The sequence below is a fragment of the Varroa jacobsoni genome, unplaced genomic scaffold, assembly GCF_002532875.2.
Source record: "Varroa jacobsoni isolate VJ856 unplaced genomic scaffold, vjacob_1.0 scaffold_330, whole genome shotgun sequence".
NCBI classification, from domain to species: domain Eukaryota; kingdom Metazoa; phylum Arthropoda; class Arachnida; order Mesostigmata; family Varroidae; genus Varroa; species Varroa jacobsoni.
Window position 1 is genome coordinate 454,144 of NW_019213232.1, and position 69,202 is coordinate 523,345.

Here is a 69,202-nt window from a genome sequence, read left to right on the forward strand (position 1 = left end):
GACGCTAGTCTCATTGGCCGTGTTAAGGTTCCGTTCGAGCAAGAGAAGACGGAGTCCGTATTTATCGATTACCCGTCCATCCAAAAGATTCATCGACTAATTCTCTCATAACGCAAATGACTCGGGTACACGCACGTTTCGTCTATTCTTCTTAGGTTCCGACAGTCAGTTTTCTTCACCATTATCACCCACTGCCTGTAGTCAGCTGGTCAGTTTTTAGACTGGTTCTTTCAAATGTATTAATAGAGAATTATTCGTAGTAGCGGACAGCAGTGTTGACACCCAATAAGAATAGATGATATAGCTAAGCAATTAACTTATTAACACTTGCACCGGCTTACTTGTGTATAATTCTTGTTATCCATTATGCAACATACAGGCCGACCACCTACATAGTGATTTACGTTTGTGATGTGCATCAGACATAAAAAACACATCGACGTTGTTCGATCTGACGAGCCACTTAGTAGAAATAATACAACTACTCAACTAACAGTATGGTACTCTAGACCAACGCCGTATGTGTCAGCTATGGCGCATACATATCGTTTTTATTACTATTACTGGTTCGGAAACCCAGAACCGAAATATTTGGCGTTCTGCCATATATAAGGGGAGTTACGAAAATCTATATTATTTATATCTGTTTATGCTCGCAGCCGTGGGAGATTATTTCTATATATAAAGTACTATATTTAAAGGGACGCGATAAACAAAAAGACGAGAATGGTTCTTGATTGAGTATTTTACCGTCAATCAATGACCGCTGCTGGCTGGACAGCCAGCGTTGGTGGTGACTCGCTAAGTGAGTAATAAATAGAAAGAAGAAAACCCGTTATTAACAAATAGATGTTCCAGTGTTTTCTTTTCTTGTATGGTGACTTGGTACGGCCTCTTTATAGGTACGTATTGTGTATGCGTCTGTCTGTTTTTGCATTTACTGTGTTTACGATAAGTGATTATAGGTTACAGTCCACAAGACAATCGCTACTTTTCAGCTTGAGGGCTGAAACGTGAGATCGTACTTAGTGATTTGTACGTTTCAACCAACGCGCGATCGCGTTTATAGAAGATCAGTGAATAGGTGTGAGAATATCCCAGACAAATTGTTGTCAGCCGCGAGGCTACAGCTAATTAGGCTTGAAGGATAGAAAAGAACCTTGAAACCATAGCACCCTGGCCAAAGCGCGCAAAAGCGGAATCTGATGAAGGGTATTACCAATAACGTACATGTATACGACCATGGTGGTACGAATGTCTATCCAGCCTTGTACAGAGGAATAAATGCTTGCAGTCATTGTGTGAATCGGTCGTGGCGTAACAACGTAAGCGTCCCCGTGCGGTGAGAGCTCGTATGCTTGGTGGCCATGTGTAGTTTGGTTGTTCGTTGGCTAGCCGTTCTAGCAGTAGTTTTTAGTGCTTTAGATTATGTACCTCGAGTTGAGGCCTGGTCGTCTGCGTTTTTCGGCGGGCGCATTTCTAACTTCGCCACACATGGCGCGGCGCGGGTGGCGTTCGATGTGGTACACCAGGATATTTGTCCTAATAGACACTCAGAGGTGTGTGCAGTTATTACATGGTCCTGTTACGAAGCTAATGAATATCACAACTATTTGCTCGATAGGAGGGCGGGGCCTCGTACATCACGCTGGTACTTTCTTGATATCGAAGGCGAACGGGAGACACTTCGGTTTGAGATGCGAAAAGCCACTACTATGAACCCGACAGCTCGGCTTATCCCGTTCAGGAATTACACGGCAAGGGTGTATTCAATTTACCAGGAGCATGTTATGCTTTTGCGAAATTTCACCTTTGAGACAATTATTGCTGCGCCGTCGGTTGTACAGCAGCTCATGATCGATGTGTTGGATCGAAACGTTGCGTACATGCCACGAGCACGAAAGCTAAATATTAGTTGGACTCCTCCCCAGGAAATTGGTGCAAATTCGTTATCCGGATATATGTTAGGCCTCTACAAAAAGCCTGAGTTTAACTTCAGAGCCATCCAATTCAAGAACATTACGATCATGGAGATTGAAACGAACCATACCTGGCATATTGTCGAGCCGATTAGCTTTTATGAAAGAAAGCTGTTTATTAAAGTTGTCCCGTACAATCTTCTGCACAACGGCTCGCAGGCTTACGGACCAGAAATTGTAGCAGATGTTTACCTGCGATCTCAGTACTCCAGGGAATTGTCAGTAAATTCGGTAGGTGGTCAAAGTGTTGATATTGAGATTGACCAGGACATTTTTAAGGACGTTATTGAGGCCGGATTGGTTACGAACATCTCGGTGTTTGTGAGCCCCATAGAAATGTTCGACTTACTGAGCTGGAAAGCTGCCGACTTTACAAAAGCAGTTGTTGAAGATAAAATGAAACGTAAACAGATTCGAGCCGTTTTTCAAGTATCGCCGCTTGGTTGGAACCTGAGCAACGCCATGGACAGACGTCGACCTGATTATACCCGCTTTCCGTGTTTTCAAGGAGGTGACCGCAAAAAGGTTGTTTGTTCAATCGGTGTTGACGAAAAGTGCGATAAGCTTATGTACACTCAGATATGCAATGCGCCGCTAATCAAGGATATGAACTACACTGTTTTTGTTCGCGCTCATTTCAAACGAAGCAACTATTTGCCGGAATACGATGACAGCAAACCACTTCCCGTTAGTTTACATTCAGTCGCTGAAAAATGGATTAGCAACGAACAGCTGTTCTACCCAGAACGCAGTGGTCTCAGCTATTACTTATATAAGCCCAACCATCACAACTTCAATTTTGATCCGAGATTTAATCCGCTTGGACGGTATGACCGGTTCGATAATACCGAATCAAGTGCTGGACGCGATAGTCGTTACGATTCCACGCGAAAATACGTGGATAGTGTTAATCGATATGAGAATAATAATCCGTTTAACAACCCTGGTCGTTTTGATCCACGTTTCGATCCAAACAATGGAGGACACCGCGGTCTGTTTGATTCAATGCCCAACCGAGACAATCGAGATCAAAGCTCATCCTCTGGGACGGGCAAAAATCGATTTGATGCCAATCAAAGGTACCGGATCAGTGCACGTGACGGGCGACGTAATGAAGACGAAATCTATGAGGAGCCTTATGGGCCCGTGCAGCACATTCCCGAGCAACCATGAACGCCATAAAGCAAATAGCACAAACGTACCACGCATTTGTCTTTCAACTATCCTGATTATTGGTAATGCGTGAAGTTTTTGCTTTTATTTTAGATTTACAGCACTGCCACACTCTACACTCATTCGGTTTAGAACGCAAGAGACAACAATGAAAAATAGTACCTTGCAATTTATGATGTGGCCCTAAAAAATCTTTTTACTGATTTAGGATTCTGGCCCCGCGGCAACAAGAATCGATCAATAAATTCATCATCAATATAATATAGAAACTGTTTATCTTTATTGTGCATATTAACGACCAACTTATGACTCTACCGTATGCCTCTCAGTTAGGATTTCCCCAATACAATACTCTAGTTTTTATTATTAATAGCAATAATAAAGAATTACGAGTTTCTGCAGTACTTATTAATAAATCAGTCATCATAACGCTTACAGACATCTACCATATAGGCTACACGTAGTGAATAATTATGATGATGATAATAAAAATAAAAGTGCAAATGAATATATATAATAGTATCAGCTTCAGCTTGTGGATTAGAAATGCCCACAAGCTATACTTACATGGCTTACGAATTAGGCTACTTTTTACTTCAAAGTGTTAAAGGGGATTGTCTCCCCGATTATCTTGATGTACACATTTCAATATACTTAACTTTATTTTTAACATATTCTCAGTGACAGAATGCCATCGTTCATATTACGTTTGACGCCTAAATATGTCTTGGCTTAAAGGGTAGATATTAGTCACCTATTACCCCAGCCAATTTTCCTGTTAAACCTCAGAAAACTTTGTATATCATGGCATCATATCACCTAGATTGTGCAAACAGAGTAATGCTAACACTAAAGTGGGTCGTTTATATAAACCTCACTGTACATTAACGGACGTTCACTAAGTGAATTCTTTTTATCTTGCTGTCTCCTTCTAGAAATACATATCGTTTAGAAAATATTCAGGATATTCAATTCGCGACGATCTGGATGCTCAAATGCATGGCCAACGTGTCATGCCGTCTGTTGCACAATAAATAGCTGAGAAAACCATCTCATCGTTCCCCTGCTGTGGCATTTCTTTTACACAATACAACTGCTACGTCAGAGAACAGGTAAAACTAGGTGGATGCTTAACTTTCCCTACTGCTGTCCTCGTGCGTAATGATCTTCATCATAATCATCTTTTCCCATATCGTATCTTACGCGTTCGCGAACTACCATTGCATCATCTTAGGTCTGTTATTCAATATAGTCTAATTTTTTGTTCATTACTAAACCCTATGTACGAATATATATACAACATCACAAAATTACTGAGCACTAGAACCGGTGGGAGTGGCGGTGATTTTGTCCTGTATGGTTCCGCCACCTACGCCCTGTGCCGCACATCCTTCTGGTGCCATTGTTACAGCAAGCTGTTGCAGCTGTTGGTTCAGTTCATCCTGTTTCGCCTGAAGCCGTTGTTGGTAGATGAAAGCAAGACTTCGGGCGGCCTGGTAGATTAATGCTGATCGTGGAAGTCCTGTGTGTCGTTCATGCCATGCATTTTTTGGGCAGTGTAGCGCGTCCGAAGCCACTTCACCAATAGTTTTTGCAAATCCACACCAGCTACTCAAAGAACATCAATAAATGTACCAGAATTACTGGGAGTCACTAAAATTTCATTTAAGCTCTATGTTTGGATAAAGCAAAAGGGACTGTTGTTATATAATTAAAATTTAAAGGCCTTACTTGAGCTACCAATATCTCTAATAAATAGCGTTGTTACTAGTTATTTCGCTCTACTCACCTAAGTGGATAATCCGGTGGTGTATCCTCTCTCATTCTTATTACCCATTCGTCTTCAAGCGGTGTGGCCTGAGTGTACAGAGCTAAATTAATACCTCTGGTGCGGTCCTGTAATAGGACACACGCTAATTCACTCCAGCGATCCGTGCTTAATTCAGCAACGAATCCCTCAACAGCTACGACGGGTACGTCCGGATCGACGTCGCCTGCAGAACGCAAACAATGTACTCGGTCCTCGGCAGCTTTCAGACCTGCTGTGAATCCGACGGGCTGAGCAGCCATCGATGACGGTTGTGCTTTTACGCCTGGTCGGCGAGAAGTCCCAAAATTCACAAAAATATGGTACCATACTTTCTAGAAGACGGGGGTATATTTAATTAACCGGAAAGGATTAAACGATCGATGGGACTAAACCTTTCTTCATCACAATGATATGAACACGCGTAACAAATAGTGCAGCCAAATATTTTTCCTTTTCCCTCTTAAGTAAATAGATAAAAAAAAGACTAATTTATGGTCAGTGAAATATAAAACTGTTATAAAATAGTTATGCGTACCTTCCACAGTAGCTCTTCCGAACACGTCCCAGAAAGCATCTTGGATTGGCATTATTTTGTCATTTTTATCGGACGCGACCACAATACTAAGAGTTCCGCCAGAGAAAATTATCGGTTTCATTTGTGGATCGAGCGTGGTAATAACTTTATTCACCGATTCCGTAGCTTTTTCGGTAACGCGCGACAAGAGGGACGCACCCCACTGAAGGCTTGACCAGACCCTGCGAGTGTTCAACTGGGGTGAGAGCAGGCCACCCTCATCCCTATGTAATTGAGAAACACAATCACCTTTATTCTTAGGGTTTCTTCCGCCTAAACAATTTAATCGATACTTGAAGTAGTGCTTAGTCTGTTATACACCATCTACGTATTACTAAACTTAATAATGGGTGTTAAAATTTGGCGTCAGTTCAAGGCATCATTGAACCAGGCATTAAAACGAATAACGCATGGAATGCAGAGGTTACAGCATATTTAAATTGTTAACCCACTTAATTTTTGTTCAAGAGCGTCTACCTCTTAGAAACCCACGAAGATTTTGTCAGCTTGGATGTTTGACCTGTATAATAGAGATACTTACGCAATGAAAAAGGTCTTTAATATAATTTATATTACATAATTTATTGCATCCGACTATCTTTAGCAGCTGTTTGTTCCATGCCTCTCGTCGTTCTTATGTCCGACGCTATGTGAGTTCGCACTCATGACTGAATGGTACCACGACCTACTAGGGGAATCGACTTACCCTTGTCCTCCATCATTGTTCTGTGTTCCTTTTGTGGTGGTGTTCCCTTGCGATCGTTGACCTGCTTTATTAACTGGGCCCTGGACGCCGGTTTCAAAAACTGAAAATTTGAAGTTCCTGTGAGTAAGGCTTCCTATCAGTACAAGCAATAATTTCATAAATTTTGAAATAAAACCTGAAGCGTAGTATAGTAAATCACTTATAAAAGATGTTTTGCATCTTTCACGTTATCTGTGTCTAATTAAATACATTTGATCAATATAAATACGTTATTACCGAATGTCCATTTACTTACTGGTTGATTCGATTAGAATCGTCAGAAAACCCCTTTAAAGCTTTTTCAATAGTGGCAAAAGAGATTTGATGCGGAACGGAAATGATAGTTGCGCTATGTGTTCGTCGATTGACATCGTCCAAGATAAAAGGAAAAAAAGAAAATATCTTGAATCATTTTACTTCTATTCACAGAATTTTTCATATCTAGGCACATTAATCAAACAACGAACAAGCCATTCTCCAGAATTTTTTCTTTGTCACCGGGTTTGAACTATTAATAATATAAAGTTTGCGAACCCTACACGCTCAAATTATGGTTAACGCTAATTTCATTACTCAACATGAATTAAAATGAGTTAGAACGGATGCCATTATCTTTTTAGTCATAGAGAGGCTAAGTCTTTCCATTATCGTGAATATTAATCATTCCTTTAAAAACTTATCAATCGGAAATATTCATCGCTACTTCTTGGTTAATTAACTTTTGTGCTTATTACATAGGAAATAATGTTTAAACTAAACCAGCTAACAATCGCCAGCACGTACGCGAATTAACGCAATTTTATAAAATAGCGAATTGACACCGTCAAGCTGGCAGCAACGTCTGTTTAGTCTGCTAATTCTGTTCGTATTATTGCTTGCGGTACAGCCCTTCTAAATAATAATAAGACTCACCACCAGGCGACTGTTTAGAGTTGCTTTTATTCGCACTGCTTTGGCTGTTACTGGCGGCGTTGTTGTTGGTTGAATTCGCCTGTTGTAGACCTCTAACAGCATCGTACATGAGCAACATCGCGCTTGTAGCGCTCCTGCGCTCACGTTCTCAGCGATACGGATCAGTCTAGTCGGGTATGTGATTGTCACAGCTATACGTATATTCGTTCCAATACCAACTGCAGACAAGCAACTGTATGAATTTATGTATTTGACTTGTTGGTAGTTACGCGAAATCAAGCAACAACCTTCATGTCAGGCAGGCCGACGGTACTGCGCTCCGATAAGGTCTTCGCGAAAGTGCTCAAAAGAAACAGCTGTTCAAGCCCCAGCCGCCCGGCTACACTATCCTAAAGTCACGAGATGAGATGACTAGCGAATCAAATTGCTCTAATTGAACTCACTAGAATGTAGGTTGACGACGGCAGAAACCATCGGATTCATAGTAGTAACAACACGGTACACACACTCAGATTAGCCGAAAAGGCGGACAGACAGGAGGGCTTGAGAAAATTATGAAAAACGTTAATAACGATTTATTATTGTACTCTCGTGCAGCCTCGAAAAAGTTAAATTGGTTTACGGCACCGATGACGCGTCCGCCGTATAGCATCGCACACCCTTACCGTTTGCTCGTTTTACTTCGGCCTGTTATTTGGGCTTATTATTCTCTCACTCTAATATCCGGAACTTCCTTTCTCGAGTTCCCTTTCTCGAATGCGAACGTGTGGCCCTGAATCGCTGAACAGTTAAAATTACAACTAGCATGCCATCCAGTGCAGTCAGCGGCACGACGTTATCATAAAGCGCCGTAGCTGGCACGTACCTTCGTTTTCGCTCTAAGCGCATGGGCTGGCAGTCAGTCGTCGGCCTGTGGAGCGTGGCCAGAATGACTGACTGACTAACTCACATCGATCGACCAAGCGAGCGAACGATCGACCGACCGAGCGACCGGCCAGCCGTCGCCAGAAGAATTCCGCCGTCATGCAACTCTATCCAGCGATCGTCCGATGAAAAGGCCGCATAGACATACGAACGAAAAGGCGAGAAAGAAGTCAAGCTGATATGAAGACCCAGTTGTAAAGACGACTACAGTGAACAACACCCAACACAAGGCAAAGGCAGCAGCAACTGGGGCCACAACGGAGGGTCAATGACCTCTTCGTTCCTTTGCATCACCGCGCCAAAGCCATCAGCACCGTAATAACCGCCATCATCAAAATCGGCAATCATTAGACGACAACAGCCGTACGACGACACCGTCAAGAAAATACTCATCGATAGACACTACTAGCAGATTGACAGAACAGCTGTATCTGTCTGCCACTAGCGTACAATGTAGGGGATGGAGGGCATAATACCCAAGACACTGAAGTGACCCCGGCTACTGTTGTTTGAGAGTAGCTAAAGTGTGTTAGGCAGAAGGGCAACTCGATGGAGGTCATAATCACAACAAGAGTTTGAGGGCTGTCGAATACAATTAACAGCAGCATCACGACTAGAAACGTTGAGCTGGTGACTGTCGCTAGAAAGCGTCAAAATATCTAAATGTTTTTCATAAGAATCGACCTATTTTTATATAAAACGCAAATAAGAATGCTTATAACTCCTATGTATCAGATCTATCAATGGATTTCTAGCATTTATAGGTTTACTTCGTAGATATCGCTACTGTATTAATGTCTTGGCGGTAACAGTATATATTTCCACGTGAATTCAGCCCCTTTTATACGAAAAGCTTTAAACTCAAACTTACTAAGTTCGAAGTAAGTTCGATGTTCTTTTGCCCAGCTTTTGTTATACTTATATTTTGCAAGGCATATTATCAATCTGCGCATCATGCGGAAACCTTTCGTATGTATATAAATGACCTATTCAAATAATTGCCGAAATCTCGCTCGACTGTCTAGCTCAGACTGCGTTTTACAGACTGTTAAAACAAAAGACTGAGATCTGTTTCTCAAAGTTTAATTTAAACTTTTTACCTTAATGTAAGCGATGCTTTGAAATCAGATCTAGAGGATGCACTGACACATACGCTTTCATTCAAGGAATTAGCTAGTTTGGTTAAGTGGAAAAGCTGATCAGAATGACCCCAGCATGCTGATCGAGTTCCTCCTAGTAGTACTGTAGTACCTTCTTAGCACTGTACAGTGAAGACCTGGATTAATTTGGAATGAAGCTTTATAGTAGAATTGAGAATTAGTGGGTAGTAGTTTCGACGGAAACAAGTCCAACGATCTGGGCCAAGCCCTGCACTCGGCCCATATAAATTTACGCTCTTGTAGCGGCAACTCTACGCAAACTCTTTTTAAGAGTTATCTTTTTTTAAAAGATATATATGCGCGAATTTTTTAATTTAAGGACATTTTATCGTTTTGAAACCAATTAGTTATCTAAGTGGCATTGTTGTATCAGAAAATACGATTAGAACCCACCACACAGGACCCCTGAAATGGACACTTGTTCTAGTTCTGACATGAACAGATAGACCCAATCAGTCTATCACAATGGCAATTCTCTACTCTAAAGCCTAAGAACTGTTGCCTTTACATCCACATTTCTTGTTTAGAACACGCTCTGTATTAGCTGTAGATGAGTTAGCACCGGTTTTGTCATATACACACACACAAATACAAAATAAGAATTTTAGGATTTTGGGATATATACATCTAAGGCACCTGATATTGTTTCACCACAGTTCAGAGCCTTTTTTGAGCTCTTACCTGTTACTGTACGGTGCTTATCGATTTGGCCGAACTTGAGATTTGGTACGTTTGTATTCTGCAGAACAATATTTTCTTCGTGTTATACCAGTTTAGGCATTATATTCCTATGACGAGTAACCTGTTACTTAGTTCAGACAACAGCGGTAATCCGTAGTGAGTACGGACTTTTCATTCTCAAAATAACGAAATACTCAATATGAATATGGTTATGTCGTTTTGAACAATCTAAAAGGCACCATCTTGAGCGCAAAGAGGTAACGTCAAATTATCTCAAATCTCTGTATGAATGCTTAGATGCTCGCAGTACAGACTTCTATTTTCGCAAACGTATGTATGTTTTTTCTAAGGGATCTTATTGTCAGTGACTGCATCTTCTCCAAAAAGAACTAACCCAATTCGCGCTGCTGATATAACAGTTTTGATGGCAAGTCGTAGTTACAATTGAATGTCTAACTGGAGCAATAAACTAACTGTCCCATAGCACCACGAACGACACCTTACTGTGGCGTCTTTCCTTGAAGAAAAGCGGGCACTTCTTCATAAGTTTAAGAGCAGCGGCACCTCGTGACAGAATCGAAATGGCCTTCACCAAAAAATAATTCATCAATCTTAACGTATTAAGTTTAGGCTAGATTGAAAATTCGGGTACCAGAAAACGTTTTTTCAGCGTTTTTTCAAAAGTATTCAACTCTGCGGTAAATTACTAGCTTAGGCAAACTAGGCTATACTTATACAATAAATAATATTAAACTAAAGAAACATTCGCGATGAATGTTTTTTTTAGTGCGCTGTCGGCAAGTATGCCAAAAAGCTTCTCTTTATCTTCGAACTTTCCGTATGATACCGCCCAGCAGTCTTTAGGTAGCCAGAATATGTAATCCTATAGAACTCTCACAAAAAGCTTATAATTGTACGTTTTATTAATACGCGTATATGATGTTACACGCTCGTGCATATGGCATGCTAGAATATTCAAACTCAAACTTATGTTTGCGCTCAGTGCAATAAAGATTTACCTTGAGCTGCAGCGGTGCCTTCCGCTGCGACTGTAGCCATCTGTTTCTGCGCAAGTCCGCCAGCGCCGGCAGCAGTAGAAGTGTTCTGTAATGTTGAAAGATCTCCGCTTTGCAAGGCACCTCCGACTCCCGTTAGCATAGGACCAGTTTGCATTGTTCCAAGAGTCCCTTGAGCTACGGAAGACCGAGTGCCCAGCAATGCCGGTTTTACTAGTGGTGTCGAACTGTTCGCTTCAACTGGAGGTTCTTCATCCAAAAGCTCAAACCCAGTGGATCCCTCGTCCGTCTCAGACATCGTCGTACTGTAAACACGCCACATAAAAACAGTTAGTATATATAGTACATGATATAGATCAGCTGGCGATATATGGCGCACATTTAGTTAATATTATTCTATTCAATTGGCTTTGTTAATAATGTGCACTTCTTTTGAAAAGTAAAATTCCAATCCTCATAGGAGCAGCCCTAAGAGTGTAATAGGAATAAATAAGCACTGAAACTGCAATTCTGTCTTGGTGCATAACTATAGTAATTCTCTGCTTTTCCTCATGCACTACTCCGCTGAAGCAATAAACATTATTATTATCATTATTATTGATAAAGTATGCTTGAAAACCAAGCCGTTTTTTGCACATTTCGTGTACATAGACCCTGCAAGTCGCAAATTCTTCTTCAGCATCTTGTGTACGCACTCGAACACCCCCTAGAAGGTTGTGTTGAAAGGAATTATACGAGATCAAATTATCTAAATGTTTGCATTTATAAAATATATTAAACTATAGATTACCGAAAACAGTAAAACGGCCTGATGTTTGATTATTTTACTTGAAAATTATGAAACACAAATTACCTATAAAATATTTGTTTAACGGATAGTATCGAGACTGGGGTCGTAACAAATACAACAAAACTATAAATGTTTCCTGCCAACTGCTAATGATGCAAATCAACAGAGAAGATATGAAGAAGCAAAAGTCACTAGACTTTTGCTTCTTCATATCTTTTCTGTTCTAATTTACGGGAGCAAAACTTATCACAGTCGGAATGCCGGAACGATGAAGCGACTTGCAACAATGGACGAGCCATTTTTTACTTAGAACAAGGGAACTGACAGCTTCACTGTCAACACATACTGGCGTAATGCTAACCGAAAGACTGCTCCATAGCATACGTAATCTTGGATAGAACTGATAGGTTTTGATTGTAAGAGAAAATCAAATGTAAATCAGCTGGTCAGCGAAAATTGCATTTTCGTCAACACGACTGCGGAAGCTTACGTTTGAGTACGTACGCCACTACTACCATATTTTTTTTTATGATTTTATAGATCACGAATTACTTGATTATAGGCAAGCAGAGGCTAAGGCGGGATTTGGAAAACTGCGTCCTAATAGCCTCTGACTTAGCTGTATTTGCCCCTAGATTACCCTAGAATAGCAACCCTCATATTCGTCATTTGAAAGCTAAGGGTGACCATTTCCATAGAAAACAACAATTTTTATCCGGCCTGATTGCAAGCAGCTGGACGTCCTGTTAGAATCGCATCCATATACAAAATTAACAACCCTTATCAAAAAACAGACGTCTATGTAAGTGCATCTTGTAAAATACCCACCGCAGTTCCTGCACAGAAGACATTAACGATGGAATCGTGCGAAAGTTCACTCTGTAAATGCATACAAACGAATATTCGGTCATTTGCCACCATGCTGTAGGTAGCCTAAGAAAACCTTTGTTTTCTTCAAATTAAAACAGTTCAGGAAGACCACATAAAAGTATATTAACCGCGGTAAGAATTTTCAAAAATTGCCAACCTCGATATTATACTATATGCTGCTATCTGCATTATATTTTTGTATGCTCTATTTTCTGATTAAACAGCAAATAGTGTGTTTCCTTGCATTAGTAATCAAAGGAGAATGTTTATAAAAAGATTTTGAAAATAACGAGAATGTTCAATACTCTAAAATGCTCCAGTGTTTTCCTAATGATTTATTTTGTCGCCATACGAGGTTTAAAACTCGCACAGTAAAGCCTGGCATTTCGAAAAATCAGAAATATCTTGAGAAATCTTCATGATCATAGCGTAGTCTGTATGAGCAACAATAATTTATCAACTTTTGTAGTATTTCGAATTAGAAATTGCTCAGCTGTTAGGAGAAGCCTCAGGTTGTCGCATTCACGCAGTGGTCTACTGTTTACTTATTTGTATGTAGTGCGTACTAGGAGAGCCTGTATACTATGTGCCTTAAATTTGATTATTTGAATGTTTCTATGAGTCACTGCATGTAGCGAAGTTGCCGAAGGATCAGTGCTGCAACTACCCGTCTCATTGGAAAACAACATGGAAAGTAATTAGTGAGATTATGCAGATGCACCCAGTTCGAAAAGTGACGGACCTGGATCAACTGTCACTACATACGCGTGTGTTAAATCGACAAGAAGAACTTTATTCTATTCAAATAAAAGAAAGTGGCGCAGAAAAAAATCGCTGGATAAATTGTAAATTGAAGAACATGGCTTTTTTAATTATTTAAAGATATTTATAGGTAAAAAATATTAAAGGTGTTTGAAGATATTGAAATCTAGGCTTCCAAACACTTCAGCCTTTCTAAAGACGTAAGACAAATAGCTCAACATTTTGAGAGATATGATAAACGTCAATAAACATTGAAATCTGAATCTGACACCTTAGCGATATAAAGAAATTGCAATCATCTTAAAAATACCTAATACGCCAGAAGAAGTATATTACGTTTCGTTACAAGATAATAGCTAAACAGCAAATTTTTTATTAAAAGTTTTGTGTAATGCAGTATTATCATTACCTCCCTGTGGAAGTAATGCAGTACTTGTTGAATTTAAATGAGCTATGTATGAATTTGGTGGCCATTTACAAGCTTGCGTATACTCTAATAATTTGGCAGCAAAATCACGGCAGATGCAAGGCGTTTGATGTTTGGCAAGATGTTTGGCGTCTCATCTCGTCATAAATCTGAACAATCGCTGCTTATTGTTGTCATCGTTGATTCGATTGAAACATTTTAAAAGCTGCCAATGTATATAAATAATAGCACGCTCGTAAACCAACTCCTTCCCCAGAGCAGCGTACCCGCTAAGAATACCGCCACTTCCCACAGCGAGAAGTCGAACCACAAAAGATCAATTATTGGATTTCCCTCCGTCACCATGCCCCAAAATAGCGGTTCTCATCTCCATCGAAAAGATTCGGTACTCAAACATACTGAACAGCTCCATTTATAGCGAATGGTTGGCCAGGATCCATTACATTATATTTAACATATACGTATGTTGTATGTAACATGCAGTTCACCGACAGGACTGGCCAACATCGGTCCACAACTAACGGGCTGTACCTCATTACTCTATTTGTAGTCATTGTTATGTTTTAATTATTAACATATAACTGATTTTATACTACTACAGTCCTTGGACTTCTTGAATAATTGCGGTTATGTTAGCGTTTTACTACACTATTTGTGATGGCCTCGTGCGTTCGTTTCTATGAAGTTGTTCCTCCAAATAATAACAACAGTCGAACTTTCTACTTGATTATTCCAGCACATTTTGCAGCATGTTGCAGGCAGGCATTGTAAACGTCCCAATAGACTCGTAGCAAGAGAAAAGCTTTTGCTTCTCGTTGTTACCAATCACTTCTGTCATAGCTATTTACATTAGTTTAAATTGCAACGAGTTGTCAGGGTTGTCGACACGCATAAAGCACAACAAGCGTTCGATTCTCTATTTATTCAAGTCACACGACTCACGCTCACGCGAGTAGTACGCGATGTAGCATCTGTATGATGTAACAACTTTTCGCTATTCGCCCTACCTTCAGAAAACGTTGTTTGGACCAGTTAGGCTACAGACGACATGATGTTGGCTTTCCACTACTTAGCCACGACCATAATAGTAGCACAGGACTGAAGCAGCGTTGTTGCGCAGTAACATAAAGAACAGGGCTGGAGACCTGAACACGTAGAGGGAGCTATTAGCTCCATGTAGCTTTGTCCTACCAATTGCCTTTTGTGGCACCACACCTTCATACTGCACAAACACTTCACAGTTTGCGTGAAAAAAGGAAGTATTTTTTTAGAACGAATCTAGGCGTCCATAAAGCTTAGACATCACGAATTTAGAAGAGCCTAATCAATTAAATTAACGAAGCTCTCATTTGTTAGTACCATCACCAATCATGTTTTAAAATTATAAATCAAACTCACTATAGTTGTCTATAATAGCATGGCATCGGTTGCAATTTCGCCTGACCCTAATACTAATATTTCTAGGTATGGTTAATATACAGTGAAAATATACAGATTTGCCCACTAAGCTTGCTGACTACTACTGTTATTGTCAGAAGAAGAATAATCGATTGTTGATACTCACAATAGAAATTGGCTCCAATCTTCTGTTTGCGATACAAATACGGTTCTCCTCTACCAAAGCTGTTCATGCACTCGATACGTAAGGGTTGTAATTAACAGGGCCGGACCTTTTTTCTGTCCTCTACAGTTGTCCCACTTTGAAGTACAATGCGATCTGTCTTCCTCTACAGCACACAAACTATAATAACAGTAATGGCATTCAAAATAGAAAATACCAATGCCGCGGCGACTACTTCGTGGTAACACCGCCTTTAAAGTGAAGCGTTAGCAAGTGTGTTGATTGTCTCCTAGGGTATTTACTGTTTGTAAGATTGTACAATGGGCCTATTATGGTCACCAATGCTCGGCTTAGGTCTTTCAAGCAGCCACCCTTCCCTCTACTGCAGCTTAGGCTCACTTGACCTGTGCGTTTCGCCAGCCAAACAGCTGGTTGGATTGTTGCTTCTGTTGCTCACTGAGCAGCTCAGACGACCAGTCAACGAACGAAGTTTTATGAAGTTGGGTACAGCAAAAACAACGGCAGCAGGTGGGGCGAAAGTAACGCTTACAGCTATCGACTCATTAGTCCTGCTATGTGCTGTTGGTGATCTGCGTAATTTAATATCCTGGTGTGGACATTACATTACGCGCTTTGGAAAATACCCTCTCCACCAACGAAACAACGATGAGCGTCTGCCATGCATAATACACAATACCGCGAAACTTTGAATATCGCCACTAACGATGAGCACCCATTAGCCGATTGCGTGTAGCGTGGAACGAGACGTTGGCCATTTTTTGAGCACGCGATTTTTCGTTGTTCTGTTACGTGCAGACTGCCAACCTGTTTAAGCAGGTTCATAGTATACGAAACAGGCGGCAACAGAAGGCTGCCGATAAAAGTTTAGCTGTAGAAGAATGAGTGACAGTAGTTAACAATTCCAGGGCTTTAGCAATACGTAGTGTTATTATAGGAAGAAGACTAACGAACCTTGTCGTTTAATTGGCGTCTCAAAGAGTTGAGCGTAGTGATTGATGATTGCTTTGGAATTATCTCAGACTTCAAACTACTAGTACTTAATTAACTACTAATACAAATATAAGCTCCGTATTCGCGAAAATTGCGGCATAAAACTTATCGCAGTAAATGCAGAGTAACTTGGTGAGTGTCTGAGCAGGAAAAAATAAATTTTAATTGCCTGAGAAACTTGTGTGATAAGACTGTCTAAACGTGCAGTGTGTGGGTCGTGATTTAGGTTTATATGTTGCATATGCTTTTTGTTTTTTCTCATAAGGATGTCGATCAGGATAATCTTTGTGAAACACCGTGTTATGTAACATGCATGCTTTTGAAATAATAAAATAAATAGACCCCCAAAGTCTTTTATGTTTTTGTCGTTCCGCAAAAGTGTATTTTAGAAAGGGCGCTATCAATTGGTAAACACCATCCAGTTAACTAATTATTTTTTCACTAAAGCAACAATTTATATTTTAGTGATGATAACTTTACATTTAGCGAACCCTTTTAAAAAAGCTACTTCTGTCACGCAATATATTGCAGCAATGAGGTTTCTTCTACACTCTGTTCTACTGTCCGTGGCAACCTGCCAGTTGTCTTCAAAGAGTAGGGTAAGCTCTTTCGACTTTAACGAGAACTTTCTGTAGACTAATTTTGGGATTCTATGCTAACTAAAAAATTGAAATCTTGGTCAGGTCATGGAAGCAATAATTTTTGCCTCGTTGATAATTGAATTGCCGGACTTAATTCCGTGTACCTCCATGCAAAAACTCATTGTTACTCTTAAAAGATTTATTTTCTTATTTTAACCATTGAGCATTTCACTCCTTTGACGCTGAAACTAGTTGTATACCATTATTTTAACTCACAAAGCGCCAACCTATTATCATCAAAGTAAGTACAAATATGCTTGAAAATTGTCCCCGTGAACTTAGTTAACCTCTAGGAGGCTGTTAAAATTAAATGATGGTTTCTTGCGAGTTCGTTGTCAAACGATTAGCGAATACCTACTATACAACATATATCTATATGGTAGTTGTCATACGATTACTATCTATCCGTGTTTAACTTTAAAATACCAGCATCTCCATATGTCTCACGTATTTGCATTACGGTTTTCAGGAAGTGAATCCTGCAAAACCTGGCGAGGAAAGCGTCTTTGATCGCGGTCTCGTTACCGAAAAGGTCACTTGGAAGAGTATAGTCAAGTACCGGAACGCTTATAGCACTTCTCTTGCACAACACAGGAATTTCTCTGGTGATGTGCTTGCTTATGTTACGCCGGTGGGTTGTCCACTCAGTTCTGTTCAACTATTTCGAAAGCTTACCAGACATAAAACTCAAAACATAGTTTAATAAGTTACTTTCATAATTTTTTTTTCTGTGTTAAAGCGTATACCCCAGGTAATCAGTCTTCTTCGAGGGTAAGCCGATCGTACTCTTAGTAAATAAATTATCTTAACATGAGACCTCAGTGCAGTGACAGTGGCACCGACTCCATACAAAGGATGTTTTTTGTGGTCTACGTTCGGTACTTAAGCCGTTAAGTATTGCTGTAGATGATTGGTACCTAACGCGAAACGAAGGGTGTTTACGTGAAGATTTAGGTTTAGACCACCACGTGTCCCTGAGTTCAGCAGGCATATACATTACCTACTATGCTAAACATGGGGAATAATGTATATGGAGAAAGGAGAAGCTCGATATCTGCAGTATCGGGCTTTTTCTTGGATTCCTCTACCCTTCTTATTCCTATGATATGAAGGGCATGATACTATTAAAAATAACTGAACATTGCTACAGGGTCTGAACCCGCTACAAAATTACAACTTGCATTGCAGTAATTGTAAACTTTCCCAGAACTTCCTGGAAGATTCATAGATATAGACAGATAGCTAGGAAGGTGGTTGTCTGAAAGAAAGAATTTTCTTTTAAGGAATCGCCTTGCATATATTCTAGGAATCGAGTAAAGAACGAATACGTTGAAAAGTTTTTTTCGCGTGTCACAAATTGTTTATTCCAGTGTGAAACACGTAGCCGTAAATGGAACAAAATGTAAGATTTTCTTGAGTTAAACATCAGAATACGAACTGTTACTGAAAGCAACGTTTTTTTGTTTTTTTTTTGCGTTCCCATTTCTAGAAATAATCAAGCACGCACTAATTTAGGTATTACAATTGTTGTCCGTATTGTACGCATTATATCCCTACCACTGTAAGAAATAAAAGATCATTCAAATAGTAATCATTATATTCATAACAAGCTCGAGTGCGTGTGCTTGGTGTATACATTTAGTGGAACAACCATGGTTATGACGTGGCCAAAACGTTTGGTTCTAAATTCACGCAAATATCACCAGTGTGGCTTCAGCTAAGATATGATTCTAGCTCAGCATTTGTAATATCCGGACGACATGACATCGATAGCGGATGGATTCGCGATGTACGCGATACCGGAGCAAAAATGCGTAGGTACACAGCATTGAATACCGTTTAGAGAAAAACAAATGTGGTGTTATAGCTTTTAGGTTAATTATCATACACATGTAAGGGGAACTTTATCCGTCAAGTATATTTTCTGTATGAATATAAAAAGATTATTGCAGGTTCATTTGTGCAGTCATCGACCAGCCATTTGCCTGCTCTAGAGAACACTTAACTTTATTATATGGCAAAAATGTTTAGATCGATTGAACTTTGCCTTGTGATGGTATGAGTACGTAACAAACACGATCCTCGATCTTGTCATTATTTGAGAATGATTTTGTCAGTTTTGCCAGGACTTATGAATTTTTAATGCTTTCAAGCCCTACATTTACCGTAATGACAAACCTAACAAATTTTCTTTTAACCCATTGGTTTGCCACAATAGCACAGTTTCATTAGTTCGATGTAAACTATAAAACATGTACCACATACCTACTAGCAATATAAAAGAAACGTGGCGGCAAATGACACATAAGAAAAAATAAGGAAACTTTTTATAATGCTATCTAACCAAATACTTTTTTCAGTGCCCCGAGTTTTATTTGAGGGTTGGACTCCGCAGCAGATCAGAGATCTTTCCATGTCAAGTGGAAAGCTTGTCACCCTGGGAAAGGTGCTTACTAAATTCGCACGCGAAAACAACTTTGACGGCTATGTCTTCGAACTCTGGTCTCATTACAGTTATGGAGGAAGGTTAACTGAGTGAGTTCAATTTTTATCAAAATTACTTTTCGGTACATGTGATGCCTTTCAAGGCCGATCCCGTTAGACTGCCATATCTCGGGTTTTTAAAAGTGTGAATACTGAATGTGATATAATATCATATAATGTTCAGCTCATTTATAAGCAATTTTAGATTGTACAAGCGGCTTCAACGTTAGTCACTAAAAAGGTTTCTTTTTGCGGTGTTCTTTTGGAATTTGTAGCGTGCTCATCGCAATTATTCGCGGCTTGTATTCATCGCTTCAAAATGATAGCCTTTCCTTGGTACTAGTTATTCCTCCTCCCCTGTATGATGATATACCGGGAATGTTTTCTCGTGATCATTTCGATAATTTAAAGGACCACGTTACATCTTTCTCACTGATGACCTACGATTACTCAAATCCACAGAGGTATGTGTAAAACTGATACTGATGCAACCACCAAACAGTTTATAAAGCAGATGTTAAAATAACGATCCAAGTTGTTGCATTGTAAGCTTCGCTTGCAAGATTAACCGGTCGCTGCTTATTCCTTCAAAATGTTGCTTCACTGTGAACGAAAACGGCAATAACCTCTAATGCAGTACGTTTTGTATATTATATATTGGTTGGATGTTGTGATCACAGGTAAGTTATATCTAATGAATTAAAATGCTATTCAAGTTGATCAATGGCACTCATGTGGCCATTATCAACAAAAGTGTGATAAAATATTCTGACTGGTAACGTTTTCTAGCTCCATCTGTTTCAAGATTGTCTTTGTATAAACTCAAATTCATTATCTCAGTAATGCACTTCTAAGTTATATGAAACCTTAGGCAGGTAATCTTGATGATGGACTCGGAATTTGCATGTCCCACTATATTTAGTATCTAAACTTGTTGTGTTTATATCTATGCAGACCGGGTCCAAACGCCCCGCTGAGTTGGATGCGTCAATGCGTCGAGCATTTGGTGCCAGGAAGCATTTCTGAAGATCAAAACGTTGCTAAATACCGTGGCAAAATCCTCTTAGGGCTCAATTTTTACGGGTATGATTACACAGCCCAAGGAGCGAGTTCGGCAATCCTCGGCAATCACTTTGCTGAGATGCTGCAGAAGTTCAAGCCAAAAATCAGTTGGAGTGACCAATTCGCCGAGCACTACGTTCAGATTCGAGGGTCTGTCAAACAGTTTTCAATTAATAGTTCAGGAGAGATATTGGTTTCTATAAAATCAGCTTTCATCCATCTTACCTAATTCGTCTTCTGTTATATTGCAGTTCTGAAGGACACCACATGGTGTTCTTCCCAACCCTGAAATCCATATCTTCGAGGATTGATTTGGCGACCAAACTTGGCACTGGATTGTCGATCTGGGAGATTGGTCAAGGCATGGACTATTTCTATGATCTCCTATAGAAGCGTCTCTGTTTCTATTTAACTCAAATGTAATTACTATATCATTAATTTGTGAAGTTTTAATAAAAGTTTACTCTGTATATAGGTGAAAGAATGTCGGTATATTAGTAAATCTGGTATTTAAAGATTGGAACGCACTTCTCAGTGAGTGAACAGCACATACGTGTTGAAGAAGCTATAATTTTTGCAACATCAAACTACAATATAAAACGCTGAACAATAAAAAAAAGTCGCTACATGAAAGCAAACACTGCTTCGTTCTTCCTGGCACCGTGGAGTCAGTACGTGCTTTTTGAATGCTTTCTTTATGCACTGAGCAAATGCAGTTTATTAGTGTGGCAAGGCCACCATGTGCGCTTACTCTTGTAGACAAGGTGCTTCAATTGGAAACGTTCCATTTGCAAGCTAATTGCAATACTGTTCTGAATATCTGATAGAATATCGTAACTTCCGATGACACAGGTAGAGTTCCACCATTAGCAATCGTTTGCATGCTTTTTTTTTGTTCACAGAAATGTTTCAAGATTTTAGTTCGGAGTGAGACTTTCCTAGGGCTCTAAATGAAACTTTGGCACGAACGTCTGATCACATGTGGCCTGTTCTGAAGTATAGTCGCCCTGCTGCTTTTTAACGGTCTGACAATGAAATAAAAATTAAGAGGTGTCAGTCTGGAATAATTACAAATGTGTTATAAAATTTACATTGTCATTATAATACCTCTAACATTCAAGAAATGTAATCGGATTAGTTAAAATTTCAGCTTCTATATGCCTGACAGTTTCGTGTGTTGCCTTACCGACATAAAAGGTTGCAAAATACTTTTAAACGATAGCTCGTTTTATATAAATGGTTATTTTTATGTATATTCCTAATCGTATTAGCTCATTAGATGTAGCACCTCAGTAAATAGAAAAAGGAAGTTGAATGCAAAATATGATCAACATAACGACAGATTATTCATTTCATTATAAAAATACTTTATTTATACGAAGTTACGAGACGAGCACCAGTAGCATGAGGGGCACGCAAAATTATACTTCCAGGATATCGTCAAGAGCTTTCATGTTATACCGAAACCATACTCTACATAACAATTGTGGTTAATAAAAAAGCGGTTGCCATGAAAACGAATGATAAGTATTGTTGACTTGTCGCGATGATAATGAGGTATGTTACAACAATGTGTAAGTATCCGTTTATAGAAAGCTATCCAAAAAAGAGTGCGCCCCCTTTACGAGAGAAATACATCGGTGAACGCCATTGCTAAACAAGATAATGCAACCCACGGACTGAGACGTTCTCCTATGCGGGCAAGCTTCCATAAAGTGCTCCTTAACCTGTAAGAAGGTAAGAGAAAGGAAACGCTCTATTTAGAAAAGCTTCTTTATAATTGAAAAATGGCAGCTTGTTTTATTTTAAAAGTCAAATATCTGTCTTTGAAACCGCTAAAAATTTGTCGGTTCGCACATGATGATCGAAAGTCGCTTAAGCTACATCAACTAAATTAGAGCAATAAAAATATGTTTACGGCATGATAGCAGATCACCACGAACAAGCCTTATGACAATGCGATGGTAACGTCTTTTCCTATTAAAACTACGTGCATACTAGCTTTCAAACTCAGAACCGGGTGTAGCCGCCCTTTGTTTAGTAATAGAGGACAAACGTTTAAAGCAACGCTTAATGGCAGTATTGGAAGTAAATTTCAAAACATTTTGACCAGTGTAAACCAATGACAAAGTAAATATAAGATCAGATGCCCTCGAAGGTCTCCGCCCTTATTTCTAAATCGACTGGGTAACCCGATTCACTACGTACATAGTTTATCGGTGTGAATATCATTAAGTGCCCGGCCATAAAATCTTTGATAAGTCCTCGTCGCACTAATATAACCTAAGCTTAGAAGGTAGTAAAGAAAAAGGCCAAAGGCAGAAAATTGCTTAGAAGAGGCAACGTTAAAGAAAACTAACTATGTGATTTTTCACGAACCCCTGCTTATTTTTGTCGAGCAATGCTGGGTAAAGGGACCGTACGTAGGCGCAAGTACAAATCATCAGCAAAAGCACTGTCAAAAGCGCCTGGAAGTTGAAGATCGCCGACTAAAAACAAACAAAAGATATAAAAGTTACAGCTTCTATGAGCCCATTGTATTACATACTTATGCAAATAACAGACACTGAATGCAAGCTACCTTCGCCCTTTTCATAAGTGGGTCAAGCAGCTTTGAGCAATACCAGTGATTAGCATTCGTATATATATATGACAAACTACCATATAGAGTACCATATACATTCCCTACATTCATGAGTGCCCTACATTCGTATGATCTTTAAATGCTATTGAAATTGATTTAATTCACTTGTGCATCTACGGTAATTTTGATTGGATTAAGAAAATGTTAAGAACCTACATTTTTTTTCTAATAATTAGTCCATGGGATTCAGTCCAAATAAAAAGTAGTGGAATTACATATTGAAAGTTCCTGACAATACTGCGCTATTTGAGTTGCGTAGGGGCAAAAGCGAAGATAACTGCTTAAGCAGTTTAAGCAATTCATGAACCGAGCTCATCTTTTTTAAAGCTGCTGCATGCTTCCATTACTAAAGGAATATTTCATACTTGTTTACCCGAATTATACCTAATCATCTAGAAGTAATGGGCAAAGCGTCTAGTATTGTGCCTCATCCATTGCGAGAACAAAAACACCAGATTAGAAATTATGTTGTAATAAATTTATTTAACAAATTCTGTTTTATCTTGCTATATACATTTTGGTGATTTACTGGGTTCTCTAGGAAAATAACTACTACGAAACGCATGTTGTTTATATGTACAGAATGTTTCTACAAAACTGCGCTCGAGATACCGTTTCCACAAATTTCAATGCTACTTTATTGTCCTGAAGCCAAGCTAGCTATTCTAAAGCAGGTAAGCGTATTTGGTCCACTCACTAAAATAAATCTTAGCCCACAAATACAAATGTTTGAGTTAAATACTAATGTCACTTTGAAAACTTCTGTTGCTTTGTTTCCCATTCCCGCCAACGATAATTTTCGTTTATCCGATTCAATAATCACTCCCTAGAAGCTCGGATGACTTTCACAACTCGCGTGGTCGTTACGTCCGAAGCTCGCTTGCCCATGGCTACAAATTTTGCACGTTCGCCACTTGAAAGCAACAACGCGGCTGGCGTGTTGGCAGCATTACTCAGGACGACTCGCACCAACTCCGTTCCTGTTTGTCCGGCATTGAACTGTTCTTGGTGCAGGCGGATGTTCGCTGCCCACTGCTCCATCTGTGCCTGAGGTACCGTGTCCACGACGACATTACGGGGCACGATCACGTGTACCTTTGACAGAGGGGCAACCGTCACCATTTGAGGATTGTGTGTCATTGTTAGCTCGGATACGATTCCAGAGCCCGTGGCAGCCTCCACTTCGGACGGCATAGACGACTGAACATCGCTAGCCTTCTCTGAGCAGTGTTCAGCTCTGTTTTCCATTTGAACGACATGGTGGTTCCGGTCGACGCTCGAAGCACCTGAGCCTGCAGCCTCTGCTGCAGAAATCAGTCCCGAGACGACGTTTTGCAATGACCGAAGTCGGCCCATATACATCCTAAACGATTCGTCTGTTTCCGGTGCTTGAAGCGTTTCTTTCAATCGAGCTAATTCGCTTCCCAGTAAATCCAATTTTTCTGCATGTTGAGGCAATCTGTAACTAAGTGGCTCACTAACAGGTGCGACTGCATGTGCATCGGGATGGTTGCTCCTTTGAAGGTAGTCAACGATGGCATGGATATGGTCGCAAACCTGGTTCCCTAGCTCCCACCAGCATGAACATGAAAACTCGTGGATACAATAGCAACATGAACAACGGGATTCGCAGCCGGACTGGCAGCTTTTCCCGGTGTGAACTACGGTGAAGTCACCGTCAGGTGTTCGGTGAACAAATTTTGATGTCGCCTGGACCTCAGTTTCGTCCGGAGTCGGATTGCTGTTTGTTCGTGAGCTAATGTTATACGGGGAATTATATGAGATAAGCCCATCAACTATTTTACTTCCCCAGCGGTTCATGAGCATGTGGTCAAGATAGAGAGTCATTGTTGTGTGTTCCTGCTCAAACTCACGATATATAGTTGCGCAGTCGCCGCCCATATAGCATGGTGCCCATAGAAGGCTCCTATTGACGAATACCGTATCAAACAGGTCAACGAACGGCCGCGGGATATTTTCGGTAACGAGAACGTCCTGCAGTCGAGCAAGATTTCTCGAGAACTCTTCCACTGTTATCGGCGATTTAAATAGACCATCAAAGCAACTGCTAACCGTTAGCGCCTTAGAAGGTTCCGCTACGTGTTGGACTAGAGCTAACTCTAAGGTGTGTCTCATCTGCCAAAGATTGACTTGCTTTTTTGGCACCTTACCCCGGCCAAACGTGTGCAAAAAATTCACAAAGTACTCGTCGTGGTCATCCGAGAAAAACATATCGCAGTTGAATTTGCCGGTGTGTCCTACGACAGCATAGTAAAATGTCTGGATGTAAAGCTGGGGCTCGGATGAACTTGTGATAAACCAAGCAAGCGGGAAAACGAGCGGACCATCTTCGCCAGCACGAACATAACAGTTCAATGTGACAATACTGAAGCTAAACTGCTGAACAGCGTCCGCGCACACGGCAGCGATGCGTGCTGAGTACCTTTGGAACATCTCGAGTTGTTGTGGTGTTAGGATGACGGCGTAGAACTCCGCCGGATCAAGACCTTCCACCTCGGCTTCACTTGGCTTATGGACGAGCACCATATTAGGAGAGTTTTCGAGTATACGACCGACTTCAGCAAACATGCTGACAGCAACACTTTCGGTAAACTGCTTACCAAAGCATTGCTCTATATTGCGTACGTCGGCGGAGGAAAGCCGCGCCAATGGCGACGCTGAATACGTCAACTGCTTCAGAAGTTCAGCGACTTTATGCGCTGGCTGACCGAGGTGAATGAAGCGAGCAATGCGGCACCGATGTGACGGGAGCAAAGACATAAATTGCTCTTCGACAGTGTGGCCGTAATGAGATACACAGCCCTCAACTTCGACTGAACCATTAGGGCGCTCCAGAACGCGTAAATGCAGTACACATTGGATGCCAAGCTTGACAGGGCCGTGAGCGCGTTCTTTACGCAACCTCAACATGGTGTTCTTGCCTCGGCACTTGCCACTGCGATGGCACATAAACTGCATTCGGGTGCCTGTACGGGCAAACTGTTTACTCCCACAAGTGCGCACAAAGCGTGTTCCGGTCGTCTCCTGGTACTCCTCCATCCAAGCGTAGAATCGCGGAATACTGGGGAACAATGTCGACAGCTGATCGAGCTGAATATTGTGCACGTTTTCCAGATGTGAACATAGATCAGCTTTTGAATGAAACGCGGCATTACAGTCAACCTCTAAACAGACCTGGTCCAGGGAAGCTTTTTGTTGAGTTGTATTATTTCGATGTGCTTTCCGCATATGAGACCTCAGTCCATCACGACTTTTATATGATCGCTCGCATTGAGTACAACGAATTAGATCGCCTTCTGCTGCTAGCTGATCCCCCGCTGACTCCTCCTGCACGAGAATGTGAGTACCCTCTGCCCCCTCAGGCTCGGCAGACAGACCCAGCTGTTCCAGCTGGACGGTCTCGAACTCCATCTCCTGAGAGTCGACCTTTTCTTCCATTTCAGCTGATCAGATAAATGTCCACTTAATTACTACAAACGCGAAGCCGATCAACTAGCTGACCCCTGCTAAGCAAGCTGTAACAACCCATTGACTGTATAAGGATGGACGTCACGAGTTCATATACGGTATTTTATTGACCCCAAGCATTAAGATTCCGCATCGGATGCCTGGTTATGTCGGGGTCGCAATTCATTTAGCGCTCAATCTAAACTTGAATCTTGGCGAAAATTCGGCATTTAGTAGCCCTAACGCTCTGCACTTAGCGGTCCAGCTCTGCGGTAACGGCGAAGTCGAATCAATAACACAGTCACTGCCTCGAATCAGTAGAGTTATAATAACACGAAATTGACACTAGTTACTGTTTTCAGAAGCTCTAGGGGCGTACTTTTTTCAAAATCACGAGCGAATTGCATACAACAAACACCCAAAGAGCGCCATCTTGGAACTGTTTCGAAGAGTACGGGGCGGTGCCTATGTAAAGCTGAAGATAGCAGCAGCGCGACATATTTATTATCATTTCGAAGAACCAACATTGAGCCATCTAGCAACTTGTAAAGACTTTTTACAGTGAATGTAATTCCGGTGAACAAACGCCGAGACAAATTCTCAGACCACGTTACATCGCACGGCTTTTACGTAAAGGTAAATATGTAAGGTGTCTATACAGAGAAAGGGAAAAAATTGGATATGCAATAAAACCGCGTACGATGATAGTAACTATTAATGGCCGACACGCAACCGCATTTTATCCATAGTATATCCATATCCAGTACCGGGACCATTTTTTTGGCTTATCTACTTACCATGATTTAGACGAGATGAAACAATCGGTAAACTGTCACCACATTAGAAGAGTCTTCGACTTATCAGCTGACGTTGTCGCATGGATCATATTTAGACACAATTTCGAAAGCACGCTTAGAACCGATCGGCGTGCGTTGTCTTTTAAAATTCTAGCTTGCTCCTTTCAATAATTTTCCCCTAGCGGTATAATCAAATGGAGTTGAGTTCTAACCGACAAAAATATTTATGTGAGCCTAGCGGCTCTGAGTGAGCTATGCCAATGCTACTTTCGAAGTACCGCCTGTGTTTAATAATTGTGCTACACCAGAGCATATCAACACAAACTCACAACTATAATAACAAATCAACAGCACTGAGAAGCTGCTCCGCATCTGGCTAGCAGCTATTATGTGACGCCCTCATCGCGGGTGCCATTCAAACGATTTCGAAGCCCTGTAGTAATTTCTTGCATAGCTCCGATTTGCATAAAAATGTGATTTTAGCAATGGCAAATGAGCGCTAAGCGTAGTCGACATTAGCCTGTCACAGACTATCAACTGTAGCACAGATAGGTATATTCGATGAGGGTGGTTGTCACCAAAAGGTTTACAAGGCTGTCCTCAAGTTGCCAGGGTGCTTGTAGTATGTTACTGGATTGCGAAGCTCTTCTGACGAGCCGCTGAGTTGTAAGGCGATTGCAGAAGCTGCTAACTTGGCTGTAAAATAAGCTTCAGTGCCCCAAAGTTAGCACCCGGTGGTGAACATATAAGAGAAAACAGCCTAAATGGCAGACCTGTACCTGCCAAAAGGCTGGAGGCGCGAAGAACAAGCCCGGAGATTGGGCCTATCCGCCGGAAAGGTTGACGTCTTTTACTATGGGTAAATAGAGTTTAATTATATTTTTTAATTCGCGCTTGTATAATTAAAAAAGCTATTTTTCAATTATGATATAAATAAAAATGTTTTTCATATCTATTTACTAATAGTATTTTATAATGCCGTAGCTTTCAAGCATATTACAAAGTTTGTTGGGCTGTAGAGAATTATTTGCCGAAAGTTGACCTATGTAATTGATTAATGGACATAAAAGGCCGCTTACCTACATGTCAAATTTTTTTCAAAAAAGGGTGTTACGAAGTTTGCAGTCAGTACTGCCATGTTACAGTTTGGTTGAATAGGTCATGCCATTGAATGTTCGATAGCAAGACAGTGTCTTGAAAAAAAGATTATTTACTTTTATTATCTAGATAGATATCTGTTAGAGATATATAGCTATCACTAGTTCAACTTCAGCAGCATATAGATTTTTCTTAATTGGCTTTATTGAAAGCTTCACTTAATGAGGCTGAAGTATTATACTATAGGCGCATTAGTCTGGCTAGATTGAGTGCAAATCTATAATACAAATTTGAAAATGAGATATACTTCACGATCAAAAATTCAACGCGAGTAATTAAAAAGCAAGGTATGCAAAATGATGATTTAAACGTAGACGATTAAACAGTTAAATTTAATTTAAGGTATAATTCGTCTGTACGAGAGAAAATGAAATATTGCATTAGAATTTGTGTTGCGCATTTTTCTTTATGATGATAATGCTTGTCGCGATCAGCCCTGACGGGCAGAGGTACCGGTCGAAACAGCAGCTTGCCAAGGCTCTCGGTGATGCTGTGGATTTGACGGCGTTCGACTTCCGATCCGGTAAGCTAAGCGCAGTCGCAGCACGTAAAGCGCGCCAACACAGTCGAGTAACGGGTGGAGGAAACGGGGGAGGCCCTTCCTATGAATACCTTCGGGGTCTTAAGGCCGAGGCATGCCTTGTCGCACCCATCCGACAAACAGCGTCGATTTTTAAGCAGCCGGTTACTGTTGTGCACAATATGAAGGATTACACGTCTACAAAACATGACATTAAAACTATCGTTTCGAATGATAAGCCTAAGCAGGTAAGCTAGGTGACGTCACGTATTGCATTTATTAGGAAACGCGATCTTTCTGTTCCTACAGTTATCTGATTGGTCCGAATGCTTCTCCTATAGGTACAACGCCTAATCTAATCGGAGATAAATTATGCAAAGGAAAAGAACCAATTCATGCAGTTTAGTTTAGCATTTGAAAGTTCTTATGATCTTGTAGCTATATACACGATCGTTAATTCAAACATAATAACTGGGTGTATTAAGAAAAGTTTTGTTCTTGAACGAACACTTTCAATTTATACCGATGTCGATTTTTTTTACTGCTGTTTGTGAATGTTAGCCTCCGTTTCAATTATTCTGGGAACGCCGCCTCCAACGATTGGGCACAAGCGATCGCAACGGCTTGGCACAGTCACCTCTAGAATTGCCCCGTGGAATACGGGGAATCTCGCACGACCTCAGTAAAGACACGCTGCTTCGAAGCGTGGCCACGGCACTGCACGTTTCGCAGGGTCCTGTAGTAGGTCAACTTCATGCCAAGGGACAGCAAGACAGACATCCGGCAGTTTATATTAACCCCGATCAACCTCTTGTGCAGGTAGGTTAGCAAGCTTGCTGCCATTGTCATACAACAACAGTCTACCATTACCTCGTCTTTGCTTTTTATCAGAATAATTAAATACTATTGTTATTGTTATATATTGCTGATCACTTTGATCATATTGATTATATCATACTGATCATATTGATGTCACTTTGATCATATTGAGTATGTTCATTACTTATACTAAAAACGGTTATATTTAGTTTTTCCATTAATATAAATGTCATTGTTTATTGTTGTTTGTTTGTTTTGTCCTCACAATTCAAATCGAAAGAAATAAACTGTTTAGTCGACCGAATTTAACTATATTCCACCTTTTTCCACTCTGCACTTCTTAGGCATTGATTGTGACCGAGGAAGATATCCGAAAGCAAGAAGAACAGGTTGTCATGGCCCGAAAACAGCTGCAGGCTGCTCTACAGGAATTACGTAATATCGTCGAACAATAATTGGGGGTTTTCAGCCTGCCGGCTAGTGTTACTGTAAAACACCTGGTTCTGCAAGGATCGCTGGAAGAAGTTGCAGCAACTCGGTGGTGCGACCACGGTCTACCAATATCTAGTATAGACTGTTTATACATAAAGCGTGCATGTACACCCACAAAAGCTTCGCTTATTCAGCTAACTAGTAAGATATATATACATAATGTATACGTGCCACGGTAGTATATGTAGAAGGACATTACGCTTGGTAGACACTTTAGGAGATGCATAAACTATGTTCACGCAAACAGACCTAAAAGAGGAAAAATGAGCTTCAGAGTTAACGAATATTAATGATTGTACACGCTGTCCCCGTATATGATTTTGATTTAATATTTATAAAAATACTAGTAATATGTTGATTGCATGTGATAACACATGACCAGGTTTGTCAATATGGAATCGTATAGAGGTCATTTTTTCGAGCAGCTCAAAAGAAGTACTTAGAAAGAAACATAGAAGAATGCTGTAATAAATGAGATATATATATATACAACTGATAATAATGACTGACTCGTGTCAATTAGTTTAACCAAGACTTTCCGTGCTCATGTGCGTGAAAGTGCTGGAATTAATCATTAAGGAACTCTATAGGGGATCGAAATCATAAACGAGAAAACCGAAAACAAAATTTATTTTCCCTTCCCATCCAACATCATCTGTATTCGTATTTTAAATAGACAAAATCTTACAGGAATTTTGCAGTACATTTGCGACTCACCGATGGAACATCTCGCTAGATCTTACCTCGTTAGATGCCAGAGAGAAATGCTGACGACCTAACAAAGCGTTCTGAAATTATCCGTATATTATGGCAAAAAAATCCGATTTTTCAAAGTGGCATCCGAAATATAAGGAGACATATCAACTTGAAAAATAAAAAAACGTTTATAAGAAAAATTGTAAGACTAACACGAAGACAGTTCTAACGACACTAGAACAGTAGCAGCAGGCTCTTCATAGGAAGTAAATGTTTTCTGAATTTTTTTTCTTTAGATCACAGCTCTGCACTTGCATTTATAAACAGGAAACTAGTCAAATTTGTGGTATACAGCTTAACAGTCCTAGAACAATCGAAGAGTTTTAGCAGTTAACAGAATAAAAAGGTACCTAAATCATGCGCTAAAGCAGGACCCAGTACAAATTTAGCAAATATATCTAAGTTAGGTATAAGCATTTTAAGCACGCTTTAGCCAACACTGTGGACTGAAAGCACATACATTGCCTCACTTTGATATTCGCAACGATGGGTGTGTTCGGGTGCGTTCCTTGGACTTTCGTTTTGATTACTCGGAGCGCTGTCGTTGATCGCAAAGAGAATGTAAGTAGCATTTTAGGGAAAAGACAGGTGGTGGAAAGTTTAGTTTGCATTGACGATTACAGATCTATGTAAAAACTGGTTGCAAATTAACATGCTTCGTAAGATCCTGAAGCAATGTGGGCTTCTCCCGGTAGGCTGCGCTTAATCCGTCCAGATTATGCTCACTAAATCTGTGTCCGATCTCTCTTAAACTTCACTGTTGCCCCCCCCCCCCCCCGCGTTTTGAAAGTTATGGGTTCAGTAAGAGTAGTGATAGATGCCACTCGCAATCGATATAAAATCCTGTAGTGTTTTTTCGTTAAGATCTAAAGTCGCTGAATTAGATCTCTGTTTTTAATTTAATCTTTCTTTTGGCGTAATTGCAAGCATATTAAGGTCTAGATTAGCCAATCAGCAACTTGTGGCAACTTTATCTACCAAATTTAATACAATGACCTCTGTCTACAGCTCGCCCTTATAAAATTCCCAATTCAAATATAAACTGTAATCATTTACACGGTAACACCTCGTGGATAATTTATTCATATAATAAACATTATGTTAATCCTGACCCGTACGTTTCCTGCCGGTAACAATATACATGCGCCGTTCCGAGTGGCATTACGATCTGTCGCACTTGTATTGTAGCTTCTGCAGCTTGAGAGTGATAATCTGTTTTAAAAAGCGCACACACGTAATAAGTTTTCTCAACACGGAACTTTTATTTCTAATCATTTCGAATCTTTATAAAAATGTTTCGCTAATATTTTACGCTCTACTTTTTTTCGGCCTTCTCTTTGATCTGGAAGGCTCGTAGAACTACGGGCGCCTTGAAGTCATGGTGGCAGTTGTTGTAGCCCATACCTGAAATAGAATGGTCGTAGGTAGTGACACGGCTATATTACTCACGTGGAAACCTATGGAATCCAGTCACAACGCTACTAAGCAACTCAATCCGAACTGCAGTACAACATACCTCATAACTACGGGTTACGTTGGTGTCTAAGCAATATTTGATCATTACCATAAGTTTGCAAGGGTTTTGGGCCCAGTAATTTTGTTAGCGTTGTTTACTTTACCTAAACAAATTAGCATACTATGCGCAAAGACTAAATAAGTAGCCTGATGTGTTATCTAAACTACATGAGATTGCAATTACAACTAACTTGGTTGCAGTTTTTCAGTTTTTTTCACGTTCAAAGTTAAAACTTTAAAACCAAATCTAACAAGTTTAAACGAAATGTACACAACAGTATAATTGTACGTTTAAGTGTAGGTTAATGTCCACTAAAAACACGGCTATTTTTAAACAGTTCCCAATCACGTGACAATGCATGTGACAAGCCAACCATATATATGACGGCATTACTATAAAGGTTATTCGTATAAACTCACCAAAACCCGCTCCGGTGCCGAAGATCGCGGGCCACGCTCGACGTCTAAACAGAATAAAAGAAGCTACTGCACCCAGACCGAGGCCGGCGCCCATTTTGACAATGGTATCTGTAATGCAGCGATCCCATTTTTCCCCTATTGCGTCCTCTGATGCGACCATGTTGTATTCGGCTCGCGCTGAACGGTCTTAATTCTTAAATAAATAGAGCGGCCAAATTATATTTTTATATATTTGTAAAGAACAAATGTCAAAAATTACGATATATATCTTCTCCTTTACGGCCTATATACCTTTTTCATATATATATTCAATAATGTTTTGAAATTAATTAGAAACTTAATGAATGCGAATAGTTTTGCACCATTTAATAAAAGCAATAATTGTCATTTATTTATGCAAATGCCGATCACGAATTATGCGGCTATTCAAATAATTACGTTCACGTAAATGAGTAAAACGACCGTTTTCATCATAACAGATTCACAGAACGTTTATTAGTTACTAGAATACATCAAAATTTAAACGAACGATCCCATAGACTCTGACCATGCTCTATTAATGAGCAAAATCAAAAACGAATATTTGGCATAAATTCGTCACTAACGCTGGTGTTATGTAAGTACAACAGGAGGGATGCACATCGCATTAATTCTAAACTTAAAAAAACGTTGTCTCGAGGAGAGCTTTGCGTATTGAATTATTCAAGTATTATATCTCACTAATGAATGTCAAAAACAGCTATCCAGCCAAGAAAACCATCCGAATATTCGATTAAAAATGGAATCAAGTAATTATTTTTTGATGATTTATGGACAAACTTATGGTTTCCCCATCAACTGTATGGCTCGTCATAAAGCACAACGTGCAGCGATGTCTAGAATCGAGGCCCTTCGGAGTCCTTGTTGTTTCACTCTGTTAAAAAAAACTCGAAATATTCATTCAGTCAATATAATTGGAACAAAACTGTATTCTGGGCAATTGTGCATTGAACTCTCTAATTGAATCAACACATTTATGCATTTAACATACGATGGGTAACGTTTTATCACCTGAATATGAGCAGATTTGTCTTTGGAACATTCTGCCACTACTCAAGTCACCATAGAAAGCCTGAATGCTGATGTCTTCGAAGAAAGCAATCTGATCTCGTTTAAACAACTTCGTGATGAGCCCACTATTTAGCTTTATTTTCTCCATATAGGTATTACCAATTCAAGTTGATGAGCAGAGTCTCAATACGGCACGATTTGCGCGAAAGAAGATAGTCGTTTCACACAATCTCTCCCAGATTTTTTATGCTGCAACTTAGAGAAGGGTCACCGGACGAAATCAACGGAACTGCTGATGTTCCATTCACAGAGCTCGGAAAAGCATGTTTACATTTTAAATACCAATGAAGCAATAATTATAATCGATTTTCCACAATAGGTGCATTTACCAATTTATGATGTGAAGCATTTTAATAAGCTATCTCATTCTAGCATACGCGTTACTTATACAAAGGGGAAGAAAAAAGGAAAAACTGCCCATGTTTAAATAAACTCGCCACAGTTCGCGGGATATTTTAAACAGTCGTAGATACAATAACAATGTTTGTGTGATAATGCAGTGATAGCGTGTAGTTGCATACTAAACGCAGCAATATAAAAGGCGTTTACATCTAAATTTTTTAGCGGCCGGCAATCTCGCTAAAAAATTCCAACACTTCACTGGATTTTATAGACGTAAATGTAATTTCGCAATCACTTATATAAGCTAATTATTTGTAACCGTTTAGTTTATTACTTTAACTGGCCAAAAGTTAAAAAAAATACAGGAGCTTAAAACGGTCCAAAAGTCTAAACTGAGGTGCAAAAAGACTTTTGGTTGGAACTTATCCGAATCGCCCAGTTGGCATTTGAGGTTCTCTGAATGAAATGACTGTTATCTTCTGCATAAAAAATTGATTCTGATTAACTTTCGAGTGTTTTTAGGTTAGCATAGAGATTTTTCTCGGATTTTACAAAAGTACATGAAAACTGCTATTGTCATGGACTTTCGATTTCAGACGAAAATGGAAGTTTGTAATTTCAAGAAGAGGTACTTCCGTGTGAAATGCATGTCCGTTACGAGTAACAGCTCGCAACGATTTGAATGTTGTACCTTATATATATATATATATATATATTAGTGACATTTTCCGGGGAAAAAGACTAATGCTAGAAATTGAACCCAATTTGTTCTGCCTTTATTTACCTTTATGCCTGTTTAACATATTATTTGCTCATCTAATCACTCTTCTTATCCGCAAGGTCAAGGCCCACGTAAATACAAATCTGACGAATACAATGGCTGCATTTACTAACAAGGAATATCATTTCGATATTCTCAACATGACTTTATGTCAATTTGACTGTGTCAATTTCATATTTTAAAAAAACCGAATCGTTTTCGGTTGGTGCAACACGCCATAGGCATAGGGCTGAACGTTCAACCAACGTTCTTTGTTATCTTAGTTAGCTATTTGTATGATTATACTGTTAATCATGACCGTCGCTATAGTATAAACGTCTTAAAATCTCAGTGCCGATACCGTTAATGAAGAGACCTTTTGGTTTTTGTTATTCTCGTGTCTAGACATAAGAAGTTACAATAGAATTATAAATGTGATATCGTTCATAATAACCTTTAATTTCACGAAGTACTTTCACGAAGATAAAAATTATAAACAAAATTTTTTCTTGTGTAAGTTCAACCAATCAAAATTAACTTAATTGAAAATTTGATCTGTGAGTCAAGTTAGTACGAAGTCAATATATAGGATTAAAACATTATAAAAAAAATGCATTATATTGTTATTATAAATAAATACATAGTATCAGAACATTGTTTAAGAGTATATAACGTAAACAAAAATCAGAAACGTTTTGAACCAGTATACGAAAAATACAGTATTTAAATATTGAGGCAGTTTATTGTGCTTCGTTTGTAAGTTCAGAGACGATGCTTAGTTTTACGAAGTGTATTCTTTAATTCACTTATTCTCGCATCTTTTGATGCAAATATCTGCTAACTAAAAATGTAAAGTTCATTTAATATATTCTCGATAAGAAATCGCCTAAAACATATTTGCTTTTTTTTTCTAAATTATTCGTCGACGGTGTCTTCTATCAACTTGTCTCTTTGCAGACCTTCAATATTAGCAATTTTTTCTCAAGGTCATCGAAGCATTGCCATCCCCAATGCCAACTGTTCCTTAAAGACAAATAGTATGAAGAATTTTATGACCGAAATGTCATGTTCGCCAACCAAGCGCAGCTCTAACTTAAATTATCACAGGCCTCATCCTTATTTGGTCAAACTGAGTCTCCCTAATGTAATATCTTGAGCTCTATTGCTTTACCACCGCCATCATGGCGGACAACCAACAAAATATTTGCTAGTGTAGCCTATTGAGGCGCGCGGACGAATGCATCACGGTGCCATTTTGATACTACTATTTTACTCATATCGTCTGCTAATGCGCGGCTTCCTCCACCATCTCCGCCGCCGCTCAGCAGCCACCTCTCATTCCTGTTTGCTTGATCACCGGTGTTTTGTTCCGGGTAGCCTATTACTTGCTATAGCTAAAGCACTGTGACACGGCGCTCGTGCTGCCACCGCCATAAGTAACGACCGTTTTGGCTTGCTGAACCGGCTGCTCTGTTGTCCTGTGGCACTTCGGGTACGGGCTGACAATTCTTAGTACGCTTACAGCGATAGCAGCCGCTTACATCGTCAACTAGTCGATTGGCAGGCTGGCTTAGGCCACCTCTGCTGCGTGTCTCGGCGAATAAGTGCGAGTGGCGACTTTCTGTCGCCTGGTAAACTGGTCGTTGACTGGGACTGTGTGCATTGTGTGTGGCTTGGGTTGTTACCAACGCCGGCTGCCGCAATTCCCCAGTGTCGCCGTGCTGGTGCAGCAGCTACGCAAGTGTTAAGAGGTCTCGAGTCCTCGTCCGTTCACCGCCATTCAATATTTTCTCGTTGATAAGTGCTGCTGCCATTATTGTTTCTGAGATTGGTGCTGCCACAGCCACTGAGCGAGGGTAAGCCAGGAGGACCCCTCTGCTTGTGCCGTTGTCTTAGCAACCTATATCCGCCTACTTGAAACTGCTACGCTCTTACGACTACAATTCGTCGCCAAGGGTTGGCAAGCACAAGTAACTGCTTCCTGTCAACGTAAACCTACCACACACTTACAGCCACCGGGTGTTGATAATTAACAATTGTTAAAGCCAACTGCGGACGGGCGCACTACTATACTAACTGGCTGTTTGCCTAATTGATACGTACTTCAGCAGTAACATGAACAGTCTGACGATTTTACTGTGCCGGAGCGGAAAAGAAATCAACATTATTAGCGTTGGTAATATTATGAAATTATAGGGACGAAAAGTCAATAAAAATTGTGACCCAAAAGGAAAATAAAAAAAATAAAAAGGAAGTGTAGATACGTTCAGCCATAATTAATCCCAGCAGCAACGACGACAACAGTTCGATGAAGCGATGCGCCATCCCTTATTGTGCTACATTTCGTATCTCCTTATTGACAATTATCTACAAAATAAATTCGTAAACGTGCTTCTTGTGTTAAGTGGTGATACTCATCAAAATTTTCATCATTAACTCAATTCGTGGTTTTTGTCGTTGTTAATATCGTTTCTCTGGCAACAGCGATAATATAGTAAAGATAAATAACGGGCAGCACCGAACTCACTAAGTTCAGCGTTCGTCGACTCTGAACTGTTTCGAAGCGGAAGAAGGTGAGAGAGCGATTTAAGTGCGTTTAACCTGTTGAAATCGCTGCTTTCACAAAAATCGTATAGAGGACAATAGTAACGAAAACAGCCAGAGACAAGTAGAACAAACATAAACTGCATTAAGGGCTGAAAACGGGAGAGTTACGGAACAGAACGTGTTGGACAGGTTTGATGGGAAAAAGTGCAAAGTGGAATTGCAGGAATTGAATTTCGAAATACGTATGTATTCCGCATCAATTATCCATCATTAGTATTCGTGGTTAGTGATAGTTGCGCAGGGACGTGCAAAGCGGAACGTTGTTCAGGCATTCTGTAACGTTAGTTAATAGGGTATACACTAGCTGATATAGGAGTAGATGACCGCAACGTCTCGTGATTCTGGCCACGTAGATCAACTGGAAAGAACCTGGTTCTCTGGCTGGTATGGATCTTGTGGTAGTAACATATTTGCCTAAGCTGTTGATCTTATTACTGTTGTGGCTGTTTTTCTTGGCGTCGTCTGTGTGTTATCTGCATGTACGTGCTTGTATTATACGAATCATTGAAATAAGGTTTCCCGCAAGGGCTTTACGGATAGGGAAGGGATACAGAAGAAGCCATAGAATAAACAACAATAACAACACTGATAATCAAACGATGGTGCTAATAAAAAGAAAACATTGGTAAAATCGTATTCTTTTTCGTTCGCTTACGAGTTAGTCAATTTACTCGATATAACATAGATAAACAGAACTAAGCTCTTGAATATCGCCTGCGTCGACTCTACGTGGACGAGGCGGCGACCTAAGATGAATTTCCTACAGTTCGTAATGTAGTTATTGTTATTCATTCTTATGTACAGTAGGTTTGGCTCTCACGTAAGTGAAACGGCTTCATTTTTTCTAATTGACTCGATGGTTCGGGTGATACTAATAGAATTGACGAAAATGCGAGTTTGATTTTTGGAAAGTGAAGTCACACCATGTCGAGGTCGAAGATGATTGATTTGACTAGTTGCTTTTTAATCATGTTTTGAATTGTATGAGGAAATTAGTGTCTCAACTTAAACACACTGAGCTATTTAGTACATTGTAATCACGTTGGGTTATCTGTTAATTTATGATGTCGTGAATTGCTATATATAAAAGCGTTTTTCTCTTTTTTGGTCATGTAACCGGTAATATAATCATATTTATTGCCTGTCGTGACCAATACTCATATATGCGCTTCTTAGTTCTAAAGGTTTTTCACTCGAATTGCACCTTTATGGTCCGGCTCGGCCGCAAAGATTCTCTAGAAGCTCATTCAGACCTTCTGTCATGACGCACTGCAAGAGATTATATGTAACCTTCAACGATGTACACTGCTTTATCTATATGCAAGAAGTCTACATAGAAGAGGAAGAAATATATCTGTCATATTTTACTTGACTCGGACACCATTGTTCATGGCTATTAGAAAGTGAAGTGGTGCTAATCAGAAGTGCGGAAGGCATTTAGCACTTGTTTGAATGTAAAAGTTGACTTCACTACATTTTATTAGTGCTTAATCGATCATCTAGTCTGAAGATAGCTCTGCAATGAACCCAGTCTACGAAATCTCTTATTTAGCGCTTCATTCAGAAACCATTTATAGCAGTGGGCATATGTTAACGTGTTAGCTCTTTTTTGTACTTGCTCCACGGTGTTTGTTCCAAGCTGTAAACGAAGTTCAACAAAGCAAGTTCTTTGAATTCACTGAATTAGTTGACTCAATGGGCTGAACGATTGGAATTGGTTAAAACATGTGTTGAGACATAACGGTATCGTGAAAAATAGTTCGCAATATAAAAAAAACATCTCAGAGTTATTTTTGATAGACCACCATAGACAAAATATTTTGATTGAACTATTTTTTGGGAGATGCTTGTTTGCTTGCCAATATTGGATTTATCCGTGATGGTATTTTATATAATATTTTATTTAGTAATAACCAAATTCAGATTGAAGGATGCAATGCAATAAAACCTACTATTGACACTTGTTGCAAATTATGCATGTAAATATATAGGGTGTTGCTTTTAAACTAGGGTAAACTTTGGCGGGCTGTATGTTATGACGGGCATGCGGCCATCAGCAACTCCTGATACTAGGCGAAAACCAGTTCTTTCTAGGACAAAATAACGAACTCATCAACTATGCGCTGTTGTCGGAGCAAATATCAGCAAAAATCTAGTTTTTTTCTTTCTCAATAAGCGAAACGCTATAATAACCAAACGCTTCTTTTTGTCCGAAACGGACATTATTGCCGGTTTTCATGCAGTTTCTGAAAAAAGTCCAAAAATATTTTCATGAGTAAAACCGGCAATTTTTAAAAAAGAAAAAGAAATTTTTAATGTATTTCAAGGGCTTAAAGGAGGCTAAAAATACCATTGATACACCTAGGTTTTTGATATGATAATAAAGGGTATGTCTTGACATATCAAAAGCACACTAGGTTGTCCAGATAAGCTCCAACGGTCTTTTTTTTTTAAAGACTTTACACCTTTTCGCACATTTCTGTACTTTTTGACCATTATAAGCCTCTGTATTTTTTGAATGCAGGACTTGTTATAATATCCAAACTTAATTCCGTTGAAATTTTTTGTACATAGCATATTTGATCGATACTTCGACGAGTTTATGCCTACTGTTATCGTTTAATGCCAGGTTACTATTGAAAAGTTATTTGTGAATGGAATAACAGCATATTATATATGACATCGACGATAACCAAATAATGGTTTAGGTTTCACGTTGAAGCCGTAATCATCATGGCCGTTAGCACATGCAAAACATTTAAAGCATCTGTTTTTGTTCACGTACAGTTTTACACTAATCATTAAATTCTCAATATATACATAACACCTTGTGTATTTGAGCATATTTTATAGGGGTACAGCTGAATAAATTGAATTACTATTAAATGTGTGGGTGTGTACTGGCGCATATCAAATGTTCCTTTTCTACAATTAAGGGATGACAGTGTCACATAGATAAGCATACGAGTAAACAGTATCATGCGTAGCTTTTAATTACTATTGGGGTATAATACGGGAGAATTCCGTTTCTTTGTTGTCACTACTATATTATTAATGTTATCATTGGGCGGCAGTTGAGTATTTTGTTTGACACCCAAAATCATACTCTCCGATTTTTTCTACAGCTTGATTGGCTGTTTGTAGATCATCACTTGTAGGTGCTTTCATAATTTAGAACTAATATTTACTGCTTTAGCCGCTGCTTCTTTACATCCTTTTTGATATACTTTAGTTGAAGTTGTTGTTCGTAAATGTTATGTGAAATAAAATACAAAGCGTATTCACGCAGTTACATATAAAATTTAAAAAAATGCCACCAATATAAGGTGGCCTTATCGGCAGTTTCATCTGACGCAGGTGCTGTTTAAATTATGCTTAACCGCAATTGCAGAAAACAAATTGCTCTTACTTGAAATGATAAATAAGTTACGTTGAAGATAGCAACTTTACCTTAACTGGTTAACGACCTATTGTTTTTGCTAGAGAGAGAAAGATTCGTTACTGCTATTTGGCATACTGTCGCAACTAAGCCCGAACATATAAAATACACGTAGAAAGTTGCAGTGAATTAACCTCGGGTCAATTTTTTATAAGTAAGAAACGACTACCCTTTGAATTTATTGGTTGAAGTTCAATATTTGAAGGGTTTTCTGATTTAATCTGCAACTATGCCAAAATAGAATTAATCGCTTTCCACAATAGTCAGTCTGCTCTGTCCAACCATTCTTAACCATTAAATTCTCCTTCTCTTTTCTGCTTTCAGTGTTTTTTGTGTGAAGCCTCCAGGTAGGACTGTTCATTGGTTAGGTGTTGGATCGACGTGGATTTTACAGTGGACGCCTGGATTCTTCATCACTGCCGGTGGGTGTGCGACGAGACGTCGAATCAGTCGGTGAGCAGGTGTTCATAGGCGTGTCCCGTGTACCGACGGCGCCGATCCATCACAGGCGAGCGCCATGTCGGTACACTACAAGTTCAAGTCGTCGAAAGAATTCGACACGGTAACGTTTGATGGACTTCATATCTCTATTGGAGAGCTGAAGAAAAATATCATTCAGCAAAAGAAGATTGGCAAGAACGCCGATTATGAGCTGCAGATTACCAACGCTCAAACGAAAGAAGTCTACGACAGTGATGACACCCTGGTTGCTAAAAACACCTCAGTGCTCGTCTCCCGCATACCCATCGTGGGCGCCAACAAAAAGAACTGGTGCGTACAATTGTTGCAATAGGGCAAAAGCACAAGCTAATTATGGTTACAAGTTAATGTGTTATTTCAGCGGTCTCACATATACTTAAGTCGAAGGTAAAAAATTTAAAAACAAGCGTACAACATTAAATACGTTCTGGAGGAACTGACAATTAATGCTTCATCAATTATTGTGTGGCTGTCACGAAGCTCTAATTGCACTCATCTATTGTTCACGCTGCATCTACAACGATGTGGATGTCGATAATTTTGTATAAATCGTACAGCTCTGTTACATTACTGTACGCTGAAGATGCCAAACATTGCATAATTACCACCCTTCGCGGCAGATTTTTAATGTGTCTTCCATTCTTGTTATCAGGCGCCGCGAGACGTCGGACACGGATGCGCTTCTGGAAGCTGAGGTGGCCGCTAGCAGCGTATGTATTGCGAACGAGGAAGGGGACCTTCTAGGAGACAACGGCTGGGGCTCAAAGAGGGGCCCCACAATGACAGGATGACTATGATGACGCCAACGCTGTCAGGATGCACGATGCACCTGACAACCAACTGGCACACGAACTTTGTGGCAACGAACCTTCTCTTAACACTCCTCTGTCGCTCGGCAAAAGCACTTGCAACCTCTAAACCGTTGCGATCGGTGCTCGAGTTCAGTTGATTGATTCATCCATTGACTCATTGAGAAAACAATAATTGCAATAATAGCATTTACAAAACGTATCATTGCGAGATATATTTTTGTATGTCGTTTATTACTTTCACTGGGTTGGCTATTGTGTTTGGATGGGTGAAAGAACACAAGCATACAGGCGACATAATACGATTAAAAAAGTAATGTTGATATAGCCACATTGACCTAGTAGAACACAATTTTTGACGAGTAGTAGAGGTCATAGCACATGCGCGGAGTTGATATTGTTTTTAAAAAAAGGGGGTGACTATATCATAAACTATAACTAATGTTAGGCCAAAATATGACTACAGCTTTCAGGGGCACACCTTTGAACTAGTTCTGGTTGAAGTCACAGAAATGAATACAGATGCATAAGGTGGCCCAGGGAGAGTTCACATTACTGGCGAACGTACCTTAAGAAGTGCTTTCGGGATTGCAGTGCCAGAAGTAATAATGTTTAATAGTTTTTAGGCCAGAAAGCAACTATGCCATTACCTTGACTTCTGTCGGTAGTAATAGTAACAATATTACGGGTGTATTTTTTTCAGTATTTCAATCTGCGTTTTAGTAATTTCAGACATTGAAAATGCACTGCGTCTGAACTGTTATAGAATTTCACGTATCGAATTTGTGCACGTTGCTGCCAAGCTACTATTAGTATGAGCAAGTATCATAGAATATGAGCTCTCTGGCAGGCTATCTATAACTTAATGGAAATTTAACAGCGTTGGAGTCACTACCCTTTTGTGTATTTATCGTTGTGACGTCAACTCTAAAACTGAGATGAACAGATGCATAAGGTAAAATCATTTGAAGTAACAAGATCCCGGTAGAAACATGACATGACTTTAGTCGATATGACATATGATATATAAATACATAGATATATATTATATATACATATATATATATTACAATGAAATACATAATATAGAATGACTAAATACACTAGTAATAATTATAGAGAGAACGGCACTACCATCATATATACATATATAAGCGCAGTTGTGGCCCTGTACACCAGAATATAATGTATACAGATATTTAAGTTATAATAACGTGAAGTTACTCTTTCATTTCATCTGCTATATCTTCGCACTGTCGCTCTTTTTTTTACTATTTTTTTACATTGTAAATTAGAACAAAAAACATGTAGAAAAACTGTTTTGACCATGACAGTTTTTTCAGCCGTTGTTGAATACAGTCTAGCTAGCAAACTATCTAAAGAAATAACTGTAACCTGTTGATTAATTTATGTATACAAAGGACTAGAATGGGCTGTTTACTTTGTTGTCAAGGAGGCAAGATTAACATATCGTATGAGATTCGGTATATCAAGAAATTGAATCGCAACGAAGGTCATCTCTATAAATAACGCATTGCAATTGCCTCATTCCTGACGTTTGTGAACGTCTATATAGATGTTAAACGTTATCAAGCCGAATTTAAATATCTAAATTATCAGCCTGATTTAATTCCTGGCCGATACAAATAGTATGAGGCTGATCTGAATTTGCTTGATATATTTCACCGGTCAGAATTAGTGGGATGCTCATTGTTCTACATATTAAAGTGAGTAAGGGTGACTTAACTTAGAGTTCAGTTGTTCAAGGTGTCAATGAGACACAAAATGAGGTGAATAGATTCAAGAGAAAAAAACACTTGAAAGACTTCGTCAGAGCAAGCAGATGGGTGAAATGGGAATTCACAAGTTGTAGAGTGGACCCCCGACGTCCCTGGTCATCATCAGACCAGAGCGGGCAGTTTGCGCGCAAAATAATAGTGAATGCGCAGAAGCCAGACAACAAAAGTGGTACCGTTGACTGAACGGAGACTGTCAACACATCATATACCTTAATGAGATCTTGAATTTTGGAAAAATAAACACTTTCACTGATCGATTTAAAAATTCTAAAAACCTGAGTTTTGTGTATGTCCTCGCCGCAGTATCACAAACGAAGAAAAAATCTTACTTAATTATTGTCGCTCAAGTCAACCAGCAGCAGAAGCAAACAGTAGCAAAACCGTCAGATGTTGGTTGTTTATCGCTACTTTTACGTTTCATTGGAAACAGAAAATAGAATAGGGATCGCCTAGGATAGGCGTCCTGGTATTTGTATTGCGCAAAATTGAATGGATGGAGATTTCGACACGTACAAGTAGAATAATGCTATAGCCGATACAGCTTATCTAACATGCCGATGGTTGATTTCAGCGAAAACACTCTGTGAGGATTGATGCATTATTATTAATTTCGACAAATGTATCAGTTTTTTATGTTACATTTAATCCTAGACGATTTTTTGTCTGCGTAAATAGCCTGCTGGTCTGCTTATTAAAAATCTGATCAAAACAGACGGCACTGTTAGTTTTTGCGCGTAGTCAGTTGTTTTTTGATGAATCTTCCACTGTGTGATGAGAATTTTTTTCATAGATTATCATTCTCAGAGTGACTTTAGCTGTGGTCGTCTTTACTGTTTGATTCGTTTTCGTGCTCTAATTACTGTGTCGCAATACTGCCGGCGGTGTGCTTGTGTGGATGCGTATATGAAACTAAAAGCGTGTGTGCTCTCTTGAAAAAAAAATTGAAACATTGCGGAGAAGGGAAGGGGTACAGTGGACGTATAATAAGCTCAATTTTTCTCTAATTTTTATCGGGGATCCGGGCCGACTAAGTATGATTTTTTTCTCGTTCGTTGTTTATAGGCTGATTCACGCGGCGGCGCCGCCGATAATTACAAGGTTTGTTCCGTTCGATTTTTCAGTGATTAATTCTTGGTTAATTGGCTAGCTTCTCGTTCTATCCCATTTTTTGTGTGATGTGTTTGAGTTTGTCCAAATGCCGGTTTTAGCGATCTTTGTTAGTTTGTTGATTTCAACTTTTTCTTTTCTTGTAACTTTATAGATCTGTTTATATTATATTTATTTTTACTCCCAGGATGGCGCTTCCTTTCACAATTAACTTATTACCACTCAAGCTATTTGTGTCACCTGTGAGTTTATTTATCGAGGTTTTACGATAATTATCTAATCGTTCTCGTAAGTCCACTGCCTTTTCTATGCGTTACCATGAGATTTATCCTTGAGAAACTGCTGAAGTCGTCATCATTTGGAACGATTTGAGCTTCATTAGAGGAATAAACTACTTTTAATAGATATGTTATTTCCAGTTGTTTAGGCCTCAAATTAAGTGTTGCCTTTACAGTAAGTGAGATGTACTGTGTATTTTATTGTGTATTTCGAAGAGGAGCAAATGATAAAAGAATCGTTGTTCCCAGCCGAGCAGTAATTGTATGGACCGTCGACAGTAATGTTAGATAATATATTCAGAACTTTGATTTCCCATTGATGTTGGGTGATCAAAAACAACTGCTTTTTTGTTATTTTTGATCGCCTATAATAAAATAGGTTGTTAAGTTAATTAATTATGCGTCCAGTTGTTTAAATACTTGAGTACTTTAGTCAGTCATAAATATACTAACATGTTCCGACTAACAACGTTTCATCAACACAGCAACCACTAGGAACTAAATAATGTGTTCGTAATGTGTGCCTGTATTTTTTTGGCTACGACCATGTATTGATGCTATAGGTTATCGATCTCGCCGCGTCGTCAACTTCCGAAGAAGACAAAATTAAGGCGGTTATATCACAGTCTTCAAGTGAATACGACTCATCACGTTTTGTGAAACGACCATACTTCGGACTACCGCCAGCTACTTACGTATGTCAAAAGTGTCAAAAACCAGGACATTGGATACAGAAGTGCCCCAATGCGGTTAGTATTGGTTAGATAAATCTGTAAATTTTCTTACAAGAGTCTGACTGTGAATGGATCTGTATACACCCTCATAAGTAGATAGCTTTCCAACATTTAAGTTAGTGGAGGCGATCCTAAACCTATCGATTTCATTTACTATCGGGAACTTCTAACATACAAGCGATCTGTGTATACGATGTCAAAGAGCTAAAAGTTCTATATGAACTGCATCCCTACCCACTGCTTCGTTAATATTTCTTAAGCAGGGTATGAAATCAAACATCAAGGTCGAATTAGTTTTTCTAATCCAAAATAATTAAATGCTTATTTCAGCCGGTTGACAAAGGCAACCCTCGCGTGGAAGTAAAACGAAGTACGGGCATTCCCCGAAGTTTCATGGTCACCGTTGATGATCCTACACATAAAGGCGTCATGTTGTCTAGCAATGGAGAACTTGTCATACCACTCTTGGATGCGTAAGTTCGCCTAGTGTTAGATATCAGCAATTTTCTTCAGGCCCTTGGGTTAAGTCTACTCCTCTTTAATTATTTTTTATATGTGTATTTCAGTCAAGCATACCAGGAACGAAAGATAGAGAAGCCACCGTTTGTTCCTGATCTTGAAGACAAGCCATCAGGTATCGAGGACAAACCAGCTATCCCTGAGGAACTGCAGTGTTCGATATGCCAGGACTTGCTCTGCGACGCGGTGCTTATTCCGTGCTGCGGCAGTTGTTTCTGCGATGAGTGTGTTCGCCAAGCGCTTCTCGATTCCGACCATCACGAATGTCCCGTCTGTCACGAGTTAGATCAGACGCCCGATAAGCTTATACCCAACCGGTTTTTGCGTAACAAGGTTCGACCATATTTAGTATTCGATACAGTTGATCCATATCTCCCTTTATACTAAATACTGTCGTTTGTAAGGTTAACTTTATATTTGCAGCTATTGTGTAGGATTCTTGGTACTGAGAGCTTATTAGTAAAACTCGTTGCTTGAATCAGAAAATATTATCTGCACTATACTGCATATACTGCGTTATATTGTCATATAAATAGGTGGCGCGACTCAAAGGTGACGTCCAGAAGCGTAAGGATCCCCAGATAAGTCTACCAGGGGCTAGCACTAGCAGCAGCAGCGGCAACAACAATAGTACGGGACAGCCAATAAGCAAGATGAATGAGCCAGCGGAAGAGGCTCAATCTGTTGTGAAGCAGCCTCTCCTACCGCATCCGGATTTGAAAGAAGAAACAAGTCGCCCGGAGCCTCGACATGATCGACGAGGAGATGAAAATCTCTCTGGACGAGGGTCGGTCTCTACAGAGATTAGAAGACCTCCACTTTTGAGTACCCCTGGGTAGGTGATAATATATATATCCCGGATATATATTATCTACTAAATATATATATAAATACTGGATCTTCAAATGACACCCCTTGTACTTCACACCTTATTTTGGCCTAATTTTTTCCCAATTTCTTGAAGTACCAATTCATTGTACTTGAGCCTGGCTCACAACGCCACTTGCTTTACTAGATATTCGAAATTATATAAAAATCTCTATATAGAGACAAATTTCCGCATTAGAAAAAGTTAGGCCTAATGTATCAAGCATCAATAAAAATGCTAACTTTTTAATGTAAATCTGCTTAAACAATTTTTGTGAAGCAATAGGCTAAGTAGGACAGATTGACCATTTTCAGGGGACTGCGGCGTGATGGTCCAGGCGACGGATCCGAAAATAAAGAAAACGGTCCAGGCGATGATAGAGACATTCGAGATCGTGAATATCGGGAGTCCCGTGAAAGGGATCGAGCAGGCGAGTTTCGCGACAGGGATAAAATAATGGGAGTACCTTCCGTTGATGGTCGTGGAGACGGTGCAAGTGTAGCCGGAAGTGGATACCGTGAAAGGGATGACCGATGGCAGCAAGCCCGCTGGCAGAGATCAGGATCCCGAGAACCGCCAAGAGAGTATGATAATCGAATGTATGATAATCGGGATAACGCACGCCGACGCTTCGTAAGTATTATGACGGCGTCGTAAATTATCAGCGCTTTAGACTTCTTCTTATGGGCGTATTTTTCAAAAAAAAACAGACGTCTCGTTTTGCTTACATTTTTTGGTTTTGCCTGGCAAATAGAGAAAACCGTAGATTGAATGTGTTTAGTTGAACCGAGTATCCTGCTTTAGAGATTGGCAATATTTTTGTTGATTGGTAAACATTTTTTTTAGTGTAAGTGTAGGACACAATCACAGGTGGAGAGGATGATGGAAAATATTAATGTGAGTTGGCTAGCACTACTTTGTGTTTTTTTTTGATTACCGGAGTAGTCATATTCTTAATTATTTTAAGATATCACAGGTTCATGCGATGTCTCTAGAATTAACAAAATAGCTTTGAGTGCTTTCAAGTGATCTAAATATTATTATAATAGTGCTCACAATTTCTATGATTTTTGAAGAGTAAACTGGATGAAACAGATAAGAGAATGGGGAAAAAATAATGCAGATAAACTGATCGACAATGTGGCTATAGAGTTTGTTTTGTGTCCGGACGTTGCATCAATTTGGCCATTGCAAAAGGCATTTTTAGAAGTCTCCTGCTTTCGTTCTCACTGGGATGTAGCCTCGTCAGATTGTGAATTTTTCTGCGTCAGTTCCTATTTTAACGAAGGAAAGCATTCGCTATACTTTGTCTTGTTTTCCCAGCGGCTTCGGCGCCGGCCCACAGCTCCGTTTATCAATCACTATAACTGGAATACGTGTATCGTACTGAACCAGGAGATTAATTTTTTGCTCATTTACTTCGAAAGAACTTCGTAAAAAAGTTTGGTTTGTCGATTTAAAAATGCTGTATTGATGTATCTGTCGACAATATAGCAAAGGTATAATTATCTGTACAATTATCAGCGAATTCGTATGTAATCATTGCCGGCTGTGTCAGTACTATTGCTGGTATCGCATGCTCTCGAGTAGGAATGTGAGGACATTGCTTACTGTCTTAGGAGTAATAGCTATTGCACATAAGATACCTGTAAATGTGTGAGGAACAGTTTGTCTTGCGCAAAGGAGTAATAGGACGATTCCTCGGCAGGATTGGTCGCCTCCTAGATTTCGAGGAGGACGTGGATATCGAGACTTCTCGCCCCGGAGAGGCGCACCCCCTCGACACGCTGAGCAAGGGCCGCCCGATCATGCAGGCGACCAACAGGTCCCGCCAGCCCCGGGCACCGGGGGTTCTTCCGGCGCCGATGGATCAAACGGCGGTGGAGGTGGCGGCGGTGGAGCCGGAGCTTCTTTTCATCCACTCAACCCCCCACCGATGCCCTTTCCCCCGCCCGGATTTAGTCTTCCTCCGCCAGGATTCCCTCCTGGACCTCCACCACCTCCCGGACCACCGCCGCCTCCAGGAACTTCTTCCGCTTCAGCCAATAATCAACCACCCCCGCCAGGTATGTGCGATCAGATTTATCTGCTCGCTGGTGTTAATCATAAATAGGCTTTGGAATTTGACATAAGATTAATTTAGTTCAAATGATTTATTTTGGAAATAGTTTATGGTTGTTTGGTTTGTTTAATTAAAGAGTCATGGTTAACCATTTGCTTGCTGCGCATTATAGGTTTGGGACCACCCCCTCTAATGCCACCTGGTCTGCTCCCGCCTTTCCCACCGCTGGGCATGCTGCCTATTCCTGGAGCGCCCTTGGCCGCCATGGGAGTCCCAGCTAATCAACCGGAACGTGAAGCTCTTGAAGAATTTGAACGTAAGCTAAGCGAGATGCGTAGCGGGCGCAGACGGCGGTCCCCTTCTCCCCTTGGCGCCAGAGACCATCCGGGTCATCCAGGACATCATCTCCATCGACGGCGAAGGTACCAAGCTATTCCGTATACTGAGACAGTTACGCATTGATCAATCTTCGTAATGAGTTGGCGCTTGAGTGATATGCCGTCTGTAAAAATAGAATTATTTGTTAGCGAGTAGATTTCCTCGTTATTATTAGTTGTGGTACCATTAAAATTTCATTTTACATGCAGGATGCAACATTCCTTAAAAGCAATGATTTTGTGTACTATAAAACAAATAACAACAAAAGTTAAGCATACCGCGGTCTTGTGGTGACCTTTTGTCTGGTGCAATATAGGATGAATAATTCACGTTCGATGTTTAAATTATGATTAGGTTTTCTCGTAGCCGTAGTCGATCGTTTTCACCTAGAGGCGGATCACTGCGAGGCCGACGTAGCCGTTCGACTTCACGCGGCAGACTACGTTCACCTATACGGTCGCCACTTAGAGGTCGACGATCTGCGAGTCGCTCGCCTCCATACGGTGTCGGAGGGCGCTACCGATCAGGGTCGAGGGAGCGCTACTCAAGACCGCTGTCCCGCTCTCCTGAGTATCATACGCATCCGCTCCAACTCGGCTCCAGAAGGTATGCGGCTCTATAGATACGTTTAAATCTATAGGTAGAGAACAGAAAAACGCGGGCTGCCGTAAAACATTTGCTTCTAATTTTTCCATGTAACTTAATTCTTTTATAAAACGTACTGATTGAAGATTGCCAATGGTTTAACGTGCAAACTAACTGTTGTTCTTTCAAGCCAATTATTAGACATGATCAGTATAGATCCCACGATAAATGAAATTCTATTTGTTGAAACTCTAATTTTTGTTCCAAGAGTGAACTGAATGGGTGTACAATGGTTGCGTGTTCGTTCATTGTTTAGCATGCTACGGGGGCGCAACGTATCGATTTTCGAGCATTCCACTGCTTAATGGTGGTGGTGGTGATTAGGCCATCTGCGGACGCTACAATGCTGCTAAGCTTTTATGTTGCTCATTACTGTTGTTATTAGGAAAAAAATATCGAAGCTGCTGACGCCAGTGGCAAACATAACAAAAAGCTACAGCCTGCGCGGAATCATGCAAAAGTCCATGACTCCCGAACCGCACATATTCGGAAGTTATCTCAGGTTGTAAGTTCTCAATTTGAAAAACAACGAGTTCCAGAGTTCTTCCCCAGCGTGTGTATGTGTGGGACACAGAGCCACACTAATGGCTGATGCACCAGTGTTGCTGCTTTTTGTTAATCACCAGTGGTGCAGACACTTCTTTGTGTCAGTGAGTGACTGAGTGACAATAAACATGCGTGAGCGATTGTGCTGAAGTAGTATTTACGAGGTGTTTAATGCTTCACAGGTTCACGCCCGCGCGGTCGCCAAGGCGGAGGTCTCCCCTCGATAGGGAGTTCGACTCGCCTGCCTCGTTGAGGTTAGCTAAATGCACGCTTCTTGCTTTTTGCTTGATGCACGGAGAACGCTTTTGCATGCAAAGAGTTAATGAAAGCTCGCATTATGCGGGTTGTATAATTTTGACATCTACGTAGCCCTGTAAGCCTGAACGATTGTGCTTGTGAGTGGACGTATTTGTCCGTAGAAACGAAAGAGACTCCAATATCTGTTAACAAAAAAGTGCTTTTCTTCAATTACGACGCATAATTGCGGTTTACCTCGAGTGTGCATGTGGAAAAAGTAAGTTTTGGATAGATATAAGTATGCTAGTTTCATATCAGTAAGTATCTAATGCTATGCATCTCTGTGGGCATGGGAAATGAGCAGATACCGCGATCGGTCCTTAGAGAGATCCGTAAGTCCTCGCGGAGGAGGCAGAAGACGATCGCGAACCCCACGTTCGCCCCTCGAGAGGGAAAGAAACGATCGGCCAGTAGATAGAAATGATCGAGACGCTGGTAGAGGCCCTCGACCGAGACTACAGCCGCAGCAGCCCCCGAGGTCAAGATCGCCTTTATCTCCACCACGTCTTGATGATAAAAAGTCATCCAAAGGTACAAGTTGTGTTTGATTCATACGATTGATCACATATTTAGTCGAAAAATGTGATATGCCCTTCTTTTTATAGGATAAGATCTAGTGATGCTGTATGCTGAAGATTAGAATAACTACAGGCTAATATCTAAAGATCGACCTGTAGCTAAATTAAGTTGTTCTCCTTTACCCTGTTGTTCTCTAGGCAAATCTTCCCCAACGGAAGCGGTCATTGAAAAGAAAAAGAAGAAGAAGAAGAAGCTTGACGATGATGAACGAAGTGATAGAAGTCATGGAAATAAAGAGTCGTCTAGCCGGGCCGACAAGACTGACCGAAGCAGTAGCAGTAGCAGTAGCAAGAAAAAGAAAAAGAAGCGAAAGAATAGCAAGGACGTTCAAGAGGCGGACACGACTCAACCTGAAAAGGACGAGGACCGCGATGATGACAGGGAGAGAGAGGATCGACATCGTGAAGACCGTGAGGGGAGCGTGCCGGTCGTGGCGAAGATCGAGGATGTAATCATTGAGGAAACTGGTGGGCGACCTGGGGAAGGAAATGAGCACGATGACGGCCCGTCATCACAGGTAAGAATCACATCTGTGAACCGATCACAGATGAAAATGAATAACTTGACAGGTGTAACGGAATTATGAAAGCTTTCTGTATCCCATAAATGCACTGCATAAGATTTTTTGAAGCTTGATTGGTATTTGAATTATTTAGATTCCTTCATGAGAATTTGGTTGTTGCGCTGAACAGCTTTTTGCTAGTGCAAATGATTGAATAACAAGATTACGTTAAGTGGCGATCTATTAACGTTTTTTTTGTATCCACTTTATTTTTATTGTCTTAGGCTGGTGACCTGCGTCCGAGTAGAAGTCCTGATGGTGAATCGCGTAGTACAAGTCAGACTAAAGAAAAATCCCCTCATGGGCGTACTCCCCGAAGTATTCGTAGCATACGAAGTGGTCGTAGCGGTCGAAGCCGAAGTCCTGCGCCAGAGCATGACCAAGATACCCGGATGTCAGCCTTCTCTCCAGTTCGCGGCAAGTCACCTGAACAGCCGGTTGTGGCCAAGTCCAAGTGGGAACGGTCGAGTTCCAGCGAACGTGAGGCCAGTCCTGTGGCGGCGACTTATTCCAAAGCGGAATCGATCAAGCCGAAAATTACCTCGGAAGTTATCCACAAAGCGGAGGTGGCTCTTATTTCAAAGCCGCCGCGCATCCAGCCGCCACCCAGCACTACTCAACTCTCAAGCAAGGTTATTTCACTCAAATCGATTAAAAGTCGCCTCGGTGAGCAGCTTAAGGACCCGAAAGATGCCATTCAGCGTGGCGCTGATGGTCGTGGTCACAGCCACGGCCACGGTAAAGACGATCGCAAGGAGCCCGCTAGCGAGATCCAAATTACGATCCAGAACGACAAACCGAAACGAAAGCCAATTCTTGCACCGTCTCCATCGCCTGTACGAGAGACTCTTAAGTCTGAACGGGTTGTGAAGAAGAAAGGCGCAGCAGACAAGGAAGACACGGGACCTGCGGAAGCGGTCGGTGGCAGGAGGCAAGACACCGGGGAAACCAAAACAAGCGCCTCTGCAGGCGCAGCTGGCCGGCGTGAGAGGGACGACCGAAGACGCGACGACCGCAAACGACGAAGTCCTGAGAATCGAAACCGGCGAAGTCGGTCGCGCGAAAGGGAACTCACTCGCGTCGAACGCGAGCGCGTCGACAGGGAGCGCGAACTGCAAAGGGAACGCGAACGCGAACGAGAGATTCAACGGGAACGTGAGTTAATGCGCGAACGTGATCGTGAATTCCAACGGGAAAGGGAACGTGAAAGAGAACGCGAAAGGCGCGAGCGAAGCAGGTCGAGGGAGCGACGCGAGCGTGAGAGAGCCCGACTTCGCGAACGAGAGGAACAGCTTCGTGAAGAACGCAGAAAAAGAGAGGAACTCGAGCGCGAACTTGAGCGGCAAAGGAGGTGAGTCAGGAGTGAGGTACGCAGGAATGAGAAGGAGAAGGAGGAAAACGAAAGGCAAGAAGAACAAGGAATGGAAGGATTATAAACCTCCTAGAGTAAATATACCGAAGTACGTAATAGTTAAAATAGATGAAGGTGGTGCGGTTAATGTGGAACTGCGTATTATAAACTGTTGCTTTCGACTTCTGGATCTCATTAAAAAGCGAGCAAGTTTTGTTTATGATTAACAGTGCCACTAACAGAAAACTGGTTTTATTGACTGTGGTAGACTTGACGCCGAAATTGAACGTGAACGTCGTAAACGTGAACAAATAGAGCGTGAGCTTCGTAGACGAAAGGAGGAGACCCGTGGGCCGAAAGAAAGTAGAAAAGACGATCGCGACAGCAAGAATCGCAAACGAGGCCGAAGTGAATCGGAGGATGAGGAAAGGTCGAAGGATACCGACAAGAAAAAGGCTCGCACACCTTCCCAAGCCTCGGACGCAGAGTCTGACAAAAAGCAGGGGCAAGGGTCCAGGACAGACCGTAGGCGAGAGCCGACCCCTCCTGGTAGGTGTGCGCGCTTACTCGTATAAACTTTATTTCTGTAAAGTGACTCTGTGCAGGCCGCGAACCACTATTCAACTGTCGCTATATTAATCTAAGCGTGCATTGGTGTATCACTGCAAACATCAAACGTCCTGTTCTAACAAAAATGGTTGACTCAGCGACCTTTTAATGAACCCAATCCAACAATTATTAAAGTACATTTAAAATAATTGAGCTGAACTGTTTGATACAGGAACCACAGCTGAAGATAACGCATCATCTTCGGCTAAAGTAGACGAGACTCAGTCCCGATTTGCTGCAGGAGGCGATCTTGATCTGGCGTTCGAGCCCGACTATGATCTGGAGTTGGAACCAACGACCGGTGATCGTAAATCGCCTGACAGGACTAAGTCCCGTGAGAGTAAGGACGAGAAGAAAGAGCCTTTATCCTCTGCCAGTTCGAAAAAGAGAGATTCGGATAGGGATCGAGAAGACAGAGAAAGTTCACAGTCGAGTTCGAGTTCATCGGAAGAAGATTCCGAAGAGGAAGAGCGCCGTCGACGGAAGCATCGCAAGCATAAGAAACACAAGCACAAGAAAGCTAAGAAGAGTAAAAAGCCGAAATAATTATCTTTACCGTATACTTTATGTATGATTGCATTTATGCGTGTCTGTGTGTTGACTTGATTCATCAGGCGGTCGGGTCAGGTCAGGTAAGCTTGAAAAAAGAAAAACATCAGACGGAACGTGGCTGCGACAAGAGGCAACCTACACTAAAATAATAATAATAGTAATAATAATATTAATAATAATAATAATAATAATACATCTCCGTATGTTTATAGCGCGAAGAATTCGCTTGGCGCGCTGTCCGCTCTTGCTCACAAGTCCGAGCTCTTAAATTTTGGCACGGCACGTCGAAGAATCCCGGCGTAGCGAGTGACTGGGGTGAAAGGAAAGAAGAACATGTGAGGACGTAAAGTGAAGCAAACGCACCAGTAATTGTGCATTTGAGTCACATATAGAAGGTCAACGAATGAAGATAATGCAGGCGAACTCCAAGCGAGCTAGAATTGCTGTCGGAAGCTTATAATAATGCACAATTATAAAAGAGAACTCACAGCAACTCTATACCAGAAGATATCGATGTAGCAACAGCAGCAGCCGAAAGAACGGAAACGATATTGTACATATAAATATAATGTGGATTGTTTTTTTATATAGTGATCAAGTTCACATTCATAGATGTCTTGATTGAATATCAAATACTGAAATAAGAATGGTTATTATTTGCGTAGTACTGCAAAACATCTTTGGGTCTTGTATGAACCATAAAACTTATTTCGCGTTTACTTGGTAATATGGATGGGTGACCGAACTAAAGTGTTTAATTAAAATAAAAAATACAATAGAAGTTATAAATACAATAACTAATGCTGCAAGTTAATAAAGAGGAAGATGATCATTATTAAATTCGAAAAATAAATACCTGAAATGTCCAAAAGGCTGTATTTTCATTAATAATGATTGCAGATAGTAACAATGATTTGGTTTTTATCTATTACAAAACGTACAGAATTACACGAGACTAGAAGCATGAATATTAAAACTCCTGTCGTCTTTACGATCCGTACATTTATCGAATGTTTATATGAAAGTAGTGCTTTTAGTTTATCCATATTTAGAAAAATGTTAGTGCTTACCCGTGCATGTTTTCTGTTGTGCGTGCTCCAACCGTGAGTAGAAAGCAACAAGCAATAACAATAGTCAATGAAAAAGTCGGCTTATCACGCGCAAATTTTTTCTACTGTAACCATAATTTCTCGATTCATTATTCGTGTCCGTGAACCATGTTCGCATATTTGAACTACGCTGGTCTATCGTTGGGATGCCTCAGATGTCATATCCTTGTTTGTTTACTGATCAGTATCTTCATCTGGCATGCGGGATACTGAAGTTTGATCCCTTTTTATTCATAGGGAAAAAGAAATCATGATTATGAATATTTGGCTTTCGGATCTCTAAAGTAGCCTCCCGTAATCAACGCAAAGGACCTACCATCTACTATAGAGTAAATTAAAGGTCAATATCTACAGGCAACAAAAGCATTCGTAATTTGATCGATCAATTTGACCGATAGACGCCAGTTATAAGGGCAGGTTAGCAATGCCATTATGATCAGTTTATTCTCTCTTTAGAGTGGATAGCGGAATTGTCAAATGAAAGAATTTTTCATCACCAATTTAATGAGAATCTTAAACAGCTGGTATGACTTCATGTGGCTTTTGTCCTTAGATCATCCCGAAACTCAAAAATGCGTTTCGGCTGCCGAAAAAAATTCTGTTTGCATTTATTTCAAATTGCTAGTTGTTCTTGAGTTTAATGAATGCTAAGACTAATAATGAAAATGCAATAAAAACTTATTAGTTGCAGAAAAGCAGTGCACGCGTGTTAAGCTGAACAAAAAATAGTATGCAAAGAAGTAAAGTAACTAGAGCGGAAGTTTTAGTGCCAATTTCTTCGGCAGCTCCGCGGCGATAGCATTTGGCACAGAAACTTGACAGTATCCCCCCTTTCTTAGAAAGGCTGGGGGGTATTGTAATTTTTCATGTTATCCATTGGGCGAAAAGTGGCTTGAAAATAGCCTCTTGATGACCTGCTCTACCATTATTTCTTGCAGCAACGTTGGCCGAGTCTTACTGATCTTACCCATGACGATTTTTTACGGTCTCTTCTACGTAGCCCTCTTCGTTTTCGCGTGATTCTCTCCATTTTCTTCCAAGTTCTCTAAGTACTAAGTACTGAGTTTTTCCTTCTGCCTGAAGTGGTACTTATGATTATGGGAACCATCTTTTTATTCGCTTTTTATATTTCGCTTTTGCGTTATTCCAGGTATTTTTCCGAGCCACGGTGTTTGCCGCTCATCACTGCTTCGCAGGTCGCCAGCTGTATTCCAATTGGACCTTAATCAGTTGTGTCACCAAACCTTTGGTTGAACCTGGTTTCCTATGCAGAAGCCTCACAGTCTCCAGAAATTGCTCTTGTCCTGAGGGCATCTGCATTGATTCCATCGAAGTGCAGCTGGTATCTGTGCTCCTATTGCATGTGACCTTCCTCTATACCCCACGATTATATGTTTTGTTTACTGTGTCGTCGCCCTCGAATGTAAGCTCCACAGCGCGGCCTGACCAAATAACAGTGCCTTAAGTGATATCGGCAAGTGTGCGGACTCGACGCAGACAAACATTCAGTAGAATTAACTGTATGACTGATAGTAGACCAAAAAAGCAAAAAATAAGGATCCGAAACGGCTAAAAAATTAAAAAGTGCGAACAAATGGTTTTTTTTTTCTCCAAGACAGCCGCTAATTTCTGTATCAAAAAATAAAATTTATTGGAAGTGGCATAAAATTCAGAGCTTAAGAAATCTAATCCTTACTGAAGATCTTCAGGCTTCCATTATAGAAATCTTAATTGGATCCTAAGTTTTCTGTAAGTTTGTGCAACTCCTACTACAGACTGGAATAGCTGCTCTTTACCTATATTACAAAACGGATGCACCGTTTTTCGCTACGGTAAGCTTGTACCTTTGTTGCAGAAGAGACACCAAGAATAGCAGATCAACGGATACCCACTGTGACAAGTAAACCGACAAAGTTGTTTGGGTCTTAAACGACCCATAAGTAGAGAACCAGCCCATTTGTCGCGTACGTAGGAGGAACTGCCGCTGGAAAAGTAATGGCCCACTCGCCTAGCTACCTTTCATCTCTTGACGCCTCAAGGTCGTCCCAACGTTTTCCCGTTTTGTCACAGTCGAGTTGAGATCTTTGGCCGCCAGTATTTTCGCATGCCGATCTTCGCATGGTCTTTCTCTGGATCTTAAAAGGAACGTTCACATCCATATTCGGTAGGATGTGACAGTCAAACTAGGTCTAGTGCAATTCTGGAGAACTACATGGCCTTTTTCATCACTCAAACAGTTTTGACCTTGCTTGCGAATCTGCCAGTTCTTGTGCGGCGTTCAGTTTGACCCTAGCTCTTGTATTTATAAACTGGCTTTATCTCGGACATGTCTTTTAATAAGTTGATTAACCTGTACTACCCTAAATTTTATGAGCCTATGAGTCCGTTCGGTATGTTCGTAAAGTAATAATCATAACGTGCAAACCGACAACCGCTGACTAAACCGACTACTTCATGTTGACAGCAACTCTAATTAACCCGAGGCCTGCTTCTGGTATGACCAAATATAGAAAAACAGATGCTCACATTTCTGAGAAACACTGCTAAAGGCACCGTCAACCGAATCAGAACAATTTATTTAAGTTCCCACGTTAATCATCTTAAAGCCGGCGCAACCTAAACGAGGTAAGATAATCTGTATGAACAGTCGATTAGTTGATGCAAATCGCGGAAAATACGTCTGAAAAAAGCTTCATTGTTGTCATCGCAAACGAGCTAACAATTCTCTCAGTCTGCCTTTCTCCCGTGTTCTTACTAAAATTTGAAAAATGCTGATGGTCCACTTGCGGCTCCAGACGTCCCAAAACGCCATTTCTGTGTCCGCCGTCTGCCTTGCGTTTCTTGTTTGACATACTGTCGACCACCAGAGCTTTCTAACGACTCGACTAAGAAGTCCCAAAGAAAGTCTAAGCGGGCAAACATCTGTGGCTGCCCCTTAGCAGGGCACATTGGATGCGGAACATCCTCTTTCAAATGTGAATATGAAACGAGACCAATCTGAAGCCGAAAAAATGAAACATTTGGTTGTGACAAAGCAGTACGATACTATGAATCATTTGTTTTGACAAGATTTTATTTATTCTCAATACACACAATGGCGTGTAGTTCTAGGATTGTCTACCAGTCTATAGTCAAATGTAGCGGTCGCAGCGCTTGAATCGTACTACGGATATCCTTTCATTTTCGAATTACACTCAAGCTAAGTTTCTCTCAACGTATCGCACTTGCAAATTGTTAACAAATAAGATCCTATTCGCGTAAAATATTCACAAAATAGCAAACAATAGCTTTAAACTGCGAACGAAGTTCTTACGACGAAAGGCACCGTTGTTGCACGCTTTAGTCTCGAATTGCATCTTTTTATATCACTCAATTGGTGCCAAAATACATTTAGAAACAGCTACGTGAGAATGTCGTCTATGCATGTTTACACGTATACATTAAATAACCAATCACGATTACTGATTAAATTATCGGCTATTCTTCTGTATACCTGTATTCTTTCATACCTGATAATGAATACCATCTTCCTCGACCATTAACGGTCCGCCCGAGTCTCCCTATCGATTTGACAAGGCACGATATACAAGAGGAACATACGTATATTAGAATAGAAACTTTTGCCAAGTGTTTTTTGACAGTCAGCGCTATCTTTAGTTAACGTTAGGTGCGAAGTGAAAATAACCAATTCATAAAAAGGCCTGGCATTTTCAGCCTCGTTGTAGAATGACGAAACTGACAAGATTGACTAATATATAAATTTCTTCAATTTTCGCTGCAAAAGACGCGTCATTTAGATGTAAAGCTAAGGGTCTAGTCTATTGCATTATTTGTTCAATGAAGGGATGCTCAATTTTAGTCAGCATCTGCATGAAGAAGAGCCATCGAGGCACTGCAAGCTTACACCTAAGCGTAGGCATACTTTGACTCAGCGGAAAAGGCGATGAGTAAAATCATCTTTTTTTTCAATTCAGTGCCCTCAGATCGCTTGTACTGAGCCTCCTATCTCTACAGGTCTTTAAAGTAATGCTAAAATAGCGGTACCAAAACCTCTCCTGTCAGAAACTATTGAACTTCGAAACTTGCCTGGATCGTACATCACATATTTTTCAGAAGTGAGGTTCCGCCTGTCTAATGCAATCACAGAACTAATTTCTTGATTTAACGTCGTTCTGTTAAGTATGAGACAGTGTTCACTATTTATTTTCGGTTTCTACAGTGAATTTTTTGAACAAATTCCCAGTTTATTACGGTACTAGATTCGCATGTTGCGTACGTGTGTTATACCTAAGACGATGACCAATTTCGCACTATTTAGACATGCAAAGCATAGGTAAAATTGCCACCTACTTTGCAGACGGCTTTGTCGTCGTTAAAAACACAGTACTCATATTTGGTTCCGAAATAGGAGGAGCCTTTACAAGCATCCGATGTGCTAGATTGAATTATTTCGCCCGTGGCGCGAAGTATCCTGGGTTTAGTTGGAGAATCATCTGAAAACAAACAAATACAGATCAATCAGATGACCAAAAGCAAGGCTACGATTTGGGTCTCCTGACCCGAAGTTTCGTTCTCACTTAGTTACCTTCCAGACACCGCAGTTTTTGTTCTCTTCCATATTTGTTACTCCTAATACTAAGATTGGGTTCCAGCTGTTCCAGCTGATTTTTTGACCGTTTTTTTTTCTTTCAATCAGCGTTATTTCATACTGCAACTTTGTTACCTATTTTTACTCACCAATAGCACCCCATCCGGCCACTTGAACCTGTTTTCCCTCGACTGAGTCTTGTAATCCAGCAGCTAGACAAATAGGAGTCGCTTGAGAACTAAACCGGATAGCGCAGGCGAGCAGTAGGATGAGTATGTCGTAAAACGGGGCGCCTTCAGGTTCACGGACATATTGTGTTGGCCTACGAAAAAGTGAGAGTGTTTCAAATGGGTAGAATGCTCCTTGTTAGAGATCAAATTTATTTAATATACGGGTCTTAGGAACTGCATTATTAACGGCAAACGAAGGTGTATGTTCTTATATTTAAAGAGCAACTTCCTCTATTTACACTGTTCGTGGTAAACGGTTGTTTGTAAACTACTTTTTCTGAACTCTCTCAGCTTCTAAATCATCGTGAAAAACCTATCATCAGCAAGGCGGCTAAACAATTTAAGTACATAGGTCGATTATATCGTACCATCTTTAACTGAATCGATCAAAAGGTTATTCAAGTGAGCGAAAAGTTTCCATCGAGCTTCTAAATAAGTAGCCTATTTCACTATTACTAGTTTTCTAATAATTGAGCTAATCATATGACTCGTTAACCGAAAACCAACTGCATAACTTCGGGTATTACATGGAATGCCCATAAATGATGTTAGCGCTCACCAGACTTAAGTTCTTAACGAGTGTCAACATTATTAAACTTCAATAAAATTTATTTATTGTATTTAATACGCACCTGAAGTGTTTAGCAACGGTGGCAAGCTTTGACTTATCAAGATCTACGCTGCCGTAACGTATCTGATACGAGTTGACGCTGGAAGTTGTTAGCAGTTTGTAACACACCGAAACCTCTAAAGCAAGATGTGCTATAGTGTACTCAAGTTAGTTGTTGTCGTTACAGGCGACCTCGAGACTACGTTTGTGTCTCACATATGTATTTTACGTATCGACAATGATTTCTATTTAAATAGCATTTATCCATTCACGAACGTGTATCCGCGCAGCGGTACGATTCATTGTGTTTTTGGAACAGCTGCGTGCTAGCACTGATCTGGCAAGGCAGTCAGCTAAGATTTAAGTTAAGTTTGCTAGCAGAGCTCCGTATTTATGTTAAGAAGGTGTAATTAATTCTACATTATATGACAGTACCTATAATAGAAAAGCGCATCCATAGCTGAATAATAATAGGTAGGATATTTACTTTGACAAATAGCAATGGCCGGCTGTTAAGACGTGAATTGGCGTTATGATGGTACCCGTACAGTAATGAGTACCTTGATGCTGTACTGAAACCAGCCATGGTAGCTCACCCTCACGAACTTCGTTACCTCCTCGTATGCGTTTTTGAATACCTGTTTGTCCACAACCTGAAAATGCCAAAATAAGTGCAGGGGTTCTGTATGTTAAGTCCCAGCAGAGTCTATTGTAAACATAATAAACAGTTTTACAATAAAAAAGATAAAAAGCAAACCGAAAACAAGCTGAATAAGATAAAATTTCTATTGACCAATTAGAGCAGTGGATCATTCAATGAAACAAATTTTCACTTAGTTCGGCCTGATGGACCAATATGTTAATGTGAAGTCTAGTTGAATTTTTATCTTGTTTAAGTTTCTTATCGCGATGTACGCTTACGACGCTTTCGGATGGAGTAAGCATAACAAAGATAACAAGATAAGAACTTGTATATAGGATTTAGTAATCAAAAGAGAAACCGATATCATTGATTTCCCTTGGAAGTCACAAATATATATCGATCAAAATTTTACTAGTGGATAGTTTTATTTAATATGACTGTCCCTTAGGTCGATAGTCCCTTTAAATCCGAATACAATGGAGTGTAGCTAAATAACAGCACATTGTTTCTAATTTGTATTTCGAGACTTCACGGTCATTAAAACGAAACTTCCAATCGTTCAGTATAACATTTGAAGTACTGAGCCATTTCCGATTTCGAATCTTTTGAACAAATTTGCCAAATTCTTTGGCCTTCTTAAAGCCACCATAGCGACGGGCAGTACAGAAACAGTCATCTTTAGAAAAAGGGTATTTGAAAATCTACAGATTCCAGTGCCTCACCCCTGCATCCCAGTTGTTGTAATAGTGATCTACGTTGTTACTTTCTGCCGTGGGAAAAGGTGGTCATGGGACACATATTACTCTTTATATAGGAAAAGGCGTAAAAGTAGACTGACGGTAGACTCCTAGGAGATGGTGTAGCCTGAACGACTATCACGCATCGTTCTGAGGATAACCATTGGACGCAAGCATGTCAGCCACTGATAGTTTACGTTGTGGAGTTGGCAGACGACAAAGGGCTATATATTTCCGTATCTAAGATGCTAAACCCTTTGTTTCAATGCGATAGGAAGCACAGCTACCTACGCAGGAAAAATGACCTACAATTTGATATATATAAGTAGGATAGGCTAGTGTGGCACTGGTCCATTCACAACTTCAATATTTGTCAATGAAAAATAAGCGTGCAACTGAATTCGCTCGCGAGCAACAACAAACAAAAGACGTTTTTGTGGTAAATTTACCTGTCGTACGACCTAAAATTGTAAGTTAAAACAATGTTATTCTTACTTGATTATCAAAAATTAGAGGGAAGGATTTGATTCCCAAGCTACGAATTTCTACCGAACCATTCTCCCGTTGATATATTTAATGCGCAACCTAGCTGAATAGGATGAAAAATAGCAAAATGTGTTACGGTAGAAGCTACGGCGAGATCGATTACGATGTGGCAGTGCTTAACGTCAATAGTACACCAAGTACAACATCGGCATACGGGGCAAATCGTCACAAAAACTCCAGTCTTAGCTTGAAAAAGTACAAGGTTATTTGGTACGAAACGTAACGAATATTATTTTCATATTTTAAGATAACGGTATCTTATAATGGTGATCCATTACGTGACACTTTTTTGTATTCGCATTACGCTTGTACGCCTTGTAGTTAGAGGCCGTTGGCTCGCAACCTGGGCTTTTAGCAGGCATGAAAAATTAGAGTTGTTTACGAACATGAGTTGCATTTAGGCACAACAGCGGTGGAGGCAGCTTGCCACATAAACCTTGAATTCTGAATAGGTTTAGAGACACCGTGAGCCATTTATTTCAAAAAATCCGCTAGGGGAACTCTAAGTTTGAAGATTAGTGAAATTACTGCAAAGATAAACAGCCAAAAGTCGAAACCTGTAGTAGAAGTTGACCACACTGTAGTAGAAGTGCACAAGTGTTAGCACTTACTTGTTTGTATTCAAATGTCAAACCTCGGCCAAATTCAAGGTAAAAATGTTAGACAAATGTGTGCTCGCTCAAGGGCTGTGCAAGGATCAAAAAGCGTAGATGTAGAGATGCTTGGTTCCCTTCACCCAGGTTACAACTGTGACCCGTTCTTGCAGTACTGTTTTGTGATGGAAGTTTGATTGTCTGCAATAATCGCAGGCAGTAACATTAGTGGGTGGGTAACCAACGGGACGTCATTTTGAAGCAATTACAATACAGCTGCAAAAGCTTACGGTGTCTATGTGATTGTCTAATGCAGATGTGATCCAGTAGAGCTTTATGAGTCCTCGTTCGTCGATCACGCTTGAAGTATGCTGTCAACAATTCGAGTAAATGACAAAAAAATCAGCACTAAGCTGCCAAAATGACGGAGCCCATATAGGTCACTCTCCTATTGCACGATAACCACTGCAAAAATCACGGTGGCAACAATGCAAGAGTTACTGTGTGAGCCTTTCCGTCACCAATTATACTCGCGCCCACAGACGATATTTTTTTTGAATTTTCAACAACTTCTAAATAAACAAAATTATTCAGATCTAGGGTGTTTCATAGATTCTTGTAACCCAGACTTTAAGCGCAGCATGCTAAATTACCATGTAAATGGTAAAAAGTCATAGAAATAAATAAGAGTTGAAGTCTGCGAGAAGATGTTCCGGGTTCACTATGTCACGTTGCATGCTGGACGACCTAATAATTAATTAAACTGTTCTACCTATGCAGCCCCTCGTTGTTGTGCCTCGTCATTAGGAATAATCGAAGCAATCCGACCACAATAAGTTTTTACACTAAATCCTACAATAATTTTTGTTACGCCCAGTGTCGTGCCAGTTGTTTGATAGTACCTGGTACGTCGAGCATTGGTCCCACTGCTTGAACGAGCTGAGTTGAGAAGCCGGCACAGATACCTAAAACGATAGTACTACCTGCATATATCATGTTTTAAAATATCAAACGTCTTGTTATGTCTGCCAGAGACGTACGTTGACATTGATTGTGAGCTGAAGCAGCAATGGCAGTATATCGAATTGTATTATGGAGAAAGGTAGCCCTGTAGCGTCTGCTTTGAAACTAGTGGCGACGTGTTTCGGAATCATAATATTATCAGACAAAAAAACGTCTCTGTGATAGCTTAGCGGGTAGCGTATATGCCTGCGAATCTTAAAGTGACAGACTAGGTTCGAGCCAATAGACACACACACATCATCCCCGTAAAAGAAGTCGGAACTGGCGATACCGGAACGAAAATTCGGCACATTGAGGATAGGAAACTATAAACAAAAAACTGAACCCTGTTTGCACGGCGGCCACATCCTTGAATTTCGTTTTTTGCCTCTTAGTTCACTATGTTGCTGCATTTTGATGCCATCTGCAGCAACGTTTTGGCTGGGCTAACTGAAGTTTTTTTATCTAATACCGTATGCAAGTTCTTGAATGCTAAGAACGAACTCTGATATTCTGAGGGATAATGGACAGGGCAACAGCGAATCATCTTATTGCACTCATTCGTAAGCCTACGTTTTTAACTGCTGCAGACCAGCTAGAAGGTTCGTGTGTGTTGACGCACAGAATCTCCTAGAAGCTCTCGATATAATTCCTTTTGATACTCATGCCAACAACTGCAGTCATGGCATGAGAAGAGTCCGTTAGCTGATCGATCACTTTCAATAGAGAAGACATGAAGGTATTGCTGCATTCATATAGGGTTGCAAATCATATATTTGGCAGGTACTTTTAGTCGGCTCAAGACACACGTATATTGACGTCAAACTGATGACTGTGCTACCTCAGGTTGAGTTTCTGACGCATTTCTGTCGCCAGACCCAGAGTAGCTAGCCGTAATTGCCTATACGCTGGGCTATATATATATATATACATATATATATATAGCCCAGCGAAGGTCCCAAAAAAGTGTAGAAATTTGGTTATTTAAACCTTCAAATGATCAAGTTAGCATTGTAATTTTTTGTACGTATTCTAAAAGGCTGAACAATTTCCCTGAGAATGGATTTTTTTTAAATACTTCGTAAATAAGGCTTTAACCTGCCCCTCGAGCCCTTAGTTGCTCGTGACGTTCGTGGTTATTTCTAAGCTTACACAGTTACCGTCATCATTTCGTATTTGCAAAACGTATTTAGAATTTGAGTCTCGACTAGAAGATATTCGGTTTATGATGTCCGGGCCAGAAGCGTTGCTTTTCGTAACGTTCGTATATCTCAGAGCTGGATTGTGTGAGCAAGTGCTCGGAACCATTTCTTTATTGTAACATCAATGACTGGTACCTTTTACGACAAAAATATTTCAAGTCCTCTGTTTAAGCCGTTAGAGTTTGCTTATCACAATATGAAGTTTTTCTATTTTCTGTTATGAACATCAACAACGATGCGTCCCTGAGCTTGACAGGCAAACATCATTTGCCCTAGCTAGATAGTCTAGCCGGGGTAAGTCATCGCAGATTTCTCCAATAGACCAATGAAACGCCATGGTAATCATATGCACTAATATTGTGCGAATCGAGCCGGCAACGTATTGCATGTTCATGATTATGGTGCACTTTTGGTTGCGCCGATGATCTACCAAACGTGCATCAACCTCGGCACTGCCGGAATAAAAAGCACACTTAAAGTCTCTATCGAGTCAATTATGAACTTTCTAAAAACCTTCGGCAAATTAGTTCGATTTAGTAGGAAAAAAAATAATAGAATCGAGGTTCGCCTCCGCCCCCGTGACAGGCTGTGCTATTGGGTGTCATTATTCGGTGTTCTTTGGGCCGCCGTCGATTCTGATCTGCTGTGCTTGTTCTGAATCCTATTTACTCCATCTTCCTAATTTTCACATTTAAAAAGAGTTCATCCTTTCCTGAGGTGTTAACCGTTGTATCGGCTGCTCTCGACTACTGCGCGTTAAATGGTGGAGACAGGCACGACAGAAAAACTAACGCCTTTTCCACAAGTGTATCGTTCGCCACTTCGTAGTACTAATCGAACTGGTGGACGGATAATGCAGGGACCTTAAACCCCTGTCGAAAAAGGACTATTTTTTCGCAAGTCTTCCTACTGTGAAATCTGTTTAAAGTAACACACATTCGTGGTATTTCGCCTACATGAATGATCCTATCGGGGCTTTTATAGCACCAAAATACAGTCTCGGCCGCCGCTCTTTCTATATCAACCTATTTCTACGCGAGTACCCACTGGCGCCTTTTTGGGGCAGGAACTCAGTCACGTTAGCGTCAGCCAAAAATACTGTTTTTCTTCGGCAGGCAGAAAGTAAACACGTTGGGCGAAGGCCAAGAGAAACCGACCACTCCACTAACTGTTGTTGCATCTGCTTCTCTTTCAGATAGGTCAATTCCTTACTTATTTTGTTGGATCGACATCAAACCAATTCTACAGGGCATGTGAAATATCCTATTTCGAATAGCACGTAACTAGGCTGCCCGGGGAACTCTCATCACGAATAGGATAGACACCCAGCGTGCTACCTCCATGGAATTCGTCTGCACGCTGCATATTTATGCAAGGACATGTTCGTTTAAGTCTACTTCAGGCTGCTGTCATTATGGGCACAAAAACACCTAGGTCCCCAGTGACCCCTGTTGCCGTTGCTTTGTGATGAACAAGGATTCTTTCTTACTTTAAAATTTACTTATAGAGGTAATACATATATATGCCCACCCTTTTTCCAGATTTATTCGAACGTGAATAAAAAGAGAGTACTAGCCTTTCTACCATGAGATGTATACATGCCTTGGCCTAGATCGTGTCTCGCCATCATCTCACGCCTATGTCGGTCGCATATATGTGTACGCCAGAAATGAAGGTTGTTGTTACTCGTTAATTAAGATATATACATCTTCGCTACTAAAGCTACCAACACAGTGTGCTAGGCTGGAGTTTACTGTAAAACCATGTGAGCAGAGCGCACACATAGATGTTTGTATGTACTCGATGAGGTCACGATCCTGGAACCTTCTTTCTATATAAACTTGGACTGCTTCATTCCATTTGTAAATCTAGGACAATGCCTAGGAACGATGACCCGAAGCAAGAAACAGTCGTTCTGATGTGTTCTTGTCCAAAGGCAGACCAAAAGCGAAAATGCAGCCATGGTTATTAGGTCATCTTCAGAGGTCCCGCCAGTTTCACTAACAGAATAGGCTATAGGCATGTGGTATGCTTTGATGTTATTGTGGTCATTTGCTGACCCAGGCGATGTTTGAACGGCATTAGCATAGATGATGCTAGCATAGATTTGCTTTTTGAGTACCTCAGTGTTTTGAGCTCGTAACTCTGTTAGAAGCTGCGTCACACTCATTCATACTAGTTATGTGCGCACCAAACTATTGAAACGGTTGCGTTATTGTATTGGGTCTGTCCAATCAAAAAGATACGTACATGAATGCATATATATTTGAGCTGCATGGTATTGTATACGTATTACGTATGGTAAGCTATTTAACTCACTCAAACACTTTGCCACTAT

General features: G+C 40.4%; 9 protein-coding genes across 16 annotated transcripts in view; 4 read left to right on the plus strand and 5 right to left on the minus strand.

Annotated features, from left to right (window-relative positions):
* LOC111259424 (dynactin subunit 1) overlaps positions 1-850 on the plus strand; it is a 14,596-nt gene extending 13,746 nt beyond the window's left edge. The window contains exon 17 of the mRNA XM_022831426.2: positions 1-850. This exon is cut by the window's left edge and continues 15 nt beyond it. Within this exon, the coding sequence (XP_022687161.1) occupies positions 1-111 (111 nt within the window). The 3' untranslated portion in view covers positions 112-850.
* Positions 851-3,410: 2,560 nt separating this feature from the next.
* On the minus strand, positions 3,411-16,007 carry LOC111259426 (protein PRRC1). 5 transcript variants are annotated; one of them, XM_022831429.1, is made up of 8 exons: positions 15,388-16,007; positions 14,831-15,056; positions 12,593-12,643; positions 10,978-11,279; positions 6,243-6,342; positions 5,498-5,760; positions 4,942-5,245; positions 3,411-4,760 (listed from the first exon to the last, which is right to left on the minus strand). In XM_022831429.1, the coding sequence occupies exons 3-8, from the start codon at positions 12,613-12,615 to the stop codon at positions 4,463-4,465; spliced, it is 1,290 nt and encodes a 429-aa protein (XP_022687164.1). In that variant the 5' UTR covers positions 12,616-12,643; positions 14,831-15,056; positions 15,388-16,007; the 3' UTR covers positions 3,411-4,462. The 5 variants fall into 5 exon arrangements, with proteins under 5 accessions (XP_022687164.1, XP_022687163.1, XP_022687167.1 ...); XM_022831428.1 differs by lacking the exon at positions 14,831-15,056; XM_022831432.1 differs by lacking the exon at positions 12,593-12,643.
* A 100-nt stretch (positions 16,008-16,107) lies between these two features.
* Positions 16,108-21,220, plus strand: LOC111259427 (chitinase domain-containing protein 1). Of its 2 annotated transcripts, XM_022831434.2 has the most exons (8): positions 16,108-16,527; positions 16,927-16,994; positions 17,506-17,667; positions 18,679-18,850; positions 19,397-19,571; positions 19,796-19,984; positions 20,475-20,732; positions 20,834-21,220. In XM_022831434.2, exons 2-8 carry the CDS (start codon positions 16,929-16,931, stop codon positions 20,970-20,972), a joined length of 1,161 nt encoding a protein of 386 aa, XP_022687169.1. In that variant the 5' UTR covers positions 16,108-16,527; positions 16,927-16,928; the 3' UTR covers positions 20,973-21,220. The 2 variants fall into 2 exon arrangements, with proteins under 2 accessions (XP_022687169.1, XP_022687170.1); XM_022831435.2 differs by lacking the exon at positions 16,927-16,994.
* A 705-nt stretch (positions 21,221-21,925) lies between these two features.
* Positions 21,926-27,636, minus strand: ksh (transmembrane protein 167A-like protein ksh). Its single transcript, XM_022831439.2, has 3 exons — positions 27,492-27,636; positions 22,962-23,071; positions 21,926-22,309 (listed from the first exon to the last, which is right to left on the minus strand). Exons 1-3 carry the CDS (start codon positions 27,492-27,494, stop codon positions 22,204-22,206), a joined length of 219 nt encoding a protein of 72 aa, XP_022687174.1. The 5' UTR covers positions 27,495-27,636; the 3' UTR covers positions 21,926-22,203.
* Positions 23,683-27,324, minus strand: LOC111259425 (uncharacterized). The gene has a single exon (XM_022831427.1). The coding sequence runs from the start codon at positions 26,683-26,685 to the stop codon at positions 24,046-24,048; it is 2,640 nt and encodes an 879-aa protein (XP_022687162.1). The 5' UTR covers positions 26,686-27,324; the 3' UTR covers positions 23,683-24,045.
* Positions 27,637-27,854: 218 nt separating the features above from the next.
* Positions 27,855-30,982, plus strand: MBD-like (methyl-CpG-binding domain protein 2). Its single transcript, XM_022831436.2, has 4 exons — positions 27,855-28,350; positions 29,084-29,417; positions 29,731-29,988; positions 30,333-30,982. The coding sequence occupies exons 1-4, from the start codon at positions 28,256-28,258 to the stop codon at positions 30,441-30,443; spliced, it is 798 nt and encodes a 265-aa protein (XP_022687171.1). The 5' UTR covers positions 27,855-28,255; the 3' UTR covers positions 30,444-30,982.
* A 1,492-nt stretch (positions 30,983-32,474) lies between these two features.
* LOC111259429 (MICOS complex subunit Mic10) lies at positions 32,475-34,541 on the minus strand. 2 transcript variants are annotated; one of them, XM_022831437.2, is made up of 3 exons: positions 34,381-34,541; positions 33,172-33,364; positions 32,475-32,640 (listed from the first exon to the last, which is right to left on the minus strand). In XM_022831437.2, the coding sequence occupies exons 2-3, from the start codon at positions 33,329-33,331 to the stop codon at positions 32,552-32,554; spliced, it is 249 nt and encodes an 82-aa protein (XP_022687172.1). In that variant the 5' UTR covers positions 33,332-33,364; positions 34,381-34,541; the 3' UTR covers positions 32,475-32,551. The 2 variants fall into 2 exon arrangements, with proteins under 2 accessions (XP_022687172.1, XP_022687173.1); XM_022831438.2 differs by lacking the exon at positions 34,381-34,541 and adding an exon at positions 34,222-34,367.
* Positions 34,542-35,367: 826 nt separating this feature from the next.
* LOC111259423 (uncharacterized) lies at positions 35,368-56,475 on the plus strand. The gene is made up of 18 exons (XM_022831425.2): positions 35,368-38,172; positions 41,754-42,200; positions 42,562-42,694; positions 45,580-45,615; positions 46,466-46,651; positions 46,967-47,109; positions 47,203-47,488; positions 47,692-47,990; positions 48,338-48,656; positions 49,732-50,089; positions 50,258-50,507; positions 50,818-51,069; positions 51,837-51,908; positions 52,256-52,482; positions 52,668-53,047; positions 53,317-54,443; positions 54,712-54,992; positions 55,225-56,475. The coding sequence occupies exons 2-18, from the start codon at positions 41,947-41,949 to the stop codon at positions 55,596-55,598; spliced, it is 4,977 nt and encodes a 1,658-aa protein (XP_022687160.1). The 5' UTR covers positions 35,368-38,172; positions 41,754-41,946; the 3' UTR covers positions 55,599-56,475.
* Positions 56,476-59,262: 2,787 nt separating this feature from the next.
* Positions 59,263-65,730, minus strand: LOC111259432 (serine protease 33). 2 transcript variants are annotated; one of them, XM_022831444.2, is made up of 7 exons: positions 65,563-65,730; positions 62,629-62,794; positions 62,164-62,241; positions 61,451-61,623; positions 61,064-61,206; positions 60,223-60,273; positions 59,263-59,710 (listed from the first exon to the last, which is right to left on the minus strand). In XM_022831444.2, exons 1-7 carry the CDS (start codon positions 65,654-65,656, stop codon positions 59,468-59,470), a joined length of 948 nt encoding a protein of 315 aa, XP_022687179.1. In that variant the 5' UTR covers positions 65,657-65,730; the 3' UTR covers positions 59,263-59,467. The 2 variants fall into 2 exon arrangements, with proteins under 2 accessions (XP_022687179.1, XP_022687180.1); XM_022831445.2 differs by having other exon boundaries at positions 62,702-62,794; positions 65,563-65,719.
* Between the last annotated feature and the right edge of the window lie 3,472 nt (positions 65,731-69,202).

Bases quoted from the DNA above. Each gene is read 5' to 3' on its own strand.
- LOC111259426 (XM_022831428.1), bottom strand. From the start codon at position 12,615: ATGTCTTCTGTGCAGGAACTGCG. The intron at 11,280-12,592 runs GTGGGTATTTTA...GCGTGTTTACAG, and splicing joins TCTTCTGTGCAGGAACTGCG to TACGACGATGTCTGAGACGG. The intron at 5,246-5,497 runs GTACGCATAACT...CTCGCCGACCAG, and splicing joins CGGAAGAGCTACTGTGGAAG to GCGTAAAAGCACAACCGTCA.
- LOC111259427 (XM_022831434.2), top strand. From the start codon at position 16,929: ATGAGGTTTCTTCTACACTCTGTTCTACTGTCCGTGGCAACCTGCCAG. The intron at 19,572-19,795 runs GTGAGTTCAATT...TGGAATTTGTAG, and splicing joins TATGGAGGAAGGTTAACTGA to CGTGCTCATCGCAATTATTC. The intron at 20,733-20,833 runs GTCTGTCAAACA...GTTATATTGCAG, and splicing joins CACTACGTTCAGATTCGAGG to TTCTGAAGGACACCACATGG.
- LOC111259425 (XM_022831427.1), bottom strand. From the start codon at position 26,685: ATGGAAGAAAAGGTCGACTCTCAGGAGATGGAGTTCGAGACCGTCCAG.
- ksh (XM_022831439.2), bottom strand. The intron at 22,310-22,961 runs GTTCGTGAAAAA...ACCTTCTTACAG, and splicing joins CTCGACAAAAATAAGCAGGG to GTTAAGGAGCACTTTATGGA.
- MBD-like (XM_022831436.2), top strand. From the start codon at position 28,256: ATGGCAGACCTGTACCTGCCAAAAGGCTGGAGGCGCGAAGAACAAGCC. The intron at 28,351-29,083 runs GTAAATAGAGTT...TGTCGCGATCAG, and splicing joins GTTGACGTCTTTTACTATGG to CCCTGACGGGCAGAGGTACC. The intron at 29,418-29,730 runs GTAAGCTAGGTG...TGTGAATGTTAG, and splicing joins CGAATGATAAGCCTAAGCAG to CCTCCGTTTCAATTATTCTG.
- LOC111259429 (XM_022831437.2), bottom strand. From the start codon at position 33,331: ATGGTCGCATCAGAGGACGCAATAGGGGAAAAATGGGATCGCTGCATT. The intron at 32,641-33,171 runs GTGAGTTTATAC...ATTCTATTTCAG, and splicing joins CGGCACCGGAGCGGGTTTTG to GTATGGGCTACAACAACTGC.
- LOC111259423 (XM_022831425.2), top strand. From the start codon at position 41,947: ATGTCGGTACACTACAAGTTCAAGTCGTCGAAAGAATTCGACACGGTA. The intron at 47,489-47,691 runs GTTCGACCATAT...TCATATAAATAG, and splicing joins ACCGGTTTTTGCGTAACAAG to GTGGCGCGACTCAAAGGTGA. The intron at 48,657-49,731 runs GTAAGTATTATG...ATTCCTCGGCAG, and splicing joins ATAACGCACGCCGACGCTTC to GATTGGTCGCCTCCTAGATT.
- LOC111259432 (XM_022831444.2), bottom strand. From the start codon at position 65,656: ATGATATATGCAGGTAGTACTATCGTTTTAGGTATCTGTGCCGGCTTC. The intron at 61,207-61,450 runs GTGAGTAAAAAT...GTTTGTTTTCAG, and splicing joins GGCCGGATGGGGTGCTATTG to ATGATTCTCCAACTAAACCC. The intron at 60,274-61,063 runs GTAGGTGGCAAT...TCAAATCGATAG, and splicing joins ACGACAAAGCCGTCTGCAAA to GGAGACTCGGGCGGACCGTT.